The following is a 71,766-nucleotide window of genomic DNA, read 5'->3' as shown; positions in this document are numbered from 1 at the left end:
CGGACGTGATTTTTTGAGCCCACAGCTGTGCAAGCTCCAAGCTTTTTCTCTGTCCTGTAACGACCTGATCTGGAATAAACTCTGTTACTTTTTTAGTCCTGTGTTTATAGTCCTTTGTTCATGGTTTTACCCAGTTTGAGTTAAGAGTAGTAAGTAACTTGCTCCCAGGAAAAGAACCGGTGGGGAAGTCCCAAGGCGCAACTGCTTTTTAGGGGACATAACTTCCTCATTTAACATCTCCAAAAACTTCCTATCTTACTGGCTTACACAAACATTTACTGCACTACAGAAATGAATTAACAAAACCTTGTGATCCCCTAAAGACTTACTTCCTAACTTATCTTGGAATTTCACAGAGTATTATGTTCTTTTTCAGTGGTTACATTCAAGATATGGATCTTTTGCACTGCTCCTTTCGACATGTTTTGAAGTTTATCCCAGTTTTTGTGACCACATGGGTTGGCATATGGGGTTGCTGTGGCTGAGAGGTTAAGGCGATGGACTAGAAATCCATTGGGGTCTCCCTGCGTAGGTTCAAGCTTTTTCTCTGTCCTGTAACCACCTGATCTGGAATAAACTCTGTTACTTTTTTAGTCCTGTGTTTATAGTCCTTTGTTCATGGTTTTACCCAGTTTGTTTCCTTGCTTTTGTAAATGTTTCCTTGCTTCATGGCTAGCACAGAAATTATGTGTACTGTTGAAGTGTAATGACAAAGACAATGGGACACCCTGTAGACTTCCCTTTTGGCTTAATGCCACCAAATTCTACACAAATCCTAATGATATTTGAGGGAAAAAACGATGTCAATAAGTTCTCCAAATACTTCCTATCATACTGGCTTACACAAACATTTACTGCACTACAGAAATGAATTGACAAAACCTTGTGATTCCTCAAAGACTTCCTAGCTTATCTTGGAATTTCACAGAATAATTTGTTCTTTTTCAGTGGTTACATTGAAGATATGGATCTTTTGCGTTGCTCCTTTTGACGTGTTTTGAAGTTTATCCCAGTTTTTGTGACCACATGGGTTGATATATGGGGTTGTTGTGACCGACAGATTGAGGCGATGGAAAAGAAATCCATTGGGGTCTCTCCGCGTAGGTTCGAGTCCTACCAGCAATGATAGCTCTTTCCTCTAATGCCTGTGTTTGTTTATTCACTGACAACAACAGTCATTGCAAGCTGCTCATCACATTTAGGAGAAAGAAAGCATGTAAACACTCATGCTGTTATGCTAAACATGTGCTCCCTAAATGCAGCCGCTCCATGAGGAATTCAGACCTGGAGGAGTTGCCCCCCCTCCTATGAGCCTGCCGGAGAAAGGCAGCCTACTTTAAGGACCCCTTTGCTGGGTTCAAACGCTCAGTAAGCGGTTAAAATGCCAGAGTTGTTGGAATGCGGAAGTGACGTCACCAACACGTGACTCGCTAAATGTTTGTCAGATTATTATTTTTTTTTATTTTATGTTTAAAAGTTTGGTGTAATTGAATAAGTCAATGAATCTGTGTAAAGGAATTAAGTTGTAAAAATTATTTGTTTTTGTACATCAATTGTTTGTGGAGGTAATATATGGACAAAACTGATTTATGAGAAGAAATCAGAAATAAGAGAGCCTGAGGTGAGGGGCTTAAACTGTTTAATGAGGGCTGTGGGAAGAAGAGCGGCCATTTCTGTTTTCTGTTTCTTTGTTACATTGCTGATAACTGGAGGGAGGCTGAGGCCCAGAGTTTTGCACCCTGTTTTGAGTTTTTGAGCACAATAAATCATCAACACCGGTAACCCGACTGAGCCTGGATTCTTGGAGGCCGAAGAACCCCGTCACAGTGACCAAAATCATCACTGTTACTGTTATTATATAGTAAATTAAATCATTACTGTTAAATTGTATTTATTGTCCAATTGTTTATTTGAATTCTTATTCTGGATTAGTTGGAGACATACACTAGGATATATCAGCCCCACCAAAAATATTTTTCACCAGCTTCAATCTCTTTTCTTGGTTTTGTTTTTGAGGGTGGACAGGTGAAGACAGACCCAGCCAAGATCAAGGCAGTGATGGACTGGCCAACCCCTGAAACCAGAAAACAGCTCCAGCAGTTTCTAGGGTTTGCCAATTTCTACAGGAGGTTCATACGAAATTTCAGCGTCATATCCGCTCCTCTCTCTGCCCTAACCTCCACCAAAAAAACCATTCATCTGGACCCCTGAAGCTTAGAAAACCTTCTCTAACCTAAAGACCCTAATTCTCTAAGGCACCCATCCTTATCCATCCTGATCCCTCAGCTCAATTCATCATGGAGGTAGATGCATCAGATACTGGTGTTGGGGCTGTACTCTCCCAGCAGTCCCCAACATATAGTAAGCTCCATCCATGCGCCTTCTTTTCAAAAAGATTCACTTCTTCTGAGAGAAATTATAATATTGGAGACAGAGAGCTCCTAGCCAACAAACTCTCACTTGAAGAGTGAAGGGACTGGCTCGAAGGCTCAGAACTCCCAGTGGTGGTTTGGACTGACCACAGATTTGCAAAAAAATGAATATTAATTCATGAGGATTTGACTCAAAGTGGCATCTCTTCTAGAGAGAGTGAAATAATAATAATAATCCTTTTTGGCCAAATATAAAGCAAGTATGTTTAAAGAGAGTAAAACCTAAAACTTACTTAATGGATTTAAATGTAGGATTGTAAAAACAAAAGACATGCTAACTTTTAGAATTAGATCTGAATGTTGATAATGCTTTCTACTGGGACTGGGACATAAAAGGCGATTAAGAGTTTTCACCTGAGAACCCAAAAGTGACGGCAGCAGAATGTGCCATAAGATGTTCTGATTCTTAGGTCAGAGGTGACGAGGTCTTCAGAGAGAGAGGCTTTTATTTTGAAATTTGCTATTGGGTGCTTTTTGAAAAGCCCCCTAGAGTCTAATTTTTAAAAAGTGGTTAAGTTTGGGTCATTATGTTGAGCCCTATGCTGCAAAAAATAGTATAATAGTATTATGAACAGGCTTTTATTTTGTACGGTCCCCGGAGAATTATTTTGAAAGTCTATCAGGGTTAGGTGTCAAGGGAAGGGTCATAGCCAGTAGTCATATAGTATCCAATTCCAAATGTTAAATCAGCGTTTTATCCCTCCATTAGATTAATATGTGCTGTACAAAGTGGCAGAGGTAAAATCCCTTTGAAGCTCGGTTACCTTGACGACGGAGCACTATTGTTCCTTTGCTCTCAGGCTTTTTTGCATGGGAAAAACGGCTCGGAACAAACCAAGGCAAACCGTAAATGATATCCAAAACATTTTTTCAGTCTTAGCGCCAGCTATCCCTTGTCTCTGATTGGGGTAACTTTCATGTCTGTAGCTCTTTCACAACCCTAATGGAAAGAGAAACAAAATGGTTTGTCCCACCTGCTCCTCTCAGGCAGCTGAATGGTATTCAAAAAATTCTTTCACTGTGGGCGTCAGCCATCTCTCGGCTTCGATTGTGCCAACTTTCATGTTTCTGCTTAAAATTATTTGGCCACAGTGACAATGTAAAAATGTGTTTTTTCTGAGTCTGAGGATTTTTCTCAGAATCAACTTTTTCCTATGCCCGAACAAGTCAGCTAAACAGCTAAACCATGAATGATATTAAAAAAAAAATCCTTAAATGCGAGTGCTAAAAGTGTCTGCAGATGGTGTATACTGTTGGGATCTGGGGATGTACCACCTTCCTCCAGCAGAGTGCGCCGTGGGTCTCCTGGGGCTGGAGCCCTCCAGCACACCTGAGACGCATCTTCTCATCAGGAGACCTTCCCTTTATAAGCAGCTGCCAGACCTTCCTTCGACGCCGCAGTGTTGACCTTAGTTTGGTTAGCAACCTGAGCCTCTGATACCTGAAAGAATCTTAGTTGTCTCAAGTGAGAGAACTGATTCTAACTCTCCTCTGTTTTTGCTCACAGGAAACCTGTCTCAAGCCTGCAAGCTCTGGGTGAGCTTAACCTGCCTTCCAGCCCTGGTGAGCCAAACCTGAAGATTCCTATTTGGATTTCCCCTGCTGCTCTCTGTGAAGAGCTGGAAACTCTGATCAAGGTCTGCCATTCAAAGTCAGAAGCTAGACGCTGCAGCTGCTTGTGTACTCTGCTGAACCAACAGTCTCTGGACCCAACGGTTCCCTCTCTCAAAGAGAAGTCTGGACCCCGTCAAGGTAGAATCAGAATTATCTAAGGACTCATTAATCATCTGCCTGCCAGCTAATCAAACTATCATCTCTGCAGACTTCAGTGAACCCAACCCGGATCTGTTCCAGATCCAGTTCATGATTTTGTGTGTCAACATCTTTAATAAACTCTGTTAAACTTTTACCCAGCCTCCGTTGTGTTCTGCATGTGGGTTTGATATAAAACCAATCATGACAGTTCCTGTAATACATTTTCTTCATTTGTTCGTTTATGTTTGGTCTCCAGTTTCTTAATCTGTTCTAAGTCTTCTTGTTTTTTCTCACGTTCTTTTTTAAATTTTGAAGAAAAATGGATAATTTTACCCCTCAAGTATGCTTTGGCTGTATCCCACAGAGTAGATGGTGAAATGTTGTCCGTATCATTGATATCTAAAAAGAAATTTAATTCGTCTTTTATATATTGGATTGCCTCCGGGTTATTTAAAAGTGATACGTTCAATCTCCATAACTTGAAAGGTTTCTCCAGGTCGATATTTAAAGACATTATCATAGGTCCATGGTCTGAATTAGTTTGAGGTTCAATGTGACAATCCACCACTCTGTGGGATGCCTGTTTGGAAACACAAAAGAAGTCTATTCTTGAATGGCTTCTATGAACCTTTGAGAAGTGAGTATAGTCTCTGATCTTTGGGTGTTTTGCACGCCAAATATCAACCAGCCCTAATTCCTCTAATAGATTCTTCAATGCTTTTGTTTTTGATAGTTGATATTTTTGTTCTGCTGGAAATTTGTCCATGTAATGGTTCAAGACACAGTTGAAGTCTCCCCCTAGAATAATCGGTCCTTTTGAGTGACCCGCTAAGATTTGGGCTAGTTCTTTAAAAAAACCTGGATATCCTCATTTGGGGCGTAAATATTCATAATTGTAAGAGTGGTTCCTCCAATTGAACCAACCACCATTAGCCAGCGGCCTTCTTTATCTTTAAGTATGTTTTCTGCTACAAAGCTTAGAGAATTGTAAAACAGTATTGCTACTCCTCTTTTTTTTGTAGTTTCCATAAGATGCACTGAATATCTGTCCCACCCAGTCTCTCTTTAATTTAGCATGTTCTATCTCATTTAAATGAGTTTCTTGTAAAAGCCCAATTGTACAATTCAACCTTTTTAATTGTGTTAGAATTTTTTTCCTTTTTATAATGTGATTTACTCCATTAATATTGTAAGTAACAATTTTCAAAGTCGTCATATTTATATGGAAAAAATATGAAAGTTACGTCCCTCCAATATGTTGATCTCTATGCAAATATCTTTAACAGTCAAACTCAGCTCGCCGAAAAACAATGAACACAATGAACAAGAACTCAGATCTTCATCTTCACAGAACTTCCAAGTATTCCATGTGCAGCCCTTTTGGAGAACATAGGCTGCACATTCCTGATGTAAATTGGACAGGGATAATGGTCTCCCTGGGCGGATTACACTATATGTGTAAACAGTAGACGCCATAGTCTCTTATTCTACTGCACAAAATGCCCGAAAAAAAAAGAGAGAAAAGCAAAACACTTACTGCGAATACACCAACCAATAATCTATAAGTATTAATAAAATATTATACCTGCATGTCTTTTTTTAATATATATTTTTAACACGATCCACCTTTGAATAGAATGTCAGCTAGACCAGGGCAGAGTCAGGCAAAACATTACCGTCTCAACCCTGCTTGTGCTGATCCACCGAGTTAAGTTTGGCCCTGATGTCCATGTTATCCAGCCCTGGGTCAGCCCTTCCACGTCTCCCCTGTGTCTGCCAGCTGTTGTGTAGCAGCTCTCTCTCCAGGGCGTCCTGCTCATCCACCTCCACCGGGATCACAAGCTCCTTCAGGGTGGATTGGGCCTCCAACAGAGAGGGGAAGGTCTTGACACCCTTCTCCAAAAACAGTCTAAGTTGAGCCGGGTATGGTGACTGTGCCTTTATATTGCGTTCCTTCAGCTTTTTAATGACTTCACGCACTTGTTTTCTTTTTCTCTGCACTTTGGTGGAGTAATCTTGGTCGAAGAAGATTTTAATTTCCAAGAAACTCTACATTCCGCTGCTTCCACGCAAACTGTAGTACCAGCTGTTTAACAGTGAAGTCCAAAAAACGAACTATTGTGGATCTCGGCGGGGATGTCGGCTTCGGTTTCGGAACTGTAGCTCTATGGGCTCTCTCAATGCAAATATCCATAACTTCAGGTAGCTTCAGCGCAGATTTTAACAGTTCTTTAATAAACGGATTCATCTCCTTTCCTTCTAAGTCTTCCTTTATCCCATACATTCTTATATTGTTCCTGCGCATCCTATTTTCCATATCATCCAGTTTTGCGGTTATTTTGGCGTCTTTTTTGAGTAAGTAAGCTAGCACCCTTTCCTGCTTTAAGCCACGATCTTCTGCGTTACTCACTCTCTCTTCCGCTGTGTTCAGTCTCTCTTCTAGTGCATCAGTTCTCTTTTTTATTTCTGCAATCGATGCTTCCATCCAGGCTTGGGATTCTAAAATGTCTCGTTGCGCCGTTCTAGATTCTTCTCTGAATTTACGGAGCTCTGTTAGCATCAACAAGTCTGTCCCTGTTTCATTTTGAGCTAAGATAGCATCAAGTGTTAGCTGCTTCTGTATCGTCTTCGCATCATCATTTTTCCCCGTCTTCTGTTCTCTTCTTGTAGTCTTTTGTGATGAGGTCATTGTGGTAGTGTGTTCTGGATAAGTAGGTGGAATTAAATTTTAATAGCAGGCAAATTAAGAGTTATTTCGGTCAGAGCATCGTCTGTAAGCGTCTCTGGAGCGGAAGTCCTCCAGCGCCTTCTTTAAGCCTTCTTTAAGTGGTTCCTCCCTCGGCGGAGTATGTGCGGGAACTACATGCTTGCTGGTCAGACACCAAGGCGCTTTCACGTCTGACAACGGATGGCAGGGTCCTGGCAGCTATGCAGGAGGCACCCAAGGTTGGCTTGGGGCAGATGCCAGCGGTGGAACCGGGCATTGCCTCTCTTATTATCCCACCTTATGAGGCTTTGCGGCCCAATGCTCGTTGTCTGCGTCCTCAGTGTCATATTACCGATGACCTTCTCTGCAAGGCCTACGACTCTGGGGCCCGCATGGGCCGGATTGGGAACTCTCTCTCCCATCTTATGCTGGCCCTGTCTTCCTCCTTGGAATCTGTTCCACTGGATCATGCCACGCAAGGCCTGGTTGATGCATCTCTGCAGGCCTTTGCTCTTATGACGAGGGAACTTGGAAGCACACTCTCCACACTGTTTCATGCTCGCCGCCAGGTCTGGTTGGCGCAGTCACCACTTACTGAGCCTTGTAGGAGGACCATCCGGGCCCTGCCTGTGGTCCCGGGGGAGCTTTTTGGTTCTGCGGCGCTGGATGCCTTGGACCGTACAGCTCAGGCCTCTAGAACGAGGCAACAGCTGGCAGGGTTTCACAGACGTGATCGCCAGCCAGTCAGCACCTGGGCAGCTGCGGGTCCTTCACGGAGGTCCTCAGGGCCTTCTCCTTCTTCCACTGAGCCCCAGGGTCTGGTACCAGGTCAGAGATCGGTCCAGAGACCTGCTCCAGATCGGAGAAACAGAGCTTGAGACCAGGCTGGGACAAGGTCCTTTCATCCCTTTCGAGCTGCGCAGTCTGGCCGGCGTCCTCAAGGGCCTTCGAAGGGCCGGGGGGCCCACAGATAATGCCTTAGGGCCGGCGGTTGGTTATTTTTCCTGTCTTCAATTCAGCTGCCGGCCACCTATCCCTGGCCGGGTCAGGATGACTGTGATCCGCGACCCGGTGAAGGTACAGGCACTGAACCAAGAAATCTGCACCTTGCTGGCCAAGGGTGCTATAGTGCCTGTGGACCCCCTGCTGGATCCAGGGGGCTTTTATTACATGTATTTTCTGGTTCCGAAGAAGACCGGGGGCCTGCGTCCAGTCTTGGACCTCAGAGGCCTGAATGTGTACTTGAAGGCCATGCCCTTTCATATGCTGACCACCAAGGAAGTGTTGCAGGCGATTTCCCCGGGCGATTGGTTCACTTCCATAGATCTCAGGGATGCTTATTTTCACGTTCCAATCGCTCCGCCCCATTGGCGGTTTCTTCGTTTTGCTTTTCAGGGGAGACATTTCCAGTTCAGGGTCCTCCCGTTCGGACTTTCACTGTCTTCCAGGGTGTTGCAGCGGCCCTCTCTCCTCTGCAGGCACAGGGATTAAGGATCCTCCCATATCTGGACGACTGGCTCATTTGTGCTGCGACGTGGGACCAGGCGGTTTGAGACACTCGGTTAGTGCTCCATCATGTGGGATGCTTGGGCTTGCAGGTGAACATGGAGAAAAGCAGTCTGACTCCCTCACAGGAGACTGTCTTCCTGGGCATTGCCATGGATTCCATCTCAATGACTGCTTGCCCGTCACCCCAGCGGGTGGACAGTATATTGAGCGTGCTCCCGGAATTCAGGCACGGCATGGCACTACCTCTTGTGCGGTATCTTCGACTCTTGGGCATGCTTACAGCTGCATCTGCCGTAGTGCCCTTGGGGCTGCTGTCATTGCGGCCCCTCCAGATGTGGTTGAACAGCTTGAATCTGGATCCCACACGGAACACTCATCGTCTCTGAAGACTTTGGGTGGGGCCTCAGTGTCTTCAGTCTCTGTCCCAATGGAGGGTGAGGTTGTTTGTGACCACAGGGGTCCCGCTCCATTCCCTCCCGTGTCGTCGGGAAGTTGTGTTTACGGATGCATCCTCCACGGGCTGGGGTGCAACCTGGCGGGGTCAAATGGCACAGGGGACATGGTCCCACCGGCAGAGCAGGGAACACATCAATGTCCTGGAGTTACAGGCTGTACTTCTGGCTCTTCAGAGCTTTCTTCCAGGCTTGCAGGGGAAGCATGTGCTGGTGAGGTCAGACAACACCACAGTGGTTTTTCACATCAACCACCAGGGGGGAACCAGGTCAAGAAAACTGTTGTGTTTGACTCGACGGCTTCTGACCTGGGCAGCTCCATGCCTACATCCCAGGGCTGGAGAACGTGCCAGCAGATTTTCTATCTCGTCAGAAGCTGCTTCCAGGGGAATGGAAGCTTCACCGAGAGGTAGTGGAGTGCATCTGGAAGGTCTTTGGCAGGGCGGACGTGGACCTCTTTGCCTCAAGGGACGCATTTCACTGTCCCCTTTAGTTCTCATTGGACAACAGCAGCCCTCTGGTCTACGATGCTCTGGCACACGACTGGCCCCGGACCCTCCTTTATGCCTTTCCGCCATTCAGCCTACTTTTTCAGACTCTCCTCAGGGTGCGTCAGGAGAGGCACAGGGTTCTGCTGGTGGCCCCCTACTGGCCAGCGAGGACTTGGTTTCCTCTACTGTGCGAGCTCAGCTCCGGCTCGCCAAAGCGTCTCCCCTCCAGGAGAGATCTTCTTTCCCAGATGGGGGGTCAGATTTTGCACCCCGAACCGGACCGGCTCCAGCTCTGGATTTGGCCCTTGCAAGGCCGGGGTCCACTTTCTCAAGATACACTGGGTCCATAGGGCATACAATGGCTAATGCATGGGCGCCGTCCACGCGAGCTGTCTATGCTAACAAGTGGACGGTCTTTGCGACCTGGTGCCGTGATAGAAGGCAGGACCCGGTGCAGTGTTCAGTTTCTGACATTCTGACCTTCCTGCAGGCATTACTGGATCAAGGACGGTCTCCATCTACCTTAAAGGTGTATGTGGCTGCCATTTCCTGTTGGCATGTCGGCTGAATGGTTTTTCTGTGGGCCGAGACAAGGATGTTGTACTGTTTTTAAGGGGTGCTCGGCGTTTGCACCCACCCAACCGCCCTGTGGCACCGGTGTGGGACCTTTCTCTTGTGCTTGAGGCTCTTCGGTCCGTCCCATTTGAGACCCTGGAATCGGCAGACCTCAAATGGCTCTCACTAAAGACGGCATTCCTTTTAGCTATGGTTTCCGCAAAACGTGTGGGGGAATTACAGGCTCTCTCGATAGCCGTTACACTGTGGTTAGACGTAGCATTTATTCCTAAGGTATCACTGCCTGCAGGCAGTACCCAGCCGCTCCATCTTGCCCAGTTTGACACCGGAAGCCCCTCTGAACCACTGTGTCCTGTTCGTGCCCTTGAGACATATATCAATGCCACGGCATCCTTCCGAAAGACAAATAGCCTTTTTGTTTGCTACGCTGGCTCACAGAAAGGTCAGGCACTTTCTAAGCAGCGACTTGCACACTGGGTTGTGGATTTGATCTCCAAGGCTTATGCCTTGCAGGACCGGCCACTGCCGGCAAGAGTGAAGTGCCACACTACAAGGGGCATGTCGACGTCGTTTGCTGCCATGACTAGGGTGCCATTGGATGTTATATGCCGTGCGGCCTCCTGGAAATCACCTAGTACCTTTACTCGGTTCTACAGGGTGAATGTGGCTGTGCCCCATCCGCTTCAAGAAATCCTGGAGCAGCATGCCTCTACATCACATTAGGTGGGTGGTGTAGTCGTTGTTCCTTGAATGTTGCTGATTCCTCATGACCTTGTTGATATGAGTCATCCAGTGCTTGAAGCACCGCCTCTGGCGGTCAGTAGGGATGAAAGAGAACGAAAGTTACTACCGTAACTACAGTTCTATGAATCCCGGATGACCGCCAGAGTGCTTGGTCCCTCGGAATCTCTGCTTTCGCGAGAAGATTGAGGGATTGATTGCCGGGTGCCAAGTGACTATATAGAGTCACGTGGGTCCCCGGCAGGTCACAGGTGACTTTGTTGTCATTAGTACTCGACCTGCGCATGCGCAAGAATGATTATTCAGTGCTTGAAGCACTGCACTGCAGTCCACTGACACACACACAGTCCTCCCTCCCTCCTCTGCTGAGGAGAAGCTTGTTTGGACTTCTGCAGGTGCAGAAGTGATAAAGAATACCGAACATTAAGGAAGTGAAATTACTGGGTAAGTTTAAAATTATGGAATAATTCAGTGGTTTGTGACAAAGTTCAAATTTTAATCTAAAGTTCTTTAAGATACATTAATTTGTTTTGTCTACTATTGTTTGTGGGTAAGTTAACATATAATCTGTCCTTCTCTCAGCTCTTTTAATTCAGACTGTTGGTAACTTTGACTCCCAGTTTTCCTCCACATGAGCTCATGACGGGTCGACCCATTCCTGGACCACAGAACAGACCGGACCACTGACCTCTGGAGAGACTGGGACTGACAGGTAACACTTTAAAATGACCTACAAGACCTTTTTTCCCTTAGAGACGGCTTTACAGACGGACCAAGATGCCTGGAGACCCTGATGGAGGACCATCTCAGCCATCCTTCCATCCTTCAGCACGAGGAGGTGTGGCTCAAAGTCATCAAAAGAAAGTGATCAGAGCTCATCTGAGCTCATCTGGAAGGAACCAGGAAGAGCTTCAACAAAACAAATCAGAATAAAGGGGCAAAATAATCCCCTCTGATTGGTTAATTAACACATCAGTAGTCCACCTGATGTGTTGAAGACCAGCTGTTCTGCAGATAACGTTCAAAATGTCGCCTGTATAAGGCACCAACATCAACAGAAAGATGAAGACACCCACCTGAAGATGTCTGACATCAGCTTTGGCTTTTTGATTTTTTAATTATACAACATGAATGAGAAGGGAAATGCGTTGTAATGTGTTGTATTTTAATGAAAGGTGAACATTTTTAGTATCTAAGTGTTTGATATTAGTTTCTTAATAAAAAAGAAAGTCCAAGTGTTAGATGACCACCTGATGGCTGATGGTCAGTATTGGCAGAGATTTCTGGATTAGAGAATGAACTCTGATGATCGGGTCATCTCAGCTACCATTGGGAAAGAGGAGCGCTGAGATTAAATCCTCCAACATTTCAATGTGTGCTTTGACTGACCCTGAATCTGAAGAGCTGAACTCCTCATCTGCGTGAAACATCTTTGTCTTATGATTTTAAAGCTAAAGTGTGTAATTTTCAGCGACATCTAGCGGTCAGACTGCAGACCGCAGCAACATGAACATCTCCCCGCCACCGCTTCTCCCCCCCAACAGTATGGCGAGCGTTACGGGACAAAATGTCTTCCCCGACGTCCGCATCACCTACCTTCTCAAGTGATGAGGTTTGTTTACATAGATAATTTTACAGATAGTATTTCATTAGTCTGTGTAGGGTATATTGTTCAGTATCGTCTCAGTTCATCTCTCTCAACTTGCCGTAGTTACTTTCGAGCGTAATGGGCGATCTCGCAATCGCTAGTTTGTTGGCTCTGCGCTGCCGTAGCGCAAAGATATCTGCCTCCATGGCTGCGAGACCCGCTCCTATGTAATTATAAATAACGAATTCTAAGGCAACGCAAATATTAAGGTTAAGAGGCTGAGCTCGTAGATGATGATAAATAACATAGTTATGTATAATATATTACATTTCTGACCTGTAATTATTACACACTGTAGCTTTAACATTTTGCATTGAGATTTATCTTTTTTACTTTCTTACAATGAGGTTTGTTGCGTATAGAAGATCAGGTTAATAATTTGACTTAGACTTTGTAGACATAAAGGAGTCTATTTTTTTGACTGATTTGACATTTTCTCTTTCCAGGGAAACACAAAGGTCAACTGATAATGATAAGAACTAAAAATTTAAATTTTCAGCAAATAGATATTTTACTATGAAAAGTATCATAATGGGGAAAAAACAGTAAATATTTTAGCCAACTAAGGTGTGATTCCAGGGCTCTATTTATTGGCAACATACTTTAAGTATCATAATCTTTTCCATTATTTTTCCATCTATTATAATAATTTAACATTGTCCACTGACTTAATTTCAGGTGTGCATCTTTTATATTTATTTATTTAGTTAATTTATTATTTTGTTTTCTTAGATTTCCTCTTTCTTTACATATATTCGCAATTTAAGTTTCTTCGTTTTTTTTACATATATTCATTAATTTTCCTTTTTTATTATTGATTATACAAGGATAATACCTTGTATAATCGAAAAGGTGGTCTGTTGTCGGAACATTTAGATTTCTCTTATTCATATATTGATCTGCAAGGCCACACAATTCTCTGCGTGAGGGTATTTGTAGACCAGACATAGCTTCTTCCCATAACAAATAAAATTCTTTCTCAAGATTTATTCATAACATGTTACTGTTTAACCAAAGTGTCTGTAATTTGTTTTGACTCTGACTACTTTCCATTGTTGTAAGTAAGGGGGAACGAACGCTGCTCATGCAGAACAGGGCAGAATGCTGTGCCATATGATGAACTATTCTCTCTTTGCAAAGGTGTGAATAAATGTGCCGACATGGTGAAATCCATTGATCTCCATTTATTTAACTAGAGTGAATAGTTTAATACTTTTTTCCCCACTACAAGGTGCAGGTGGTCAACAAAAATGACTGATGCTGATTTTTGTAATGGCAAACAGGAATTCTGGCAGGTATTCAGCAGGTCAAAAAAGACTATATTTTGCCGTGCTTGCTGCTCTCTTATGAAGTAGAGACAATATCAACTAGTGCACTAAATTCAGTAGATGGGATGAAAATATCCAACATAAAATACAGAAAGCTATGAAAGATTTCCAGGGCATGAAAGAAACTGTCCACACAAACATTGTTATTGGAAATAGAAGAACCTGCTTCATATTTTCCTATCTCCACCTGTGATTGGCTGGAGGTGAGTGGTGTAGAGGGGGGGCTCAAAAAGACTGTGTTGTCCAGGGCCCTAGCAAAGCTGTCAGCTGGCCTGTCTTCCACCCTTGTGCCACAATATGTCTTAGTTTTAATACAGATATTTCCTCATACTAAAGCCATGCTTACATGTTTCTAACATTAGAATTCTGTCACTGCTCTTTGCTCTGCAGCCTCCTGTTGAGAGCCCCTGTTCTTTAATAAATCACTCAGCAGGTGAGTGCATGCCAACGTGCACCCATACACGCAATGGAAGTCATATCTTTGCTTGTGACCTGTGTAAGAACAGACAGAAACTGTGATGACTGAGGCAATGATGCCCCCTGCAGCCTGTTCTTCTTTGAACTGCAGAAGCTGTTTAAGAGCAGCGTGTATGTGTGCCGTTGTCTTGGTGTGTGTGTTTTGAGTCGCTATGGTGAGACTTTAACATCAAAGAGAAGATTTACACACAGCTTGAAAACATGGAAGGAGTGCAGTGGAGAACCTATTTATGATGATGAAATATTAAAGAATTTATAGTAATACAACGCAGCAGCATTCAGCTGGAAGAGCAGAATAGATTGCACATCAGACTAATGTGGGATAAGCTGAAGCTTCTCACTGAATGCACGTCTGAAACCTGATTTGACCTTAGCAGGACCCCAAAGAGAGTGAGTTGCAGTTAGCCCCAGGAAAGCTGCATGAAGGACAGAAACAAATACAAAACATTAGATTACTCTAAGTTAATAACACTTAGTGATGAATAGGAAAAAGACAACAATTCTTTTAAATAACAAAGCCCAAAGTAGATATTTTGTGACTGACTTCTTATCATCAGATCTGCTCTGATCTGTTTTTAGCCTATTCTGATTTATTTTAGAAAAATAGAATAACTCCATTTTTTAATCTGGTTTCATCGCAAATAAATATGAAACTGTCTTAAAAACAAATTAACAATTTGTTCAGCAAATTGTTGATAAAAGCCAGAATTTTGTCAAAACCAGTGTAGGAATGAAGTTATCTTTCTTTGCATCACGGAAATCGAAAACAATTATCATGATACGAGATTAGTTATCTACAGAAAGGTCCGTTTCACAAAGCAGGCTTTACAAATTCAGAATCACATCTGCAACTCTGATTGATTGATAGATTGATCTGGCCTAAAGTCGGGAATTTTTATTGTTCAGTTTCACAACTGCTGCTATCAGTTCATTAGCTCCACTCAGAGTTTACCGCCTGCGCAGCAGGTATGAAAAGCCATTATCACTGGAGCACCAATGCGGGAGGAGGCGGATAAGAGGAACTCTCGCCTTGGACACCAAAAAACATACAATGTATCTATGAAAATGACCCAACATAAAAGAATTACAGCATAGGTCCCTGGGGGGTAGTGTAATGGCTCAGGTAGGGCCATAGAAATGAGTGGGAAATAATAAAAGTGAATGGAAAGGCTCCAGAAGGATTCTCTGACACAACTGTGTGTATGTATTTGTTTATGTTATCTATTAAGGACTGTTTTTGGTATATTTACCAGCCTTCTGAGGACCAAGAGAGCTTATAGGGACCAAAATCTGGTCCACAGGAAAAAGGACCTCCAATTTTACAGCAGCCTCTAGAGCCAAAAGTGGCAAATTGTATATGTCCGTTTCAAACTGGTTAATGCCAGCTGGAAAAACATAAGGTTACCTTGTCAAAGCAAACGACAAACAAACGACAAGATTTGGTGGTATGAGTTTTTTTCAACACATAGACACATTACCTCAATGTATCCCTTTAGTCATGTACAAAAAACTATTTAATTATTTACTTTTTGGTGTTTTTTGAAGCATATGCTATCTCAACTTAAATTTTTTTTTTGTACATGACTAATGGGATAAGGTAGTTTAAAGTCTATTTCTCGTACAAACCTAAAGGGATAAAATTCTTGTTTTCAGTTTTGATCAGGACCTGTCATTTAAGTCCCATATCAAAGAGGTTTCTAGAATTTTCTTCTTTTCTCTGTGCAATATTGCAAAAATTAGAAATCTCCTGTCCAGGGGTGATGCTGAGAAACTAGTCCATGCATTTGTTACTTCAAGGCTGGACTATTGTAATTCTTTACTATCAGGAAGTCCACAAACTGTAGTTAAAAGCCTTCAGCTGATCCAAAATGCTGCAGCCAGAGTTCCTATGAAAATTAAAAAGAGAGATTATATCTCTCCTATCCTGGCTTCTCTTCATTGGCTTCCTGTTAAATCAAGAATAGAATTTAAAATCCTCCTTCTCACATATAAAGCCTTAAATGGCCAAGCTCCATCTGATATCAGAGATCTGATTGTTCCTTCTGTTTCTAACAGAGCACTTCGCTCTCAATCTGCAGGTTTACTAGTGGTTCCTAGAATTTCTAAAAGTAGAATGGGAGGCAGATCTTTTAGTTCTCAGGCTCCTCTCCTGTGGAACCAACTACCAGTTTTAGTCCATGAGGCAGACACCCTGTCTACTTTTAAAGCTAGGCTTAAAACTTTCCTTTCTGATAAAGCTTCTAGTTAGAGTGGCTCAGGTTATCCTGAGCTATCTCTATAGTTATGCTGCTATAGGCTTAGACTGCTGGAGGACATAGGGACCCCTAGTTATCATTCCATCTCTATTTTCCCACTCTGCAGAATCTGTTAGTTCAATCTCTAACGTTCTGCTCTCTCTGCTTTTTCTCATAGTAGCTTCATCTGGTCTGTTCCTGTTTGGCTGTGACTCCATCCTGGGGAGAAATATCAGCTGTGTTACTGTCATCAACACACAGTAAATGTTGCAGTATTAAAGTAACACTAAAGAGTACATTTGGTCCCACTTTTAATTAATATTGGACCAAATTTACTCTCAAAGTATTATTTTAACACTCAAAATGTTACTTCAAAACTGCAAAATTTACTGTTCACCTTTGTTTATAGATGTTGGAGCTCGGCCTGTTTTTCAGTGTAGTCCTGTTTCTCTGACTGTGACTAACTGGATGTGCTCTCTTCATCCTCTGACATGGGAGCTGGCTCGGAGCTCGTCTGCCTGGCTGTGTGTTTCCTGGACGGGGCCGCCTGTGGAGCTGGTTGACAGTTGCCTTTTGTATCTATGCTTCTTTTTCTATGTCTGCTTCTGTCTCCTTGAACCCCAGTCGGCCTCAGCAGATGGCCGCTCACACTGAGCCTGGTTCTGCTGGTGGATTATTCCTGTTAAAAGGGAGTTTTTCCTCTCCACTGTCGCTACAAGCATGCTTAGTGTGAGGGATTGCTGAAGAGTCAATGAGTCGATGCAATCAGCTGGTTTTCCTTAGATAGAAAACTTTGAATCAATCTGACTTTATGATCTGGTGAACTGGAAATTGACTTGACATAACATGTGTTGATAATTGGCACTATGTAAATAAACCAAATTGAAATTGAATAACTAATTGAATAAACCAAATTGAAATCTGACATCTTGCACATGCATATTATATGTTTAAGCCAAAGTAGTCCCTGTTATTGTGGACTAATACACTTGCAGCCAGTTTTGCCATACAATGCTTATGTAAGAGTTTTACATTTTTGCAGCTACAGACAGATTTCTTTTTCGTTTTTTGGTCCAATATGGCTCGTTAAACAGTTTGGGCTGCCGACCACTGGGATAGACCGACCAAAGCTGGGATTAATAAATTTTATTTTGGACTAAGATAAACTATGGAAGCCCTGAAAAGTTTGAAGATTGTTTGAAGAAAGTTTGAATCTGGAAAAGTTTTTTTTTCCTGCCCTGAAAGGCAAGTAATAAAAAAAAAAATCAAAGCGACTGACTTAATAAAACAGACAGTTACTGTTGACTGGTTTTTAAGAATCAATGTACCCAATATATAATATGATGTTTGCAAAGTAAAATAAGATACAAATAATGTACAAAAGATGTGTATTAATTTGCCATGGTATGTGTTTATCATATCAACCTTGCATTTCATGAGCAATAGAGAATTATTTGCATGAGATGATCCAGGATATTCGTAGGACAACATCATAACTGCTCTTTCTTCGGCTCAAGACTGTATTTCTCAGATAACCTTAGACTTGCTGTCAGTCAATGCTTAGCAGACGTGAACTTAAGTTAGACATTGGTGTAAGAAATAATGCGGCAAAAATTTAAATATGAATCCTTTAATGGTTATATTTAATGATGTTTTAGCTATAACAGCTACATTGAATATGAGAAATTGTTTCCGCCACATGAAAGTAAAAAAAAATACCAAATAGAAATCAGAATTATGAGATTCAAAATCATAATTCTGAGATATTCGACTTTTAAATTCTTTATCATAATTATGACTTTGAAAGTCAAAATTAGGACTTCGAATCTCATAATTTCTATTTGGTATTTTTTATTGTCAAGTGGCGGAAACGGGCTTCCATAATTTTAATTTCAATTTCAATTCAGTTTATTTATATATCGCCAAATTCACAACACATGTTATCTAAAGGCACTTTACAGTTCAACCAGATCATCCAGTCAAATTGATTCAAAGTTTTCTATCTAAGGAAAACCAGTTGATTGCATCGACTCATTGTCTCAAATACAATCCCTCACACTAAGCATGCTTGTAGCGACAGTGGAGAGGAAAAACTCCCTTCTAACAGGAAGAAACCTCCAGCAGAACCAGGCTCAGTGTGAGCGGCCATCTGCTGAGGCCCACTGGGGTTCAAGGAGACAGAAGCAGAGATATAAAAAGCAGCTGTAAAAGACGGCCCCATCCAGGAAACACACAGCCAGGCAGACGAGCTCCGAGCCAGCTCCCATGCCAGAGGACGAAGAGAGCACATCCAGTTAGTCACAGTCAGAGAAACAGGACTACACTGGAAAACAGGCCAAGCACAAACATCTAGAAACAAAGGTGTTGATGGCAGCAGCACAGCTGATATTTCTCTCCAGGATGGAGTCACAGACAAACAGGAATAGACCAGATGAAGCTACTATGAGAAAAAGCAGAGAGAGCAGAACGTTAGAGATTGAACTAACAGATTCTGCAGAGTGGGAGAATAGAGAGAGAATGAAGCAGAATGATGAAAAAGGGGTCCCTATGTCCTCCAGCAGTCTAAGTGTGTGAGTGTGTGTGTGAATGGGTGAATGAATGTAGTGTAAAGCGCTTTGGTCAGGTCTCCTAACTTGAATAAAGGCGCTATATAAGTACATGCCATTTACCATTTACCATAAGCCTATAGCAGCATAACTATAGAGATAGCTCAGGATAACCTGAGCCATTCTAACTATTAGCTTTTACTATATTTCTGTGAGAAAATTATATTTTAATTGCTGCGGTATATTGTTTTCTTCCTATATATATATATATATATATATATATATATATATATATATTTTTTTTTTTTTTTTTTTTTTTTTTTTTTTTTTGCCACCTGCAAGTTTTGTTCTGAATGAGTATATTTGGACCGTTTAGTTGATTCGAAAAACGTAATTTCGAGCCGCCACCAGCAGGGGGCGCTGGGTTCCCTTACATTTCAATAAGCGGAGGAGTGAGAGGTGCATGAAATGGAGAAAAATGGCGGATCATGTGCAGGTAAGCAGAGGTTTCATGTTTTTGTTACCGACAGTTTGTTCTACAGCGGGAAGATGAGGTTGAGCCTCGGTCCAAATGCGGTCCTGCAGGCAGGGGGTCGGTGAGCAGCGGAAAGGGATGCAGTTAGCGGCGGGACGCGGCGCTGTGGACACTTAAAGAAAGGATGAGGCAGCCTGTGTTGACTCGTGGCCTGCTGTCATTGCGCTAGCTTGTGTTAGCTACTGGACGGAGCCAGAACAGACACCGGGGAGCAGTGCGGTTCCAGTCTGTGAGGCTGCCGGGGTCCGTTCCGGTTGGGAGGCTTATACCGACCGGCTTCATGGTGTGCTTAGCTGGCTGATCATCAGGAAAATCAACAGTAAAACACAAATAGCTGCCTGTGTACCACTAGCTTTCAGGCTAACATGCAGGGGTTGAGTGTGAGTTGGCGCCAATTTGTTCCACATTAGGTGCGTTTATCCTGTCGGAATTAGCGATCCGGTGGAGAAGCGGACACTATGCCCCGGTGCCCTAGCTGTTAGGGACAGAGCTCCCCTCATTGCCTCCTGTGTTGGTCCATCTATCCGGGCGCTGATGCATGCTAAGCTAACGCTAGCTACAGCTAGACGTCAACTTCTCCCGCCCCAGTTCTTAGAGAGCATAACCGAGTCCCTCAGCGACGTGAAACACTCCGCGTTTCCACAGCGGTGGGTGTTTGGGGGAGGCAGTTTGCCAGGCACCGGCAGGTTAGCAGCCGTTTGTTGCTAACAGTGCAGCTAGCAGCGCCGTGCTTGGATCAACCGGGACACATGTCTGAGTCTGAGACGGGACAGTGCTCAACTTTCTGTTTCACCGGCTCATCCCACAATAGCCCCCAGAAAGCCATTTCTGGTTTATTTTATTTATTCGAAAACACCAAATGAGACACATAGGAGATGTTAAACCTTTATAGGGCACTTTTACTTTGAAAATCTAAATTTAAAGCCAATAGGGTGTAACTTTGTGATAAAGGCTGGTGGTTGCTGATGGAACCTACAGTCATTAGGGTTTATATTTTCCAAAAATGAGCTCAAACATGTAGTTATTGAATGCCTCCCTATTGTTAAGAACACAAGAGAACCATAATACACTATATTTATAGGTAGTTAGAGAGATGCCTTTCAGTGCATTACAGGAGCAAATGGCCCTGATCAGTTAAGGCCAGGAGAATGGCAGCAGAATCCCCTCCAACTTCCAGGCACTGAAGTGATCCCCTCCTGCATGTTTCTTTACTCCACCCATTCAATGAATTGCAGGGTCTGAACAGGAGATAATGTTCCTCTTTAGATCTTAATGTCCACAAATCATGACAGAATATCTTAGATGATTAAAAAGGAATTGTTGGGGACTAGCCAAGGGCCCATCGAGGAAAGTGGAGAAGTTTTGAAGGGTTACTACTGTACATATATAGAGCCCAAAAAAGTAAATGCATAAAAAAAAAGACTAACAGCCCATTGTGATGCCAAAATCTATAAATTATCTATTCTGTTGATTCTGTGTTGAATCGGGAAACACTTGTTAATTTTAAGCTGTAACTGGGAGTCATGGTTGTCATAGAAGTCCAGCTTTTATAGTAAAGAACAACACACATTAAAACTGTTTTCTCAAGCTTCCTGCATTATAATACTAACTCCTATAAACTTATCTGTTGCTGTTTTTGCTGAAAAAGCTGTGTGTCTAATGAACAGATTTTTTCGGTGGCATGATCTCTAATTATTTCAACCAACCAGTCTTCTTACTTTTACTTAAACATCAAAGTAGCTACCGGTTAATATTCACTGAGTGCTGCTGTTAGGGTTGTCAAAAGTATCGATACTGAAACATTGTATCTGGATACAATACTCGTTTTTTAAAGTATCGATACAGTGCCACCACCAGTGGCACCTAAGCAGTCCTTCATCTAAAGTGCAGAATAGAGGAAAATGCACTTTCTGAACACTGTGTGATTGAATAATTCTACGCACTTTTCAGTTTCAAACTTTTTTTTGTAACGGGTGCAGCTGCTGAGAATGATTTTTGTTTCTTAACCGGTTTGCTTAGTGTCATTGTTATGTGTGCAAACCATAGCCAAGGAAGGAACACTTAATTTTAATTTTAAAGTTTTTTATTAAGCTTGCTTAATATTGTGCACAGCATACAACCTCAAAATACTGTTCTTATTGTTTATTGTATTTATTTATTGTATTTTATTTATTAATGATAATATTTCTGTAGAATTTTGGAGTCTTTGTTTTTATCCTTGTGGTATCGAAAATGGTATCTGGTAAATGGAATATTTTCCTTAGTATCGGTATCTAGTTGAAAAGTTTAGTATCGTGACAACCCTAGCTGCTGTGTGTCTCTCCTCCGACCACTAGGGGTGTAAATCACACCTATCATGGCGATTCTATTCAGTATCGATTTCCTGACCCAACGATTCAATTATTTCCAATACTCAAGAATACACCACGATACGATTAATTGGTTACATTTTTTTTTTTACCTTACAGGATAGACAATGTTTCAAATTTGAAATAAATCAAAGAAAGCTGCAATAGCGTTATGCATTTTCTTTTAGAAACAACAGCAAATAACAGAAGTAGAAAAGTTGTACTCCACCTATTCCTATTAAAACCTCATTCACTGAAAAATAATAATCCCCTTGCATTATAGATTCTGAAAGGCCTTGCATCAAAAATACTGCACAAAATCAGTGCAATGCAATACCATGGCTCCAGACGTCCCTGCTTTATAACTTTTCGATTAGCTTTTTACCTTTTTTTTTCTTGACTTGTTTACTTTTTTTCCACCTTAATTTATAGTAGGTAATATATCATTCAAGGGCTCATCTAATTGGTCAAAAGCCAAAATAAAATGTACAACCATGTAGCAGTGTCCTTGTTTAATGGCTGGATATGAAGGGCTGTGTATCCTCCCGCTGCAGGGTGTCACAGTTAGCTTGTCGCAGGTATGACACAGATTTTTTTGATTTATACTATAATTTTGAAGCGCGGTCTGCTCTGTTATTCCACGCCACAATGCAAGAGGGACAATCAGGAACTAGCTAGGATTGTGGGTGCCTGTGTGTCAGTTTGACGAGCTTGTTCGCCGTTTACAACCCCCCATCCAATGCCGGGCGACACACAGTTCACCTGTGAGTGTTCCCCAAAGACTGGCCGTGGCGCTGCGTGTTTAGGCTTTGGATGCAAACCAACAGGCCGTCGCTCAGAGCTACAAACTAGCGTCCTGCACGGTGTCTGAGATAGTGCCCGAGGTGTGCCAGGCGTTATGGATGGCGCCACAGCCAAAGTTTCTGCCATTAGGTACCAAACAAGAAATACACATAGTATAGACGGATGTAGAATTGACCAATCAGAGGCCTCCTTTCTCTCCTCCCTCTGTATTTTACCAAAAACATAATTAATGTGCCCAAATAAGGAATAGTTGTATTAATGGGGCCCCCAAGCCCTAGGCTACTGCCTAGTATTGCCGAATGATAAATCCCTTCTTCTTAGAGTTCCTTAGGGGATGCTCTTGATGCATGCTGTGGCTCATGCGCACTTCCAGCGTTTGTGTCCAGTTAGAATGGGTTCCACCAATTTACTGTGGAAAACTGTCTTACAATTTTATGAGCAGAAGAAGAAAAAAGTCCAGTGTTTTTTTTTTTTTCTTGTTTTTTTTTTGGACGATCAGGTAGGGTGGTCTGCACATGGGTGGCGTGTGCAGTTACTCAAAACGTGACCTGGGTGTTCCTACCTACATTTCCACAAAAAAAAATAATAATTTGGTAAACCATAAAATTATGGTGAACTTTATTGACGTGGGAAAAACATGACTGTATTTTTGTGGAGCTTTTATCTTTCTATACTATCAATTAAGATGTGGAATCAGTTTGGACATTCCACCGGAAATACACCACTACCACCTCCTGCTTTAGAGGAGAACTGTTTGCTCTGAAGGTAGTGAAGAATGTCCACATGAGAACACATCAACTTTTCCAGTTGGCTTCAGGGGACTCTACTCCCCTTCAGGGAGGCAAATGAGATTTGAGAACTGTAAGAATAGCTGGTCCTTAACGGGTGTATTCTAATGGTATAGAGAGAACTGTAATATATCCTATAGAAGCTACAGGACTGATTCATTGTAGGATGACTGAATCAGACGTTGGCAACTATGCGGATCATGGGAGGAAATAGTGGAGAGGTTTTATATGGGATCTTTTAAGTTAATCCTGCCTCTTGAGCCTGTACCACTTGTCTTCCAAGAGCTGGATGTTGGTAATTAAAGTCATTAACACTAGAATGGTTCTGAGATTTTAAACGGTAAGGACTTTATTTAAAATGAATTTTATGTTGCTCATGTTAACTGACCTTTTCTGTTTTTATATTTCCTTCATTTTCACGTAGTTTTTTAAATAAAATTAAAACATAAAAAATAAATATGGTTAATTTTACCTCGATCTCCCACAGCCGTCATTTTGACGGCTCAATAAGTGGCATTGTAATTTCTTCCTGCGGTTGATTGATGTACCGTTGCCTAGCAACCAGCCTTCTACCTAGAACTCTTTCGGTTATATGGAAAAACTGCTTTCAGAAGAAATCTAAAAGTGAAACAGGCTTTAGAAATCCTTCAAAATATTGATGATGGCGATCCGGGCGGAGGGGGACAGACCCATGAGGAGGACTGTTGCTCAGATTATTACCCCACTTACACTACCCTTGAAACACCGAATCCATGCCGAGACCGGTCCGAGCTCCGATCAGTTAACCAGGCCGAGCTCGGTTCTGACGACCGTTTACACATCACACTATCTCAGTTCCTTGACTCCTCGCCTCCTAGAGACGATCTGCGGTACTGCCAGTATTGAAGGAGGAAATCAAGCAGTTGGTGGCGGTAATGTACCAATATAACATTAATATAACATTTCTGATGTCCATAACAACACACACGCATAAAAAAAAAATCCCCCACTACCTGCCCGGACTGAAAAAAAAATATCCGCCCAACCCCGCGTAGCCGTTTATTTTTATTTATGTATTTTTCACCCGCAAAGGAGCATTTTAGCGGGTGACCCGTCGGGGACCCGCGGGTACCCGACCCGTTGCAGGACTCTAAAGCGAGCCAGGGAAAAACCGAGCCGAGCCCACCTCTGGAACTGGTCTGCAGTTAGCTCGGTTCAGTTCAGTGTGCTTTCCATTTACACACGATAAGTTATCTCAGTTACTGAGCTTGAAACGGTCTCAGCACAGTTTTTCAAGGGTAGTGTAGATGGGGTATATGACAGCGAGTCATCCTGGAACACGCAGACGTATCAGCGACCCATCAGACAATAGTAAAAGTTTTGTTCAAGCACCGCTTACACCTCAGCTGGTACACTAAGTGGCCCAAAAGCCAAACCAGAACCCCTAGTCTACTATAACCACACACGGGTCGGGCTGGATGTGTCGGAATAGATGATTAGAAAGGATTCTGTAAAACCTCCGACGCGAAGGTGGCCTGTGGCTGTATTTTATGATCTCCTTGAAATATCGGCTATAAACGCATTGGTTTTGTTCAGTAGCTGTTTGAATGTCGCCTTTTCATGCAGCGATTTTATCCTTGAACTGGTAAAACAGTTGTTAGCAAACCGCAGGTTTCCAGCCCCTCCGCCGCTGAAGAGCAGCTTTGGCGAGGCACAGAAAGCAGTGCCAGGTGCTTCAGCACTGCGCAAAAAAAAAACAACTAATATTACGTTTGTCATAAGTGTGAAAAGATGGTCTGCGGGAAATGTTTGTGGGGAATCGATTTCTGTAAAGAAAATTGTAATTTCAAACTTTGAACCTATGCAGTAAAACAGTCTTACTCTACGGATTTATTTTTGACATAAATTTAGAACACAAATAATAAATAATAGCAAATGATACAATACAGCCTTTGAAAAAAATATATATATTAGACCTGTTTGAAGGTCCACATACCCACAATGGGTTTATATCGCACACTAGAACCATCTCAGTTGTTGACATCATCACTACTCGTGGGTTCCTATTGGGGGGAAATGTCACTCGTCAAATTGACGGCCAGTAGGAGTTCTACTAGGATCAGAATTCTGATCTACCTCGTAACTACCTAACCCTATAATCATTGAAGTCCTGCCACCCCGGACTTTGGACAATCAAGTTTAAACAAACAGTTGCATGAAAGCTGATGTGAATCCCTACAGTTACCTGGATTGGAGGCAGGTGTCATGAGTTGTAGGCCATTTCTCAATCTGTGTACGTTGTGCGTTCTCATGAAACGTCATCAGCCTCAGCCCTAGTACTGTTCAATTCATAAGAACAAGAAGACAGAGAACGGACAAAGTCCCCGTATGTTGTTCTGACCCCTCCCTCTTTACCCAGCATGCATCAGAGCAGACTTGTCCATTTTCCAGACTGACAGCTGTCCCAGCATGCACTGTGGCAGCATTAGCTTCCATGTTAGCGCTAACAGAGCTCAGAGTATTAAGTTCTGTTTTCTGTTGCCGTTGTTCAATAAAAGTACATTTTAAGATCATTTGATGTGAGAACGTTATATTTTTAAGCGTCACTATATGGCCCATTTACTGATTTATTGCATAATAAAAATTTTTTTAAAAAGCTGAGATGTTGAGAGGATCGTGGAAACTAGCGGACCTCCGAGGCTAACCATAACCACGTTAGCCCGTCTGCAGCATCGCTCTCTCTGTAGCCGTGTGTGAAGAACTGCTGGCTCTGATGGAGGTTTTTTGTTTTATTTGGCAAAATGTTCATTTGATTTGTGTTTATCTGACTGTGTTCATTATGATTCACTCACTCAATGAAAAAGTCATAATTTATTATAATGCGTGGTGATGTCATCAGTACGCTTCTCATCCAATTGATCCATATTTATGCTGCGTGCTCCCGTTCTCCCAGAGTCCAGACTTTCCTGTGTTCTTCTCTAGAACACACTTGGCAAAGATACGAGTCCGTACTCATTGTAGTGAATTGAGAAACAGCCTGTATTTTGCAAGAGACTGGCTAATTTTTTGGCAATGATGCTAAGCTAATGAGCGGCTCGGTGTTGAGCAAGTACGCACTACACTGCCATTTGAATTTAAAAAACTTCCTGGATGGGAAGCGAAACATCTTCAAACTGCACTTCGCAAAGTCTAGTGGGTTGCTTTTAATTTCCTTTTTTATTTTTTAAATGACTCAGCAGAATTAGCTGAGGGATTTTCTTTCCTTAGGACCCAGACAGCGCTTCATTTAATGACAGAAATAAAAGGAAACCTAATTAAGTTACTTGCCTTTGAGAACAGGAATGTAATCATTGCGATCCAAGAATCAGTCCTGCAGAAATTAGGAGTAGCTATGTTTGTGTTGGTCGATGTTAGATGCACATCAGCTGCCTTTTTTTTTTACCCATTTTAATCGGAAAAAGGACATTTTCTTTGAAAAGCTTGAATTAAAAACAGAGGGGGGTTAAATCTGGCTTGATTAATAACAAAGTCTGCCCAGTTTGCCTTATACTGTTCCAGTTTTTTTTTTTTTTTTTTTTTTTTTTTTTTTTTTTTTTTTTTTTTTTTTTTTTTTTATAGGCTGAACTTTAAGCCCTGTTAATGAGTGGATAGTGGAGTCATTGCTGCTGTCAGGGACCCTGAAGCTGTCTGTCTGTTGCAACCCTGAGAAACTAACATTTGTCCCATTTCCACCCTGAAACCGATCCGAGCTTGGATCAGTTAACCGTGCCAAGCTTGGTTCTTACGACCGTTTACACAAAAGGCTAGTATGGTTCCTTGCGGCCCTTATAGGGAACTTGGTGCCAAAATTCAAGCCAACAGTGTTATTGGAATCCGGGTCAAGACCTTATTACCTTTGTAACATTAAAAAAATATGGATATTTTGATGGCAAAATTTAATGTCGATATAACAACAAGAAACGCCAACTTGCCCGAATATATTAACCAGGTGTTGACGTTAAGGATTTTTGCCACTTGCCCAAAGGGCAAGTGACTTTCACATTTCATTTGCCCAGAAACAATTTTTACTTGCCCAGTATAATGTTTGATAAATATAGTTCCTAATATTCATTTTTGTATATATATCAATGAAACATGTTTGTTTTTAAAAATGTTTTTTGTAATTCAGTATTTTCTAAGTTTCCAGGTTCCTGGTGTGTATCTGCATGCGTCAGATAATGAACTCAAGCCTTCATTACTGTGTTAACATGCTTTTCAATCCTTCCTGCACATTCTTTTCAAAATAAACTTTGCTTTAAACTGTTGTGTGCTTGGAAAAATATAAATTGTAATGTTAAAAATCTAAAAAAAAAACTTGACAGGTTAAAAACTTAAATCACAAGACAGAAGTCAATGTCACAAATGAATAACTTTTATTTTAGAGTCACGGTATGTTTATACAAGATAATACTATTAATATAATGTGACTTTTCTAGAGAATCATTATACATAGTTATTTTATTCAGGGTTTCCACAGTCTTAAATAATTTCAGAATTCCCTGACTTTTAACTGACTCAGGATTAGTTTCCCTGACAAAATAAAAGCAGCAACAAGACAATAATAATAACCTAACAGGTCACCAATTTAACATGTTTAGCTCTATAACATCTAAATGCACCTCTCCAATGTCTTAGAGAAAAAAAATTAATGAACATTTTTTAATGTATGACCTGCATCACTGAACAGAAGACTGCCATAGCGCTTTCTAGCTTGTTTGTCTTTTTGGTAACTACATCAAAATGACCTCCCAGCGGGCAAATGCAATGAAATTTGTACTCTCCCGACAATAATCGGGCGATGGTTAACATCGAGCCCTGTTAACAAAAATAAAAAAAGTTCTTCTATAAGAATTTCATGAAAAACACTTGGAGTGAAAGAAACACATTTTTTTGGTCCAACATAACCTTAGAGGCATCAATGCTGATACTGGCACTTACATCTTTTAGTTTATAAACCTAAATATAATTGTTAACTAGGCTTATTAACTTTTTAATTTTACTTTTTAACTTTTCAATTAGCTTGTGCAAGTGATCCAAAACAGTAACTTGTCATATAAAGGGTTAAGACTACAGCTCTCAAGGCTGGAATTACGCAAACAAAAATGGCGGCGTCCATAGCAATCAGGAGCCTATGTGCTTTGATAGCATCCTCCGGCCAAATTTCAGTTAGAGCCTCGGCATCATCCCAACTCACACTGCACTCTTTTGACACCATTTATTGTTAATAGGCGGAGAAGAAGTTGGTGTTGTGAACAAGTGAAGGATCTGTCGACTACAAAGGTGTACACCTGAGAAATGAGTCGGTGACTTTAAATAGGAGATGAAGCAGTCTGCTCATGCACTCTTTGTTATCAGAGAACCGAGCCACAGATGAACTGCGCCAAGCCCTACTGTTGAACTAGTACCAGACTGTCCAGTTCGGCTGCGTTCTTTAAATCGGGGATTACACTCAATGATTTTTTTTGCCCTTTTCGGGCCGATTCTTCAGTCATGCGAGAATTTTTTTTCAATCAAGCCGACTTTCAGCCTGATCGTGCGTTGTGTAGTATACAGGGGTTAAGAAGGGGCAATCAGCCTCTCGTTACCACCTCCAGTTCGGGAATCGTAAGGTCGGGTGAAATCAAACGTGTTGAAATTCAGTCGGCCGTCATTAGGTGTTCTGCTTCAACAGCAGATCTACGTCTGCTGTTGAAGCAAAGCTACGAGCCGATTTACCAGAACCTGGAGCTTTAGGTCTTTAGACGTACAGCGTGAGCAGTTAGATCGCATCGGAGCGTCGGTTCGCGCAGCGAGAGAACAAACATTGTGAGGTGGGAACTTTTAAACTCTGGATTTCTTTGTACAGTTTGAGCTGTAGCTGCGTGCAATGACTGAAAATATCGCACAATATATGCCCGGCTTTACACCCAACAGTTGCCTTGGTTACCGTGCTCGGACCGTCCTCAGCACGGCTTTAAAGGGCTAGTGTAAATGAAAAGTGTTAAAAAGAAAGAAGCTGAGAGAGAGGCAGATCAGAACATCTGTTATGAAAATGCTGATTCATAGCAGGTGGTGTGCTGATGCTAAACATGGCCGCCGGTACACGGGGCTCAGTGATCGTCTGTTTTAAATCCTTTGACTAGGATCTCATTTGGTTTTTAGGATCCGAAGAATTATTGTGCAGGTCAGTCAAACATAGCTGCTTCATTGACGGGGAGTTTTATCTTTGGTGATTAAACATGTCCGCCTCATCTGGTGCAGCAGATGGCACGTGTGCATGCAGGGTTTGGTGCCGAGTTCTTATCTCAGGTCTGCAGAGGGACTGCACATGATGCAACTCTTTTCAAACACCTGTTTACTGAGGCCTGCTGCTCTCTATGAGCAGTGGATCCATAACCGGGTCCTCCTCCGCCTACACTGCCGCCATTTTGAATCCATCAATGACAGCCATCTCCTTGTGACGGAGTGTGACTCAGCATTTTGTCTCCTGCCTGCCATGCTATAGGAATCTGATGTCATTGCTGTACAGCAGCAGGTTTCTCCCTCAGCTCTCTAATTGAAATGCTTTTCAGAGATCTTTGCGTTGTCCTGAAGTAAAGCCCGATGCAGTCTGTGTGTGACTCCTGTCTCCTGTGTTCTGCTCTGTAGGGCCTTGCCCAGCTGGAGATCCTGTGTAAGCAGCTGTATGAGACCACCGACACCGCCGTGCGACACCAGGCAGAGAAAGCTCTGGTGGAGTTCACCAACAGCCCCGACTGTCTCAGTAAATGTCAGCTGCTGCTGGAGAGAGGCAGCGTGAGTGTTCCTGAGATCTACGTCTGCACGGGAACTTCTAATAACCTAGTTCTATGCTTGCCAGTAGGAAGCTTGTAGAAAAAAATAAATGTTTAATGACTGCTAACTTGGAGTTAACGCACACACGTTGGGATTAATTAATCCCAACATGTGTAATAACCTTTTCTGGAAAGATAGGGAGTATCTTAGGTCAGCCACAAAGATCAGCTACTTTCACACATTTCTGCCCTAAATGTCTAAAATCACTTCCAGTTTTTAATCAACAGGTTTTTGCTCAGTTTTATCTAATGAAGTTCTTCTACGGAAGAAAAACGCTCTCATTTGAATCTTCATTATACTTCAGTTTTGTTTTAATTCTTATATTTTTCTACCCTCTCCTTTAGAAGTAGGATCATTCTGACCTTCAGGGAGACAGAACCTCCATAATTCTTTCCTGAATGGCTCCAATCACAAATCCACCAATGATATTTGTGTCTCTGCTCTCTTCCCAGTCCTCGTACTCCCAGCTGCTCGCCGCCACTTGTTTATCTAAACTGGTTTCTCGGACCAGCAACCCTCTACCCCTAGAGCAACGCATTGATATTCGTAAGTATCATTGTCCTGCGGTTACCTGGATGGGCAGCGGGGAATGCTGCTCAACTGAGTTTTTGATCCTTAAAAACTTTTAAAAAGTTTAATATAGTAAGAAAACACAGATTTTCCTTTTGCAAAGCTCTGCTTCTAATTTAACTTTCTACATTTGGTCATGGTAGAGGGTCAAGTGGTCAGAGCAGGTTGTAAGGTTGCTGGTTTGAATTCCTGGATGGGACCCAACTCATTGAGGGTGATGGGTTGAATCCAGAAAAAAAATTATTGAAATTTAATCATAATTTAGACTTAAAAGCTATACTTAAAAATAATTTTAAGGTCAAAATTCTGAAGGACTAGGACTGGGCAATTAATTGCATTTGCAATTAATTGCATTTGCAAATCACAGAGGTACTCAGGTTTAGTCACGGTACATTTTAGATTTTAGATTCAACTTTGTCATTACACAGGTACAGGTAAAAAGCAATGCTGTTTAGGTCTAAATAGCAGCAAGTGCAGGATATTCGATGCTATTACTATAAAATGAATATATAAAAGTTGGACAGAAGTTTTCAGAATTAAAGTGCAGTGAAGGTTATTGCATATTACAGTTAAAGTACTGTATTGCGAATGTATATGTAAACAATTGGTACTGGAAATAAACAGACAGCAGTGCAAATCAATATTCCAGTCGAGGTAAGTTGTGTAAGATGAATTTAAACAGTTGTTACTATAGTAACAGTCAGCAGTGCAAGTGAACAGTATAGTATTGCAAATAACAAAATGGAAGCAGGTTTAAGGAGGGAGAGGAGAGTCTATCAATGTATTAGCAGAGTGGGAGCAGTGAGATTAGAGCTCAATAAAGAGACGCTCTGGGGGGAAAAACTTCTTTTAACAAGGGTAAGACAATAAATGTCTCCTTTAGGTGGCGGTAATGTGATTAAAGTTAGTATGCTGTCGCACAGAAGACAACAGAGTTGCAACTAGATAGATCTATGCAATAGTAGAAGAACTTTTTTATGCAAATGTCGCAGTAAAGTCCTGCAGCACTGGATTGTGATCGAGCAGGCTTTCAATGTGATGAAAAAACAGAAAACCCTGGAGTAAAACTTCCACATGCTTCGCTTTCTGCAAAAAAAAATGTGCAAAAAAATCGCAAAGTTGGTTGAAAAATTTTTGGCAAAATGGTTCAGCTGCTCCGGCAGGTTTCTTGTGTTTAGCTCCATTATTTGCTGAACAGCTAGCTTCCCTCAGCATGCTTCCTCCATCCTGTTGCCATGGGAATTAAGTTTCCCACAGTGTTACTTCCTGATGAGGCTCCTTCTTCCACATATCTGCCCTACATGATGTGTTAGACTTAAAGGAAAAGTCCGGTCAGCAATGAATAATCAATGGATCATTATTTATACCTAAAACTATTGTTTTCGCGGAGATTTGATTAATTTAGCGTTAATCAGTGAAAAGTTTTTGGCAAAATGGTTCAGCTGCTCCAGCAGGTTTCTTGTGTTTAGCTCCATTATTTGCTGAAGAGCCAGCTTCCCTCAGCATGCTTCCTCCATCCTGTTGCCATAGGGATTAATTTTCCCACAGTGTTATTTCCTGATGAGGCTCCTTCTTCCACATATCTGCCCTACATGATCTGTTAAACTTAAAGGAAAAGTCCGGTCAGCAATGAATAATCAATGGATCATTATTTATACCTAAAACTATTGTTTTCGCGGAGATTTGATTAATTTAGCGTTAATCAGTGAAAAGTTTTTGGCAAAATGGTTCAGCTGCTCCAGCAGGTTTCTTGTGTTTAGCTCCATTATTTGCTGAAGAGCCAGCTTCCCTCAGCATGCTTCCTCCATCCTGTTGCCATAGGGATTAATTTTCCCACAGTGTTATTTCCTGATGAGGCTCCTTCTTCCACATATCTGCCCTACATGATGTGTTAAACTTAAAGGAAAAGTCCGGTCAGCAATGAATAATCAATGGATCATTATTTATACCTAAAACTATTGTTTTCGCGGAGATTTGATTAATTTAGCGTTAATTAGTGAAAAAATTTAACTAATTTGTCGTCATCACTGAGTCTGGGAGCGGCCATTTTGGCCCAAATATAGTAACCCCTCCCTCCTGCCATCTTCCAGCAGTGACGTCACGGTAGGGGTGTGCAAAATAATCGTCATGATGATGCATCGTGATTCTAATTTTCGTGATCTACTGCATCGATTCTTGACGCCAAGTATCGATTATTATTTTTAAAAAATTATTAAATAAAATTGCATGAATGGTTGGCGAACATCAGCCAAAAAGAAGTGTAATACAACTTCCAGTCCAGTAAATGTCGCTGCAAATGTGTTGACGCACGCTGCCTTGTGTCACAAGCATTTCCGGCCGTGGGATACTGCGCCGAGTCATTCAAAAACAAAACATGGAGGAGAAAATATTGCAATGCATTACAATAATTCAAGTATCGTGATGCATCGTGATAGAATCGCATCGTGGCCTGTGAATCGTGATTCGAATCGAATCCTGACTTCTTTGGCAATACCCACCCCTATGTCACGGTGCGGTAAGCCTAGCGCCATTCTCCCCGCTTTACAAGCTAAATCAATGGGAACTACTAGACACATCTGCAATCAACAACAATTATTGAAGATTTCCCAGAGGACTTCACCATTGAAATTCACCAGAGCTATAGTGAAACTGACAATGCCCACGTGCATGGCAGCTGGATGCTGGAATACATCGGGTAAAAGTGAAAAAAAATGGTTATTTCACCTTTCTGATTCCTGATCCTCCACGGACGGGTTGGTCGTTGGATCGCCAACTTGAAGAGGGAGGATTTGCCATCGAACTTCTGGCCAGAGAAAAAACCCGTAATATGTAGCCAACATTTGGAAGAAGAATGTTTTCAAGATGACTTGGATAATAGCGCGTTGTGACAAACACCAGATACAGCACTGGGACTTGATCAACAGCCGATACCGCACCGTGACGTCACTAACCAGTAGGTGGCAGTAGTGTTCTTTGACAAGCATGGATGCCTCCAGTAAAGCACATTCAAATGAAAATTACTCTGAATTAAAAACACTGATAATTTATTGAACAGGATGGAATCATTTCATATTTAAAGTACTTTCAGAAGTTTTAATCATGAATATGACCAGACTTTTCTTTAAAAGTGGACCTCAGGTGTCCATGGCTGAGTTCTCCAAAGTTCAGACCTGTAGCCACAGTGGTTCTCTAATGTTCAAAGTCCAGTTTAAAGAGAAAATGGTGAGGAGAACTGGACCCTTCTGTCTGTAAGGTGTTACTGCTGCATGATCATTTAAGCTACTGGTATGAGATCACACTGAAGCAGTAGAGCCATATCTGCAGCTGTACCAGTGAACATCCAGCCAAACTAGTAACAACAGCTTTGTTTTGTTTGTGATCTACAGGGAACTATGTGCTGAACTACCTGGCTACGCGGCCGAAGCTGGCAGCGTTTGTGACCCAGGCTCTGATCCAGCTGTACGCCCGCATCACCAAACTGGGTTGGTTCGACTGTCAGAAAGACGACTATGTCTTTAGGAACGTCATCGCCGACGTGACGCGGTTTCTCCAGGTGAGCGGCTTGGAACATGTGATGTTAACGGTGCGTTCAGACGGCCACCGCACTTTACCTCTGAACGCAGCATTAGACATCCTGGCTCCTCTTCAGAATTCCTGGTTCTTAGAACTTTAGATACTCTGGGTTCCTATTCCGCTGGAAATAGGTGGTGAAGTTCTGGTTTCCCAGACTTTAGCAGGAATTTTGATGGAAATTTTGAACTCTGCTATTCAGTAAAATAAACTGTTGAACTTTGAATAATTACATTTTAAAAGAAGTTTTGTGACTTTTCTTCAAGGGGATTGAAGTTTTATGGTTTTGACTTTACTTTGGGGGGGTGTGTGCTTTTTTTAATGAAAAAGAGTTAATCCATCCATCAGATCAAACGTCTCACCGTCTGTCCTTCCATTTATTTACTTTCCAGTTTTTCTTTACTGTTTTTGTCCTTATTGGGGATTTTTTTCTGAGGGGCTTAACTGACAAATTAATATGAAATGAAGGGTTAATTTTCTTGTGGAAGAAACTGAAATAAATTCCTGGTAGAAGATCATATTTTGGAGAACTGGGATTGTTCCATTTAAAAGTCGACTCACTAAATCCACCAGGCTACATAAGGTGGAATCTTTATGAGAATACACACAGTGACACAAATTAAGAATTTATATAATTTATTAATTTAATTCAGATTATTTCTATAGCACCAATTCACAACACTTAATTTCAGGGCACTTTATCGTTCATCAGATCATACAGCCAAATTGAAAACCAGTCGATTGGATCGACTCATTGACTCTTCAGCAATCCCTCACACTAAGCCTGATTCTAGCGACAGTGGAGAGGAAAAACTCCCTTTAAACAGGAAAAAACCTCCAGCAGAACCAGGCTCAGTGTGAGCGGCCATCTGCTGAGGCCCACTGGGGTTCAAGGAGACAGAAGCAGACATAGAAAAAGAAGCATAGATACAAAAGGCAACTGTCAACCAGCTCCACAGGCGGCCCCGTCCAGGAAACACACAGCCAGGCAGACGAGCTCCGAGCCAGCTCCCATGTCAGAGGATGAAGAGAGCACATCCAGTTAGTCACAGTCAGAGAAACAGGACTACACTGGAAAACAGGCCAAGCTCAAACATCTAGAAACAAAGGTGTTGATGGCAGCAGCACAGCTGATATTTCTCTCCAGGATGGAGTCACAGCCAAACAGGAACAGACCAGATGAAGCTACTATGAGAAAAAGCAGAGAGAGCAGAACGTTAGAGATTGAACTAACAGATTCTGCAGAGTGGGAGAATAGAGAGAGAATGAAGCAGAATGATGTTAAGGGGTCCCTATGTCCTCCAGCAGTCTAAGCCTATAGCAGCAGAACTATAGAGATAGATCAGGATAACCTGAGCCACTCTAACTAGAAGCTTTAAGCCTAGCCTTAAAAGTAGACAGGGTGTCTGCCTCACGGACTAAAACTGGCAATTGGATGTTGTACCAAAAAGTCGATCTAATAAAAATCTAAATGAAAGAATACCTTGGTCACCAACTGTAAGAACAATGTTGTAACGCTGCATTTCTACATACAGAACAGCAGCGATGTAGCAGCACAATACAGTATATTAGTCCGGCTCATTCTGGCCACGTAGCGTTCGGAAACAGAAAACACGTTTTCGGGCCTTTGACGCTCCAAGACGATTCCTCAACTTTGTGTGAATCAGACCGAAGCTTGAGAAAATCAGTTGGGGCCGACGAAGCACAAGATTATAACTGGGTTTGGGCCTGCTTAAGGCTAAATATTCACCAAAAGAAACAAATCTTTCCAGTAAAATGTTCCTGTCAAGTTTCCTTCCTGAAGAAACTGGAAGAAACCGTTTCTTCTGGACAGAATAAGCTTGGAAGAAAAAACTGGGGGGGAAAAAACTGCATCTGGAAGAAACTTCCATCCCTGATGAAATGTATGATGAACCTTTGTGTGTAATGACAGGATCAATTAGAAGCTAATATAAGGAGCTGTGTGTGTTTCCAGGACAGCGTGGAGCATTGCATTATAGGCGTCACCATTCTGTCCCAGCTGACAAACGAGATAAATCAGGTGAGTTTTTATTTCAAGCTGCTTCTTCCTGGACCAGTGATTGTAGAGCTTGTTTGAGCCAGCAGTCGCTGCAGTGGCTGCAGGTTCCCCAAATCTTGTTCTTTCCTTCCTCAGGCCGACACGACGCATCCACTGACCAAACATAGGAAGATCGCTTCATCCTTTAGAGATTCGTCGCTCTTCGACATCTTCACGCTTTCCTGCAACCTCCTCAAACAGGTCAGTCCTGAAGGCCCGCCGTTACCAGGAAAGTGACCCTGATCTTCCCAGCTGAACAATAGGGACAAATAGATCGAGCAGGAACTTGAAAATCTGACAATTTTCCAGTCGGTGAACTCAACATAGTTAGGTGTGAGCCACAATACATAATTCTTACGTGTTTGGATCCAGGTCACTTTTACCATCACAGTTTAATGGGCTCACTTTTCATATTGACAAATTAATGATTAACAATCTGCTCATCTGTCTGGATCTGAAGGCCAGTTCTGCATGAACAGAGTAAGAAAGTGTTGGTTCTCTTGGTGCTTCACTAAAAAGTAAGCCGAAAACGCCTCCAGATACATATAAACATAGAAGAACGTCTCACCCACTGTCCTCTATAGCAGTCAGAGGCCCAGAGACCCCCACCCCCCAACAAACACCCCCTCTCCAACATCTGTTATTGTACACTGGATCCATCTAATTCTGGTTCTGACCCGTGTCTGTATGGAAAGAAGCTCCAGCTTCAGGTTTGATTCTCGTCTGTGCAGAAAACCCTTGATTTTATTCAAGCACACAGGAGTCATGGAAAGGCTTAAAGGCCTCTTATTATCTGGTGAAGATTCTCAGTCACTCAGGTACAGACATTCCAAAAAAGTTAAAACAATCCCCTGGACTTTGTTTCCAAGTTTGAAGACGTTTCACTTCCCATCCAGGAAGCTTTTTCCACTTCAAAATGTCAGAGTTATAGTTGAGTTCGATGTTTGACACAGCAGCCCAACAAAGCCTTGTTTTTGTTTAGAAAACATGCTAATTGAAACGGACGAAACGGCTTCTTTGTTAGCCTGCAATGCCCCATACCTGTCTATGTCTCTGAAAGGGGGTTGTTGAAGGGAATTGTTGGCCTGGCTGAATAGCTGAGGTCTTCTGTTCTCCTGTAAAAGGGTTGGGGCTGCGATGATAGTGGGAAGGAATCAACTCAATCGCTGAATTGTAGGTTCCTTTACGCTCCTCTCAATCCACCTGTCTTCTTTGTTCAAAATGTGAACATTCTGGTCCTCCAAAGAATGTCCTTTGTCAATAAAGTGTAGATGTACTGCAGAGTCTTGTCCAGAGGAGGGCGCTCTTCTGTGTTGGGCCATGCTTCTGTGGAGAGTTTGTTTTTGTTTCTCCAATATAAAGATCAGAGCATTCCTCACTGCATTGAACTGCAGACACTCTGCTCAGATTAGGTCTGGAGGTTTGGTTTTTAGGATGCACTAGTTTCTGTTTAAGGTAGGGATGGGGATCGAAACCCGGTTCCATCAAGGACCCGGTTCCACTTTTTTCAAAACCCGAAAATCAATAACGTTTGGGCTTATCGATACCACTATCGAGTCTGGTCGTTTTTTTTTTTTTCCCCCGGAGGTCCTGTAACATAATTGTGTGTCCCTCGAGTCACGTCACAGCATTTAAATCTAATCAATCCAATCACTGCAGCATGTCCACCAATGTTTTGGAATGAAATTGTAAGCAAACAGATATTAAAAGTAAAAAAAGTGAAGTCTGGCAGTTAATTTTGCTCGCGACTCGAGAATGGCTGAACGGAAAAGACTCCTCCTCCTGCCGCCGCAGTCGGGCCCGTCTTAATCATCCACTCAGAGTACCACTGGCAAGCGCACACAGACTTTGTAGCTTGTCCGGTCAGTTAAAAATATTAATTGTGAAATCCGTCTTGTAATCGGCAGCATACAAGCTAGTTAGCTTGAAAAGTAAATAAAGTTTCAGACGTGCTGCGTGTTGATGTGTTCAGATTGGCTCAGTAAAACGACAATTAGGTTATCATGATGCATTCAAGTGTAACGTAAAGAAAACGGGAAATTTAGTTTTTGGCGAGAAACATGAGTAATACAGTTGTACATTGCTCTATATATAATTAAACTACTGATGCCAACATTTATTAAAAATTACATTTAATTTAAAATACAATTATTTATTTGTTAAATATTTTCCTAATCACTAAAAACATGATGAAAAGTGACAGTAGACAATACATTAACCAACAATTGTGAAAATATATTCTAGTTAGTTTTATGTCATTTCGAAGTGGCCTATTACATTAGCCATGTTTATTGAAGGCTAGAAATGTTTTTGTTATGCTCACTTGTTAAGCAATAGAAGCAATACCAGTTCTTTTAAAAAAATATTGTTGCATCGTCTTTCCACCAAATAACAGAAAACTATCGATAGTGGTATCGATAAAGACTCGGATCGATAAGTTGGTCGTTGGATCGCCAACTTGAAGAGGGAGGATTTACTCTAAATTAAAAAAACATATCATTTATTGAATAGTATGTAATAATTTCATATATAAAGTACTTTCAGAAGGTTGAATTCTGAATCGAGCGGACTTTTCCTTTAAAATAATTCTCCAACATTGTGAGATTGGGATACTTGGCGGAACAAGCAGTTCCCCACTAAACCAGTAGGTGACATCAGTGTATATTGACAGCCTAAGTATCAGACTCCAAAAATCTGCAGGTATTTTACTGAAGACAAAAACACAAGAAAAAGGAACGTTGTTGGTTTGTTAGCAGGAATTCAAAAGTTTTTAACTGATTTTAAGGAATATTTTTATCAGAGGTGTGCCTCATGCTGAGGAACAGTTTGGTAACATTTGTTAATGATCCAGATCATCTATGAATTCTAGCTATAGCTGTAAATCACATTTTTGGGTAAAATTTTGCAGCTCTGCGGAGGTTTCATTAGTTCTGCCTTCTAATGAATCTGGACTTTCTGTTCTGGTTCCAGGCTTCAGGAAAGAACCTGAACCTGAATGATGAGTCGCAGCACGGCCTGCTGATGCAGCTCCTCAAGCTCAGCTACAATTGCCTCAACTTTGACTTCATAGGAACTTCCACAGACGAGTCATCAGATGACCTTTGCACTGTACAGATTCCAACGTCCTGGAGATCAGGTGAGTGAGCCTGCAGCTCCACTCCTTTAACGCTTTATAGGTCACTCAGTGAAAAGACCTTATTTCATTTGTAATATTAAAAAATATTGATAATTTGATGGCAAAAATTTATGTCAATGTAATAACAAGAAACACCAACTTGCCCGAATACATTAACAAAATTAACAAAAGCGCTTCTATAAAAAAAATTCATGAAAAACGCTGAGAGTAAAAGAAATACATTTTGTTTTTTTGGTACAGCATATAACATGGTTTCTGCGGCTCTTTAAAAATCAGTGAATTAAGGCCTTAATTGGCATTAAAATTCATTAAATATAATTATCGTGGTATTTAAAATGCTTTATTAAAAAATAATAAAAAAGTTTATAAGAACAATTTTGTCAGATATATCAGATAAAACTGGTTCCTGAAAGCTTTGGAAAATAAGTTAAGGCGGAGAAAAAGCTAGGGAATGGGGAAAATGCTAATTTCAACAAAAGTGGCTGGAAAACGAGGAATTTTGGTAAAGATGATGAAGGATTTTGCCGTGTTTTTTATATATTCAATTCAATTAAGTTTATTTAAATAGCACCAATTAACAACACGTCATCTCAAGGCACTTTACAGTTCATAACCTTAGAGGCATTAATGCTGATACTGTCACTCAGGTTACGTTCACACCGCAGCCTGAAGTCACCCAAATCAGATTTTTTTGCGACCTGGATCTGATCTTTTCATGGCAGTCTAATTTTTTTTCCAGTCCTACCCAGGCCACTTGGCTCTGTGGTCCTGAATCCGTTACGAATCTGATCTTTTCAAATGCGACCGGTGTCTGAACGGAGCGTCATTAATACCCGACAAAGGTCAGTATTCTGCGTCTTGCTACGCAGAAGCAGCAAGTAAAACAACAACCATGGCAGATGATGAAGCGGAGAGCATTATTTATGTTTAACCATATAGAAAAGATTGAGTTTTTATGGTTGGAAAAGATCGCTAGATGCGCGCCGGCACTACCATCCATGTTTACTTCCGGGAAAAAAGAGCACGCTGGTCTGTGACGTCATTGCGTCCTCTACTGCGCATGCGGGACACTTGCATTGTATGACTGCAGTTCACACAGGAGATCTCATAGAAGTCGCATACATTTGGAAATATTAACAGCAACGCAAAAAAATTGGTTTTCTCAAAAAAAAAAATGGAATTGAGCATCAAAGCCTGCAGTGTGAATGTAGCCTTACATTATTAGTTTATAAATCTTAATATAATTGTTAACTAGGCTTATTAACTTAACTTTTTTTTACCTTTATTTCTTGACTTGTTAACTTTTTTTTCCAACTTAATTTCCAGTAGGTAATATATCATTCAAGGACTCATCTATTTGGTCAAATGCCAAAATAAGACGTACAGCCATGTATCAGGATCTTTATCGAACAGCTGGATATAGATATTTTGCTTATAGACCTCACTGAGGGACGGGGCAGCCAGGCAGAAGAGTTCTAAGCCAGCTCCCATGTCAGAGGATGAAGAGAGCACATCCAGTTAGTCACAGTCAGAGAAACAGGACTACACTGGAAAACAGGCCAAGCTCAAACATCTAGAAACAAAGGTGTTGATGGCAGCAGCACAGCTGATATTTCTCTCCAGGAGTAAAGGGTATCCAATTGATCAACAACGCTAACTTGCCATATAAGGAGTTAAAGTCTGTCAGTTTTAAATCTTATGATCTTATTTAACATCCTATGATCTTATTTAACATCCTATGATCTTATTTAACCGACCAGAACAGCATCTAAACACAACTTTTTGCATCTTTTGTTTCTCCTGCAGCGTTCCTTGATTCCTCCACCCTGCAGCTGTTTTTCAACTTGTATCATTCCCTCCCTCCATCTCTGTCCCCGCTGGTAAGTGGGAGCAATGGTGTGATCCGACATGTAGACTGATCAGGAAGGTTGCTGGTTCTATTCCTGGCTGCTCGTTGTCTCTGTCCAGGTGCTGTCCTGTTTGGTTCAGATTGCCTCCGTCCGGAGGTCTCTCTTCAACAACGCAGAGCGGGCCAAGTTCCTCTCGCACCTAGTGGACGGCGTGAAGAGGATACTGGCCAACCCTCAGGTACGGAGGTCACATGATGTGGTCGGCCGCCGCCGCCCGGACCGCTCCAGTGCTGTGATGTATTTGTGTGTGACAGTGTTTGCCAGATCCCAACAACTACCACGAGTTCTGCCGCCTGCTGGCGAGGCTGAAGAGCAACTACCAGCTGGGCGAGCTGGTCAAAGTGGAGAATTACCCGGAGGTGATCCGTCTCATCGCCAACTTCACCGTCACCAGCCTGCAGGTGAGCCTTTGAGCGTCCGCTCTGCCCCGTTTCAGACAGGAAGTCCTGGTTTCTATGGCTCTCTGTGGTTCTGTCTTCCAGCACTGGGAGTTTGCCCCCAACAGCGTCCACTACCTGCTGAGTCTGTGGCAGCGCCTGGCAGCGTCTGTCCCCTACGTCAAAGCCACCGAGCCGCACCTACTGGAGACCTACACCCCAGAGGTGACCAAGGCCTACATCACGTCCCGGCTCGAGTCGGTCCACGTCATCCTCAGGTAGGTCCTGCAGAAGCCGCCCTGCTGGTGACCGGGCCCAGTAGCCAAATGAAAGGGTCTTCTCTCCACAGAGACGGCTTAGAGGACCCGCTGGACGATGCCGGACTGGTCCAGCAGCAGTTGGACCAGTTATCCACCATCGGCAGGTGTGAGTATGAGAAGACGTGCGCTCTGCTGGTGCAGCTCTTTGACCAGGCGGCGCAGACGTACCAGGAGCTCCTTCAGTCCACCAACTCCAGCGCAGCCGACGTCACGGTCCAGGAGGGTACGGCTGGCCGACACATCTAAAGCCACGCCTCCCTGTGGCTTAAGCAGAGTCTGAGTCCCTCTCCTCTGGGTGCAGGTCGCCTGACGTGGCTGGTTTACATCATCGGGGCGGTGATCGGAGGACGGGTGTCGTTTGCAAGTACAGACGAGCAGGACGCCATGGATGGGGAGCTGGTCTGCAGGTGGGATGCGTCGGATTTAGGGCTGAAACAATTCATCGGAATAATTGATTATTCAAATAATAATTGCCGATTTATTGTTTGTATAGAGACTAAAAAACATGAATTTGGCGGACCGAGCGACCCACTAAGAGAAATAATTATACCAGAATTGTAAAGGAAAAACTATAAACATTTAGTATTTAAGATAAAACAAAATATATATATATATATTTTCAGTCTGCTCTGTCCAGAACTCCTCGGGTCGAAAAGTTTCACTTGTTGTAAAATCTTAAGCCGTGAGCTTCTTAAGAGTAAATTCCGCCTGAAATTCCATATTTTAAGCAAGTACAGCTCTCAAACTATAAATTGGAAATACAATTGGTTATTTGTATGACAGAAAGGCATTGAGGAGCATTTTTCAGTGGAATCAATATTTTAAATTTCACAGTTTCTGATTTATAGGTGATTAAACAAAGAAGAAATGAAAAATATTGAGCCTCGCCAACATTTTTCCAAAATAAACTCTGACAAACACCATTAAAGCCCATTAGAAACTCTGGATGAACCCTCAACTTTATAGATCCACATCTTGACTATAAAGTCAAGTTAATTTGGTCTGACTAAGTTGAAGCATGTTTGTTGCACAAAGCCTTAGTGAGCACTGTGTTTGGTGAAAATGTGAATTTGGCACAGTGCCTAAATTGTCCAATGCATTTTTCTTTTCTCATCAAAGAGAATCTGGTCAGACAAATATGCTGATTTCCATTATTGGAGACTTTCTGCATAAGACAAAGCCTTTGCTCCTAAGATTTAGCCATTTTTAAATGAAATATACCAATAATATCTCCAAACTGGATAAAAAATAAAAATAACAGCTCATGTAACCCCGGCTGGTGTTCTGTCAGATGAGCATCAGACCAGCATCCCCAGAGTCAATAACCGTTTATCCCTTTAATATTGTATGAAAAATAAACTTTAAACTATCTCAACGGGCGTGTATCCCTTTAGTCATGTACGAAAAAACTATTTAATTACTTACTTTTTGGTGTTTTTTGAAGCTTTAATTGTTTGTCTTTTTTTGTACCTTGCTAAATTGATTCATACCCGCTGAGTTTAATTTTTCCTAAAGGGATAAATGCAAATCTGGCGTTTTGCGCTTGCGTATTGACTATAGGTATGCTGGGATATGCTCATCTGACAGAACACTGGTTAAATCACCTGAAATGGTCCCTAAATGACCTCCGACCCCTCCTTGGAAAGGTCTGAGCCTCTAGTTTCCATTAAGGGGCGGGGCTAAAATGAAAACCTGCTGTTGCATTACTCCCCCAGAGTTACACATTTTAGGCAGAATTTTAAATCTACTTTTGTTTTCACAGCTATAAAACACAAATATTTGTGAAAAAATAATTTTGAAAGATGTTTTAGAAATTTTAAAGCCCCATTTGAAAGGCGTGTGGATGAAACACCATGTGACTGTTTTTGCTATTTTTATAAATTGATAAACATCAGCTGGTGATTGTTGGGCGCTGTACCGGGCCCGCCAGGCTCAAGGGGTTAAAGAATCTTTGACTTTACAATTATTCATCGATTAATTGAAAAAAAGATCATCAGATTAATCGATTGGCCAAATAATGGTTAGTTGCAGCCTAGTCTGACTGTTTTAAAGAAGGATCGGATCTGGCTTCCTGTCATTGCTCATGTTTCGTATGGTCTGTCATCTCTTCAACACGCTCTCTCAGGGTTCTGCAGTTGATGAACCTGACAGACTCGCGGCTCGCTCAGGCGGGCAACGAGAGACTGGAGCTGGCCATGCTCAGCTTCTTCGAGCAGTTCCGCAAGATCTACATCGGCGACCAGGTGCAGAAATCCTCAAAGGTGAGCGATCCCAGAAAGCCCGTCCATCCGCCCGCTGTGTGGCGTCCACTGACACCTGCTCTCCCTCTCTAAGGCACAAACTGCTCATTCTGACCTCTGCAGATAAGTGGTGAACGTAGTGGTGGTTGGTAGTCGTGCCTGTTAAAAAAACAAGCCAGTTTGTTTGAATCTAGAGATCCTCACTGCAAAAAACATCTAGAAATGAGTAAAAGTGTATTCACCCTTAATTTGAGTAGGTAAATAAGATGATCTACCAATGGAAGGAGAATTTTTTTAATCCTAAAATAAGATAATTAGATGATATGCACTTGAAATAAGACAAAAGTTTTTTATGTTAAATGTAAATTGTCTTGTTCCATTGATAAACTCTTACTTACCTGCTCAATTCAAGAAAATAATGCAGTTATTTGAAGAAAAAATTAGATTTATTGTTTTTTGCAGTGCAGAAGGTTTTCTCAGTAAAACTGAATGAAAGTCACAAGACTTCAGGCTGAAACGGAGATTAATGCTGCATTGGCATCGCAAGCAGCAGAAGCAGCAGAAGTTGGGTTGTTTACGTCCAAAGTCAATGGTTGACGCGCATCACGGTGCAGCAAAGGGTCCCACAGGGCGTCGGAGCAGCTGAAGCAGCGCCTCACCAGCTTCTGAGCATCTGACGCGCTTCATAAGCAGCAGCTGCTGGAGTTGGAAAAATTTAAATTTTGGTGCTGGACGCGCCGCATCAACCAATCAGAGAAGCTGATCTGGGAGCTGGCAGGGAGATAGACACAGCACTGCTGATGCAGAGCGCTATGATCACTCCTCTGAAACTGTATTTAACGCCTAAATTAAATCAAAATGTTGAAACCTGCCAGCAAAATATGTTGGCTTTTATTATGCCAGTGCCTGCAGTTTGTATTAAACGCCTTCCAGCTGCCGTGAACAGTAGTGGAAAACCGCAAAGAGGCGAGCGGGCCTGAGGTAGTCACTGCCGGTTATTTGAAGGCAGGATTTTAATCTGGATGAACTGACTGCACAGATGAAATTTTCAGGTGGACTTTCTCACAAAAAAAAACATATTAAAACTACTTTTTGCTCACTGATCACAGCAATAACAGCCGCCATTGTCACAGGCAAAGAAAGGATAGGTTAGCTCCGCCCAAAACGCATCAGCCCGACTTTTCGACCACGCAGTCACATCAGCAGATGCTTCATCCGTGCATCAGAACTAAACTTTTACAGCATCAAAAATGAAGCACTATGCACATTTTAGCTGCTTCTGCTGCTCACAGTCTGAAAGTAGCATAAGTCAGAATTTCAAAGACATCCTGAAGAATCTCTGCTTTGAGCCTCATACAGTCTGACCATTCTCTCCTGCTTCAGCCCACAATGACAAAATAGAATAGTTTAATGACCAGAAATGTCTCCACTGGATCCCACCAGGCTGCTGTGGCAGGTTAGGTCTGTCCTGGTGTTTACTGGAACCAGTGGAGTTCTTTACAATCTCTCCCTTCTTACTGTAAACTGAGAGGAACAGAATGTTTTACTGGGAAAGCATCTTAAGCGCGGTTTATGCTGGACACAGAAATTAGACACTTGGGACGTCTACAGCGAGGTAGCAGTACTACGCTAAATAAGGACTTAGAAAACAGTGGTGATATTTATGGGCTAAATCACCTGATTTCTCTAGAAGAAATCATTTGCCTGTGGGAGTGGTCTATCATTTTGTTCATGGCCGCTCACACTGAGCCTGGTTCTGCTGGAGGTTTCTTCCTGTTAAAGGGGATTTTTTCCTCTCCACTGTCGCTACAAGCATACTTAGTGTGAGGAATTGCTGGAAGAGTGAATGAGTCGATGCAATCACTGGTTTTTCTATAGAAAACATTTAATCAATTTGAATGTAATATCTGGTTGAACTGTAAAGTGCCTTGAGATGACATGTTTTTAATTGGTGCTTTAGAAATAGATGCAGATGCGTTCAGCCTAAGCCAAGCTTTAAACTGACCCTTGTTCCTGAGGGAGGCCAGCAGACGTCCAGAACCTTCTCCTTAGGAAGGAAGATCTGAGCCAAACTGATCCGAGTTTCTCTGGTTTCTTTTCCAGCTTTATCGAAGATTATCAGAAGTTCTGGGGTTAAACGACGAGACGATGGTCCTCAGTGTCTTTATAGGCAAGATGTAAGCACCCTCCTCGCTGCTTCCACGTTTCTGAGGATCAGTTTAGATCACTTTGACCCTAAAATGTTTCTTTCTTTCTTCCAGAATCACCAACTTGAAGTACTGGGGTCAGTGTGAACCAATCACCTCCAAAACACTCCAGCTGCTCAATGACCTCTCCTTAGGATATCCTTTCTGACTGGAAATGTGTGTTTGCTAACAAGTTAGCCTTTTTATGCTAACTCTTATGATTGCTCCAGTGTGGTTCATGGTGGGAAGTGTGTGTTTGCTAATGAGTTAGCCTTTTTATGCTAACTTTTATGATTGCTCCAGTGTGGTTCATGGTGGGAAGTGTGTGTTTGCTAAAGAGTTAGCCTTTTTATGCTAACTTTTAAGTTTGCTCCAGTGTGGTTCATGGTGGGAAGTGTGTGTTTGCTAATGAGTTAGCCTTTTTATGCTAACTTTTATGATTGCTCCAGTGTGGTTCATGGTGGGAAGTGTGTGTTTGCTAATGAGTTAGCCTTTTTATGCTAACTTTTATGATTGCTCCAGTGTGGTTCATGGTGGGAAGTGTGTGTTTGCTAATGAGTTAGCCTTTTTATGCTAACTTTTATGATTGCTCCAGTGTGGTTCATGGTGGGAAGTGTGTGTTTGCTAAAGAGTTAGCCTTTTTATGCTAACTTTTAAGTTTGCTCCAGTGTGGTTCATGGTGGGAAGTGTGTGTTTGCTAATGAGTTAGCCTTTTTATGCTAACTTTTATGATTGCTCCAGTGTGGTTCATGGTGGGAAGTGTGTGTTTGCTAATGAGTTAGCCTTTTTATGCTAACTTTTATGATTGCTCCAGTGTGGTTCATGGTGGGAAGTGTGTGTTTGCTAAAGAGTTAGCCTTTTTATGCTAACTTTTATGATTGCTCCAGTGTGGTTCATGGTGGGAAGTGTGTGTTTGCTAAAGAGTTAGCCTTTTTATGCTAACTTTTATGATTGCTCCAGTGTGGTTCATGGTGAGAAGTGTGTGTTTGCTAAAGAGTTAGCCTTTTTATGCTAACTTTTATGATTGCTCCAGTGTGGTTCATGGTGGGAAGTGTGTGTTTGCTAAAGAGTTAGCCTTTTTATGCTAACTTTTATGATTGCTCCAGTGTGGTTCATGGTGGGAAGTGTGTGTTTGCTAAAGAGTTAGCCTTTTTATGCTAACTTTTATGATTGCTCCAGTGTGGTTCATGGTGAGAAGTGTGTGTTTGCTAAAGAGTTAGCCTTTTTATGCTAACTTTTATGATTGCTCCAGTGTGGTTCATGGTGGGAAGTGTGTGTTTGCTAAAGAGTTAGCCTTTTTATGCTAACTTTTATGATTGCTCCAGTGTGGTTCATGGTGGGAAGTGTGTGTTTGCTAAAGAGTTAGCCTTTTTATGCTAACTTTTATGATTGCTCCAGTGTGGTTCATGGTGGGAAGTGTGTGTTTGCTAAAGAGTTAGCCTTTTTATGCTAACTTTTATGATTGCTCCAGTGTGGTTCATGGTGGGAAGTGTGTGTTTGCTAATGAGTTAGCCTTTTTATGCTAACTTTTAAGTTTGCTCCAGTGTGGTTCATGGTGGGAAGTGTGTGTTTGCTAATGAGTTAGCCTTTTTATGTTAACTTTTATGATTGCTCAAGTGTGGTTCATGGTGGGAAGTGTGTGTTTGCTAATGAGTTAGCCTTTTTATGCTAACTTTTATGATTGCTCCAGTGTGGTTCATGGTGGGAAGTGTGTGTTTGCTAAAGAGTTAGCCTTTTTATGCTAACTTTTAAGTTTGCTCCAGTGTGGTTCATGGTGGGAAGTGTGTGTTTGCTAATGAGTTAGCCTTTTTATGCTAACTTTTATGATTGCTCCAGTGTGGTTCATGGTGGGAAGTGTGTGTTTGCTAATGAGTTAGCCTTTTTATGCTAACTTTTATGATTGCTCCAGTGTGGTTCATGGTGGGAAGTGTGTGTTTGCTAAAGAGTTAGCCTTTTTATGCTAACTTTTAAGTTTGCTCCAGTGTGGTTCATGGTGGGAAGTGTGTGTTTGCTAATGAGTTAGCCTTTTTATGCTAACTTTTATGATTGCTCCAGTGTGGTTCATGGTGGGAAGTGTGTGTTTGCTAAAGAGTTAGCCTTTTTATGCTAACTTTTATGATTGCTCCAGTGTGGTTCATGGTGGGAAGTGTGTGTTTGCTAAAGAGTTAGCCTTTTTATGCTAACTTTTATGATTGCTCCAGTGTGGTTCATGGTGAGAAGTGTGTGTTTGCTAAAGAGTTAGCCTTTTTATGCTAACTTTTATGATTGCTCCAGTGTGGTTCATGGTGGGAAGTGTGTGTTTGCTAATGAGTTAGCCTTTTTATGCTAACTTTTATGATTGCTCCAGTGTGGTTCATGGTGGGAAGTGTGTGTTTGCTAAAGAGTTAGCCTTTTTATGCTAACTTTTATGATTGCTCCAGTGTGGTCCATGGTGGGAAGTGTGTTAGCTCCTTGACCTGGTCTTTGTGCACATACAGCAGTGTGAGGAAGCTGGTGAAGCTGAGCGCGGTTCAGTTCATGCTGAACAACCACACGGTGAGTCCTGCAGGATGAAGCCTCACAGTCCAACCCAGTTATTCAAGGCTGTGCCACATGATAAGGATGATGATGATGGTTTGTTTCGACAGAGCGAGCATTTCTCTTTCCTGGGGGTGAACAACCAGTCCAACCTGAGCGATATGAGGTGTCGGACCACCTTCTACACAGCGCTGGGCCGCCTGCTCATGGTTGACCTTGGTAAGTGAGCAGATATTCCTGTGTGTCAGCGGTGTGCCTGCTGGGAGGTTAATAATGGTGATTTTGGGTGTGTGTCTGTGTGAGCAGGAGAAGATGAGGACCAATTTGAACAGTTCATGCTGCCTCTGACAGCGGCGTTTGAAGCTGTGGCTCAGATGCTGAGTACCAACACATTCAACGAGCAGGAAGCCAAGGTGACTGAGACTCTGCAGCTCGTCTGTCAGCTTCGGTCCTCCAGAGCGCTGATTGGCTCGTCTCTGCTCTTTAACTGATCTCAGTCTGTTTCCTGTAGAGGACTTTGGTTGGCTTGGTCCGAGACCTCAGAGGCATCGCGTTCGCCTTCAATGCAAAGACAAGTTTCATGATGCTGTTCGACTGGATGTATCCTTAAAGCCAAGTGGCACCGACCCAATAACCTGTCTGATAAATTGGACTTGTATCCCTGTTTGGTTGGAAGACGTGTCCTTAACCAGATCACCAGATATCCGGCATACATGCCCATCCTGCAGCGGGCCATCGAGCTGTGGTACCATGACCCGGCCTGTACCACACCGGTCCTCAAACTCATGGCAGAGCTGGTTCACAACAGGTAAACACTGAGATGCTGGGACATTAGAACCTCCGGTTCTGGATTCCAATCCTTCAATGTTTGAATCAAACTAGCAACCCTAAGGGCAGCATGAATTTATGCCACGCATACATTTGTGATGACAGACGGCTTAGATGGCATGAAGAGACTTTGAAAATTTTTTCTCCTGCTACATGTTGTGTGGTGATGCGCTGTGCGCGCCCATCTAGAGTTGGCCAGGATATTGGGGACATGGGGAAAAGCCTGGGACTATAAAAGCTGCAGACGGCCTCGCTTCAGGCCTGTAGGGTCCGCCATCCTGTCAGCGGAGACAATAAACCAAAGATTGTTGTTTTTTGAAAGAACTTGGCAAATGTTTATTAACATAAATAGAAATTCAAGTATGCAGCAAAAAATGTTTAAACATCTCTCACTTATATATATATATATATATATAAGTATAAAAAATCATAATTTACATTTTTAAGTTTTGAAATTTAATAATTTAATAAAAAGCTTTGAAGTAAAAGTCAAGTCAGCAGGGAATAATCAGTGGGTCACTATTTATAGCCAAAACTAATATGTTCACTGCCTCCAGTAAAGCACATTCAGATTAAAATGACTCTTAATTAAAAACACTGATCATTTATTGAACAGGATGGAATCATTTCAGATTTAAAGAACTTTCAGAAGTTTAAATTCTGAATATGAGCAACTTTTCCTTGACCAATGATTTCCGTTCTGATGACTTCCAGCATGGATCGGCCACAGCAGCTGTTCTTGTCCATGAAGTCCAGCAGATGGTGCTGTTGTACCGTCTGAACAATAATTCTGCAGGCCAGCGTTTCCAAACCTTTTTTGACTCATGTTCTCCTTTGGGCATGGAGTCCCCCTCTCAGTCAAAAGTATTAATGTCCAAAAATGGAACTTGCAATAACTGATTATAAATAAAAAACATTTTATTTAACCCTTTTAACTTGAGAATAATTTTGGCATGTTATTCTTTGCAACTCATAAAAAATATCATAAATGGGTTGCATGGAAGTTATTGAGGAATTAAAATACAAAATAAAGTCATATTATAAAGCTGTATTTTATAAAACTGGAGCTCCTCTGAGTAACTCCCTTATAATCACATTTAAACTGGATTAATTGGGGGGGTGTAATGATAGACTGACTTAACTAGTTTTAGTTTGTTGTCATCCTGAGCTGCTTTGATGAGCTCTGATAGCTCAGTGTGGGAAACAGCTGATCCCAGGCTGTTCCTCTGCTTGGTGAGGCATTGTTTGAATTTCAACCATTCTGGTTCCGACACCAATTATTTTAGGAATTCAGTTCATAAATACTTTATTAAACTGATCATCTATTGAACAGGATGGAATAAATTCATATTTAAAGGACTTTAAGAAGTTTGAATTCTGAATATGAGCAAACTTTTCCTTTAATACCGCGATCAAAGACATCTTTTTATGCAGACCGGGTGCCTCCGGCCGCATCGCTGCCCCCCTCAGGACACTGTGCATCATATCATAGGCATTACGCTGCCGTGCGTTATGCAGAAGTTAGGCTGTCCTTGAGCAGAAGTTCTGGACTCGTTATGAATACTCTATGTATACGCCCAAAATTGAAAAAATACATAGAAAGTTCAGCGTATGACAGCGTTTTAGAAGATTCTGGGACGTCAGGCAAGGTGTGACTAAATCTGCGAGGTGTGACACGGCCCTTTGTGATTTTGCTGCTTAAAAGAATAAAAGCAAAATAAATTAAATGATTAGAAACTATTTTATTGATCTGATTTGCAAATGGAGGCATCACTGGTGTGAAACTGGTGTGAAACCATGGCCCAGCAGCACCAGCTGGTCTCTGTAGGCATCAAACTTGGTTATCCTCTTAAAGCGTGGTCCTAGAGACTCAAACATCCGAGGTTTGGGTTTAACCTAAAGGTTTCCGATTCCTCTCCATCTGTCTCTGCAGATCTCAGAGGCTCCAGTTTGATGTGTCGTCTCCCAATGGAATCCTGTTGTTCAGAGAAACCAGCAAGATGATCACCACATACGGTACTGGGACTAAACCCTCACAGGTCCAGCGTTCGCTCTGAACCCGAGTGACCTCGGCTCGTCTGTTTTAATTCCCAGGGAACCGGATCCTGACTCTGGGAGAGGTCCCCAAGGACCAGGTGTACGGCGTGAAGCTGAAGGGCGTCAGCGTGTGCTTCGCCATGCTGAAGGCGGTGCTCAGCGGAAACTATGTCAACTTCGGGGTCTTTCGTCTCTATGGCGACGACGCTCTGGACAACGCCTTGCAGACATTCATCAAACTGCTGCTCTCAATCCCTCACAGTGACTTACTGGTAGGTCCACGCTCTCCCAGCCTCACGTGGTTCATTAAAGCTCTGGAAAAATCCAATTCAGAAGGTTTGCGTTCTGGAAAAAGGTTTTTTAAAATCTGTTTCCAGTCTCCTCCCGTCCGTGTGTCCTTTCATCCTCCTTTCCTTCATAAGATCTTCCTCCTTCCTTTCCTTTTTTGTCTTTCCCTCATCTCGTGTCCCAGCCTCCATCATTTCCTCCCTCATCCCTTGAAGTTCCCAGGTTCTGTGCTTAAAGCATGGAAGTAAATCTGTGTCGCTGGGATTTGAATTAAAAATGCCACTGAAATTTAAATGTTGTATGTTTGTTCTTACTGTTTCAGTGTTCAAATATATTCACAACACATTTTTGGCCTAAAAAAATTCATTGTCATTATTTCTACACAGTTGAAATTTTATTTATTTTCTCTTCAAGCTAAAAATTCACATTACTATTTCAAAGTGATTACATTTTCAATATTTATTTTTCTGTTTAATTTTTCAGTGTTAAAAAAATTCAACCTTTCAAAATTCAAACTCAATATTTTCAGCCTCCTGAGATTCAACTGGCTCTATTTCACTGTCTTAAATTCGGCGTCTAAATTCAGTGTAAAAAGGGAAGGGTTACTTCAGGTCACAGACATTAGCAATGGATTGTGGCGTCCAACACCCAGCCAATCCCGTTACGGTTTCTTAGTCACGTGGCGTTGAATTTTTTAATATGCAGATTTTTTTAACACTGAAAAATAAGTACCGTATTTTCACGACCATAAGGCGCACCGTACTAAAAGGCGCAGTCTGTTATGTGTCCCATTCCTGTATTTAACACACAGGTGCACCGGACTATAGGGCGCGTTTTTTATATACAGGTACAAGTCCTCTACTACCTTTAAATACCTCTACTGCGTATTTAAAAATACAGCGGGGGCAAAACTGAGTATGTTTGTGCTTTATTCATGTATTTATTACAAAGTATTAATCAAACCCATCAAAGTCATCATCCTCTGTTTCTGAATTAAACAGCTGCGCTAAATCAGACATGCCAGTTTCCCCTTCTTCTCTTTCTGCTCCTCAGAAATAATGCCGGCTTTTGCGAAAGCTCGAACAACAGTGCCAGCAGACACGTTAGTCCAAGCATCAACAATCCATCCGCAAACGATGGCGTAACTTGCCCGGCGCTGCCTTCCACTTTTCGTCAAACCACCTGGTCTCCTCACATAGCCTACACCTCCCTCAGCCACTCTTTCATCATCTCCTCATCCATCCAGTCTTTTTCATTTGCCTTAATATCATATGTCATCAGAGCGATGTGTCTGTCTCGCTGTCAGCTCCCAGATCAGCTTCTCTGATTGGTTGATGCGGCGCGTCCAGCAGCAAAACTTCAATTTTTCCATCTCGAGCTGCAGCGCGTTGGCGGCGCGCTCCCGACGCGCTGCGCCTGCTGCTCAAAACGCGCTGCGGGACCTTTTGCTGCGCCTATATGCGCGTCAACCATTGACTTTGCATGTAAACTCGCTGCTTCTGCTGCACCTGCTGGGTCCGGTTCACACCGATGTCGAGCAGCGTTAATTTGTTTCCCCATGTTTTTCACATCAGCTGTGAGATGGGCACGCATGGAGTTACATATTAACAGCGATGGTGAGGAGTGGGAAAAAAACACCTGGTCTCCTTACATTCAGCCACTCTTTCATCATCTCCTCAATGAGGTGGTCTCAAAAGTCGCAGTTACAACACACATAGGGCGCACCGCACCAAAGGGCGCACCGCACATTTTTAGGGGAAAAAAGACGTTTAAGTGCGCCTTATAGTCGTGAAAATACGGTATTGAAAATGTAATCACTTTGATATAGTAATGTGAATTTTTAGCTTTAGGAGAAAATAAATAAAATTTCAACTGTAGAAATAATGACAATGAATTTTTTTTTATGTCAAAAATGTGTTCTGAATATATTTTAACACAAACAGTAAGTACAAACATGCAACATTTAAATTTCAGTGGCATTTTTAATTCAAATCCCAGCGACACAGATTTACTTCCATATTAAAGTAGAAGCGTCAATGCTGAACGTTTTATGGAACGAAGTTTCTGTTGAGAGGCAGGAAATAAAAGCTGCTGCTCCCTCCTCCTGCAGGACTACCCAAAGCTCAGCCAGTCCTTTTACTCTCTGCTGGAGGTGCTGACTCAGGATCACATGAACTTCATCTCCAGTTTAGAGCCTCACGTGGTCATGTACATTCTGTCATCGATATCGGAAGGCCTGACGGCGCTCGGTAAGCTGCGTGCCGGTGGGTTTGGGGCTTGGTGTGTTTTGGCTGTTTTAATTGATGCGTGTTTGTGTGCGTCAGATACGATGGTGTGCACTGGCTGCTGCTCCAGTTTGGACCACATAGTCACCTACCTGTTCAAGCAGCTGTCCCGCTCCACCAAGAAGAGGCCCACTCCCATGGCAACAGATGACCGCTTCCTGCACATCATGCAGCAGCACCCGGAGATGATTCAGCAGGTGTGACCAGCGGCTGCCGTCAGTTCTTCCTCAAACGCGCTGCCTCGGCTAAAAAGCTGCTGTCTCTGTGTTCGTTCTGCAGATGCTCTCCACTGTACTCAACATTATCATCTTTGAGGACTGCAGGAATCAGTGGTCCATGTCCCGGCCGCTGCTCGGCCTCATTCTGCTAAACGAGAAGGTACCCCCCCACCGCCCCCAGGTCCTACCTGACTGGGGCATGTGTCTAACGTTTAATGGCTTTCCTGCAGTATTTTGCTGACCTGAGAAACAGCATCGTGAGCAGCCAGCCTCCTGAGAAGCAGCAGGCCATGCACTTATGTTTCGAGAACCTGATGGAGGGGATAGAGAGAAACCTTCTAACCAAGAATCGAGACAGGTGGGTGCTGCTGCCTGTGTGAGTTTAAGCCCCAGTAATGTGAAGCTTTTTCACTTCAAAATGTCAGAAATAGCGTTTAGTTCATGGTTTTATCCAGCAGTCCAACAAAGCCTGGTTTTAGTTTAGAAAACATGCAATTAAAACGGATGAACGGGTCCCCCCCTCTGGAATGGGGGTCGTTTAGCTTCTTTGTTAGCCTGCAATGCCCCATACCGGTCTATGTCTCTGAAAGGGGGGTCGTTAGAGGGAATAGTTGGTCTGGCTGAATAGGTGAGGTCTTCTGTTCTCCTGTAAAGGGGTTGGGGCTGCGATGATAGCGGGAAGGAATCAACTCAATCGCTGCATTGAAGCTTTTTATAAGCTGAGATCTGAGTCCCCCCCCCCCCCCCCCCCCCCCCCTATTGAAGGTTGGTTTTTCATTCTTCTTGAAGATTCTCAGTCATTGAGGTCATTGTCATTCCAAAAAAAAAAAAAATTTAAAACGACCCACTGGACTTTAACATTTATGGCATCCTTCACGACCCTGATGCGTGGTGGGCGGAGCTACTCTATCCTTTCTCTGCCTGTAACAATGGCAGCTATATATACTGTGATCTGTGGGTAAAAAGTAGTTTTAATATGTTTTTAAGTGAGAAAGTCAACCTGAAAACTTCATCTGTGCAGTCAGTTCATCCAGAATAAGTTGGAGCAGCTCAGACCGGTTGTACGGTGATGCGCTGTCACTGGGAATCTCCTTCAGCAGCAGTCTGATGCCTGGTTACCTCTTCTCAGTTTTTCCACCACAGCGCCTCAAAGGCATTTTTTCATGTATGTAATCCAACCTGCAGACACCAGGATAATAAAATCAAACATATTTTTCTGGCAGGTTTCGACATTTCAAGTCAATGTAGGCGTTAATAAACTGTTTCAGGGGAGTGATCACAGCGCCCTGTATCAGCAGTGCTGTGTCTGACTCCCTGCCAGCTCCCAGATCAGCTTCTCTCATTGGTTGATGCGGCACGTCGAACAGCAAAAGTTACATTTTTCCATCTCGAGCAGCAGCGTGTTTGCGGCGTGGTGCGCGTGTCAGATGCTTAAACGCGTCCGACGCGCTGCGCCTGCTGCTCAAAACGAGCTGCAGGACCTTTTGCTGCGCCTTGACGCGCGTCAACCATTGACTTTGCATGTAAACTCACTGCGCCTGCTGCGTCCGGTGAACGCAGCATTATAGACGCCAGAGCCTAATATGACTAACCCCCATTTTTAATGTATGCTTTAAAGGTATAATGTAAATGACGTGTGTGTGTGTGTGTGTGTGTGTGTGTGTGTGTGTGTGTGTGTCCAGGTTCACGCAGAATCTCTCTGTGTTCCGGAGGGAAGTCAACGACAGCATGAAGAACTCAACGTACGGCGTAAACAGCAACGACATGATGAGCTGACATTCCACACGGCAGTCTCCCCCAGCCGCAGAGCGGGCTTCCCCCCCTCCCCCTCACCCACCCTGCATCCCCCCGCCCCCTCCTTCCCCGGGCCGGGACGCCCACGGGATCATCTCCTCACCAAGACACCACATTGGCTAAACTTTCCCGCCTTCTTTTTGATATAAGCATATATAAATATATACAGATCTATTTTAAAGCCAGTCCACGTCGGTCTGACTCATCTGGCTGTCGGAAGGGGGGGGTGCATGTCTGGGCACTCTGAACCACAGAGAGGAAGGCCAGAGTGCTGCGGCTGGAACGGAGGAACGGGACACAGGGAAGGAGTACCGGTAACCGTAGTAATCCGCTTCTGCCTGCCTTGTATAGAAACACCCAGAACCAAGTGTACATTTTCTTTTGGTAACATTTTGAACAATGTTTATAATGAATGAATTTCAACCAGAGGATGGATTGAGACAAAAAAAACCCACGTGTGATTGAGCTTTTTACAGTGTAGTGAGTTAGTGCAAACTGTCCGTCTGCGTGGGAGAAGGGAAGGGAAGGGGGGGTGAGGTGGAAGGGTGAGGGAGCAGAGGTCCACACACTAACATAAGGGAGTCAGAGCGCCATGCTGTACATTTTTCTTAGTCTCTGCTTGAAGTGATGTAAATAGTCTTGCAGCAGCAGGAGGCGCCCCCTAAAGGTCCATTCTGCTGTTTCCAGTCCAGCTTCTCCATCCGGGCCGTTCAGCAGCAGACGGCTCCACCGGCTCTTTTATTTATTTAGTTTTTTTGGAACGTGACACTAAGTGAACCTAGAATCAAGCACCTGATGAACATTCCCACCGCCGTTTCCACTAGACCTACTAATTGTGAGAAAACACCAGTCAAAGGTAGTGGTTATAATGTTCTGCTTGCTGTACGGTCACCTTTAGGCTGCCCTGAAGCCCACGCAGCCTTAGCTAAACATCTGGATGTCACTGATCTGCTGCAACATTTAGGGCTCCTCCTTTCACTCTGCTTCTGCTTCTCATCAACCCTGAAGAGGCTGAGGTCCGGTCATCTGGAAGTAGGATTAGGAACTGATACCAACAACTTTGTTCTAAAACAAATTATGTAGGACATCGAATTAATCTAGATCTAATTAATTATGTAGTAGATCCCTGAGAGAGCTTTATAATAAACTGCAAAGCAGACAAATCTGTCTTTTTAGTGGATTTCATCAGAACATTGTGGGACATCAGCTTAAGGAGCTGCAGAAGCATTTCTCATCTTCTCTGCATCATTCCTCATGTCTGCCTCACCGTGCAGCTTGAGTCTTTCTTTCTTTCACTCTCTGAATCATGCATCTGGTTTGGAACATTTCTGTAGCAGACGAAGCCTGAATGTTTGCGGCTAATCAGAAACATCCCTGAGCTAAAAAAGAAACAGCAGAATTTTCCTTTAAAGTCTGGCGCCTCCAGTAGGCGGCACTTCTTACTGACATGTTAGCGGCCCGGTTGCAGCTCTGTTTCCCCTCTGGCAGGCTCAGTGCACTACCCACCATTTGTTTACACTCTGGATTCCTCGGACCCCCATCTAGGTCCTGCAGTGAAGTCCTTTTGGTGTGTTCATGTTGTGTGTGAGTGGATTGGAGTGGCTCTTTTTTGCCTGGTGTGTGTGTGTGGGTGTGTTGTTACTTGGTGAACCTGCGGTAGAGCTCAAATGGCCACGGTGTGTGTGTGTGAGTGTGTATATATGTGTGTGGCGGTGTTGCAGAAAGACTCGGAAGGGGAAGCCAGCATGGAGACGTCGCTCACCCGGAAGGAGAACCAGTTCAGCCTGAAGAACCCGACTAGAAGACCAAACAGTGGGAAGGAGTCTCTAGCAACACGTTACTCTGTAAGATGTTGCTGCTAACTGTGACAACTAGCTCATCTCTAATCATGTCAGCACTCACGGGTGTTCCTAAGTTTGGTTTGTTTCCCTGATGCGAATGTGTTGGGTCCATAGAGTGAATAGCTGTTTGAGTCGTTTGGATGTCTGCTACATATAGTGTAAGCATTGTGACTGCAAATAAACCTCATTGATTTTTACATCACTGCTCTGCATGTGTGTCTGTTCCTCTTCTCTCCGGCGCTCTGAATCTGCATAGAAACTGAAACTTCAGAAGCACTGATATATAAATATGTCATATAATATAAGGTAACGGTAATCTAGCTCCATAGGTCTAGGAGAAGGAACAGTTAAGCAGAGAAACTGCGATAAAACAAGCAGAATAGTGTAACAGTCAACGAGTCCAGATGAAACTACAATAAACCCAAAATGAAGTTTGATAAAAAAAAGTGGTCCAAATGTCCTCAAGCAGCCTACGCCTATAGCAGCATAAGCTGATGAAGATTCTCAGTCATCCAGGTTATAGTCATTCTGTAAAAGTTTAGAAAAAACGATCTACTGGACTTGGGTTTCAAGGTTTGAAGACGTTTCGCAGGAAGCTTTCTCAATTCAATTGAGAAAGCTTCCTGCGAAACGTCTTCAAACCTTAAAAACCAAGTCCAGTAGATCGTTTTTTCTAAACTTTTACGGTAAAGAATAATAACTAAAGAGCTTTTATTCAGGGGCGGAGCTAGATCGGTGGCCTGAGGTGACCATGGGATATCATTGGCCACCCCTACCATTTTTTTCCCTCTAATACAGACTGTAGCAGCAGAAACCCTCTCGAGGGGAATGTTGAAACTTATTAAACATTTTTACTATTACTATTAATTACTTGACAACTAAAGCGCTGAGGTTAATTACGCACATCAATATAAACACAAAAAGATACAGAATTCCTGCTCTTTTTAGAACTAGATTGGTTATATGAGGTAAGGAGAAAATGAGGCATCTCTGCAAGTCATCTAAAAGTCTTCAGTGAAATCATAGATAAATAATTTAATAACATAAACATCCATTAATGTAGATATTAGTACAGGTAAATATTACTTTTATGCAGAACAACGTTTGGTTAAAGTAGGTAAGTAATGACGGTGGAAAAGATGTTCGCCCCAGAAATCTGGTCCACTCTAGCTTTAATTTAGACAGCATAGATGTTTAAATAGATGCGTCTATTTGTTAGCAAAGGCTGCAGGGAAGTAAAGTTTGTCTTTATTTAGAAAATATGGATGTTGTGTTCGTTCCTGTTGGAACTGTGTGGATTGACCCTGAGGTTCTTACACCTCTCTGCTTTCAGCCCCCCCTCAGTGTACATTGGTTTTTGACTGGCCACCCCCAATTAAATGTTCTGGCTGCGCCTCTGATCTTATTAAAGAATGATCGGCACTTTTGCACAGAGAATTAAATATTTATAGGGAGATTTATGTGTCTATGGTTTGTTTAATATGAGCGACGTGGATTGTTTTATTTAGTTATATTAACAGTAAATGTAGAACTACTAAAATGTTTTTCAGATTACACAAATAGATTATTTAATTCTGCCGGAGTAAAAGGAAGAAGATTTCACCTAAATAGATTCATTGATCTACTACCATTCAAGAAATAAACCCTAATGACATCATGGTCACAACAGGCTATGGCAAGCCATTTTGATATGTATTAGTTTTACTGAATATGTATTCCTGATAGTTTAAATGACCATGTCAAACAAAATGACATTCTCCACATCAAGAATAAACATTCTAGATGTTTATAAATTAATTTCAGATTTCCATATTCCTTATTTATAGGTCCTCATTTTTGACTATGAGGAAATTTATTCCAGGTATAAATACATTTCAGTCAAGCTGATAAATGTCTAAATAGCCACTTGGAATACATAAACATTTCTACATATATAAAACTTAATTATTACTAGTATAATTTAGTTTTATGTATTTTTTTCTGCTCTAAAATTCAGTTTCTCCGACAAAAATGTCATTTAAAAAATATATTATTACAGTTCAGTCTAGGAGTGTGATTTTTATCAGGAAGAATGTTATTTGTAGTTATCTATAAATGGAACAACAGAGAGGAGAGTGCTGTTGAATTTTATTGTCCAAAAGGGGTTTGTTGTGTGAGATAATCAGTAAACAGAGTAGCGTTAAAAAATAAACGGTTTATAGTTTAACTTGAATGAGATTAACATCCAGTGTTTGAAGAATATCTGAACTTGAAGACTGGCTGCCAGCATTTCAGGGTTATAGTTACCTTACCTTAAATCAAGACTAAAAACACATTTGTTTAGGATTGCCTTCGACTGTTCAAGTTAAACAGTTCAACTGAAACATCATTAGCTCAACTTTTTTTATTTTCTTTAGTCAAAATGTTTTTAATGTTCTATTTTGTTTCTGCATTTTTTATTTTTTTATTTTTTTTTTCCTACTTGCTTTGATTCTGTTTTATTTTCCTGTATTTTAATCATGTAAAGCACTTTGCATTGACTTTCTACTGAATTGTGCTATACAAATAAATTTGCCTTGCCTTGCCTTGCCTTCCCAGGGTCCCCATTGGCTTGGAGGAATATTCTGGTACCTGTGAGGTCTACTGAAGTGGTTGTGAAATTAAATTAACAGTAAATATGGCTGGGGAAAAGGATTAGTCGTCAATTTTATAATCAAACAAAACATTTTGAAAGACCATCACTCAAAAGGTAAAACTTTATCCTCTCCTCAATCATCCACTTCAGGACAAGTTGGAGCTTCTACAATATGGACGGAGAATCACAGAGTCTAGGGACAAACCCTGAACCAATACTTTGATCCCTAATGACATAGTTCTAATCCGTTTAAAGGTGCAGTAGGTGATCTTTTCATGATGGATTTTTTACCATGTGGTTTAAAGATCTCCCCACAGCCGCTTAGCGAGCAGTGAAATAGAAAGTCTGGAAGTGAAACTAAAATAAATATTCAATACAGTGAGAAATTAATGAATAACCCCAACCAATCACAAAAGACGTCCGTTGTACACGATTGGTTCCTGACACGTCAATCATGGTTGTCTGGTGGTCCCTCCCCCGTGTGAGTACCCTGCTACATGAACTAATCGACCCCCCAATGCTCGTGCAGGACGCCATGGCTGGAAGCTAGCCACACGCGTGCTGCTTCATTTATGGTGCTTGTGTCACACAGTGGAAATTGGTTTTACTTTAAAAGTGTTAATCTTTAAATATTTTGGATTGTGCATGATTTCTTTTTTGTTTTATTCCATGATTTTGCAGTTTTACAAGCCAGCCTCCTGTCTGCGGTCAGTTACATTTTGGGAGAGGAGCAGCGGAGGGGGCGGGGACGGTTTTTTGGTCACTGCGACACCTAAGCAGAGGAGCTGGTTTCGAAGTATAAATCAGCCTTAACGTTTTCCACTGACAGCTGCAGGGTTTTGCCTTGTTGGGAGGACAAAACCAATATCTCCTGACTCCACAGTCAATGCTTCTGCCCAGCGTGTGTTTGTATATGCAGGAGCAAGAGGAGCGGATCACAGCAGGGACACGGTGCGACGGAGCCAATCATGAGACTGGTCCCTGAACTAAATAGGTCCGTTGAACTAAGGTACCATCGTGGTGCCGACATCATTTGGCCTTGCTGACGGGACAATACTTTCCTACAACTTTATAGACAGAATATATTTGTAATGTCTTCAACCTCGACAACAAAATGCAAAACTGAAGGTTATCTGGTACCTACTCCTACGAAGTCACCATCTACCTAGAAAATTCAAATGGAGCAAGCCACAGCAGAGAATGTGATAACGGTGCTAAAGCTAGCTATTGAGGAGCAAGGGGCATCTATTGGGAAATCCATCGATGACTTGAAGTCCACTATTAATTTTTTTTTCCACTGACATACAAGATATCAAAAATCTCAGCATGGTCAGCTGAGTCAGCAAAGCTGAGGAAAAGATTCAAGCAGAGGAAGCGGTAGAATCTACGGCTCTGCAGCATGCCTGAAGAAGGAGCGGAGGATGTTAGGCTCAAGGTGATGGAAGTATGTGAGAATATAATTCCAAACTACAAGAAGAAGCTTCTGGAGGTGATTGATTAAGTATATCGGCTAGGTAGAATACATCCAAACAAACCACACCCTTGAGATATCATCATCCAATTCTCTATGAAGCATTTACGCAACATGATCTGGAAAACGGCAAAGAACTCTGGCTACTTGAAGCAAAGAAACCTCCTGTTCAAAGAAGATCTTTCTTTGGAAGACCGGCTGTGGCCAACAATCCAACAAGCCCTAAAGCATAAGAAGATCGCTTACTTTGTAGGAGGACGAGGTTTTATTGACAGAAAGGAAATTGAATGACTGTTTCGTCAGATCCCATTCAACTTGTTATGGAGGAAAACTTCTATGTTCCCAGTTAAGTTTGATTAAAACTCAAACACTTGTCTGGTTTGGTTTTTCGTTACAATGTTAAAATTATTCTCAGTTAAAGCTGGAGGACTGAGGGGTATCACTAAAAGAAAAGCTTTCTTTCTGTTTTCAAAAAATGATGGTGCTGATTTTTGTTTGCTTCAGGAGACTCATTCCATGGACAGTGACTATAAACTTTGGAAAGCTCAGGGGGGAGAGGATTTGTGGAACTCATTAACTTTGAAACAGAAATTTAATGGCAGCATAATCTCCACCGAAGCCGACCCATATGGACACTATATTCTCACTGTTATCAAATGTGATAAATTTCTCTTTCTCATTAGCAACATTGATGGATATAATGACACCAAGGAAAATGTCAGGCTATTTGAAACATTGACGCCAGTATTGATGCTTATCTTAAAAAATTTAACGATATTAAAATAATTTTAGGAGGAGATTTCAACATCACTGTTAATGATGATGTTGACAGATGGCCTAGCAAGCATAGAATAAATTCTCAGATTGTTGACTTTATGAATGAGTTAGGTTTAATAGATATTTGGAGGGTGAATAATCCAAACTTAAAAAACTTTACATGGATAAATAAAGCTGGCTCACAACACTCAAGTATGGACTTTTGGCTAATATCTGCCTCCTGACAACATTCCAACTGCAAAGCTGAGATTATTCAAGCACCCCTTACTGATCATAAAGGCATTTTGTTGTATTTCCCCTGATAGAACTACTAAAAGGAACCCTGCCTATTGGAAGACGAATAACTCCCTTCTTAACAAAAAAATTGTTTGTTTAGCAATCAAAAATTAAAAATTGCAGAACTCTTAAAACAAACACAATTTGAAAAAAAACTATGGACGTTACTGGGAGCTTTTAAAATATGAATTATGAAAGATCTTAAGTAAAGCTGGGCCAAGTAGAATAAAAAATAGCATAAAGGAGAAAATAAAGTTGGTCTCTGAGCTGATTTCATTGTCTTCTACTCTTCCTCACAATTTATCAATTATCATTTAACAACAGAGAGCGAAGTTACAAAGCCTTCAAATTAAACTTGATCAAATTTACATTAATAAAGCAAAATGAGCATGTGTACGTTCACAAGCTAAATGGTTAGAAGAGGGAGAACAAAACTCTAGCTATTTCTTCAAACTTGAAAAGCAAAGACAAATAAAACTTAATTTGAATGGCAAAGTTACTGATGACCCCAAAACCGTTAAAAATAGAAAGCTAGCTCCTTAGTTTAATGCAGAGCTGTGCCACTTTGAAGCAAAATGCTAGGAAACTGGAAAGAAAATATCGCTCCACAGGCCTACGGGAGTCCTTCTTAGTCTGGAAATTTTTTTTACTGCTGTATAAGAGGACCCTTTGTAAAGCAAGAGCAGCATATTTCTCCTCATTAATAGAGGAGAATAAGAATAATCCTAGATTTCTTTTTAATAAAGTTGCCAAACTCACCCAGAGCCATAGCTCTGTTGAACCGTCCATTCCACCTGCTCTTAGCAGCAATGATTTTATGGGATTCTTTATAAATAAATTCGATCATATTATAACTAAGATCATTAGCACTCTAACTACAATTGGTTTATCTCTGGAAGGTGAGGCAGCATCTGAGGTAGTCATGGAATATGAACCGGGTTTAGACTGCTTTGACCCAGTTGAACTTTCAGAGTAAGATCCAGTTCCAACCAGGTTATTTAAGGAGGTATTCCCTTTGATCTCCTCCTCCATTTTAGATGTGATTAATCTATCTCTGTTACAGGGATATGTACCTAAAGCTTTTAAGGTTGCTGGAATTAAACCTCTGCTTAAGAAACCGTCTCTTGACCCAGATGACTTGGTCAATTATAGACCTATATCCAATCTTCCTTTCTTACAGTATCTAAAATTCTTGAGAAAGTAGTTGCCAAACAAGTGTGTGATCATTTACACCATAATGAACTTTTTGAAGAGTTTCAGTCTGGCTTTAGAGCTCATCATAGCACTGAAACAGCTCTGGTGAAAGTCACTAATGATATTCTCATGGCCTCAGATAATGGACTTGTATCTGTGCTCGTCCTGTTGGATCTTAGTGCTGCATTTGATACAGTTGATCATAATATTCTTTTAGAAAGACTTGAATATTTTGTTGGAATTAAAGGAACAGCACTAGACTGGTTTAAATCTTATATATCTGATCGATTTCAGTTTGTTCATGTTAATGACAGATCTTCATCATGCTCAAAGGTTACCTGTGGAGTACCACAGGGATCAGTGCTAGGACCAATTCTCTTTACTTTATACATGCTCCCAATTGGTAGAGTTATTAGACAGCATGGAATTAATTTCCACTGTTATGCTGATGATACCCAGCTATATCTGTCCATAAATCCAGATGAAGCTAACTCATTACATAGATTACAGGCATGTCTGAAGACATAAAAACCTGGATGACTCTTAACTTTCTGCTTCTGAATGCAGACAAAACAGAAGTTATAGTCTTTGGACCAGAGTCTCTGAAAAAGAAGCTGATTAGCCAGTCACTTCATTTGGATGGGATTAAACTGATTTCAGATAATAAAGTAAAAAATCTTGGTGTTATTTTTGATCAGGACCTGTCATTTAAATCCCAGATCAAAGAGGTTTCTAGAATTTCCTTCTTTCATCTTTCATCTGAGAAATATTGCAAAAATTAGAAATCTCCTGTCCAGGGGTGATGCTGAGAAACTAGTCCATGCATTTGTTACTTCAAGGCTGGACTATTGTAATTCTTTACTATCAGGAAGTCCACAAACTGTAGTTAAAAGCCTTCAGCTGATCCAAAATGCTGCAGCCAGAGTTCTGATTAAAATTTAAAAGAGAGATCATATCTCTCCTATCCTGGCTTCTCTTCATTGGCTTCCTGTTAAATCCAGAATAGAATTTAAAATCCTCCTTCTCACATATAAAGCCTTAAATGGCCAAGCTCCATCTGATATCAGAGATCTGATTGTTCCTTCTGTTCCTAACAGAGCACTTCGCTCTCAATCTGCAGGTTTACTAGTGGTTCCTAGAATTTCTAAAAATAGAATGGGAGGCAGATCTTTTAGTTATCAGGCTCCTCTCCTGTGGAACCAACTACCAGTTTTAGTCCGTGAGGCAGACACCCTGTCTACTTTTAAGGCTAGGCTTAAAACTTTCCTTTTTGATAAAGCTTATAGAGTGGCTCAGGTTATCCTGAGCTATCTCTATAGTTATGCTGCTATAGGTTTTCCAGTGTAGTCCTGTTTCTCTGACTGTGACTGGCTGGATGTGTTCTCTTCATCCTCTGTCATGGTAGTTGGCTCTGAGCTCTTCTGCCTGGCTGTTTGTTTCCTGGGAGGTTTCTTCCAGTTCATAGGGAGTTTTTCCTCTCCACTGTTGCTACCAGCATGCTTAGTGTGAGGGATTGCTGTCGAGTCAATGAGTTGATGCAATCAGCTGGTTTTCCTTAGATAGAAAACTTTGAATCAATCTAACTGGATGATCTGGTGAACTGGAAAGTGCCTTGAGATTACTTGTGTTGTGAATTGGCGCTATATAAAACTGAATTGAAAGTATAACGCACTTCCACTGTTATCTGGATGTTTACCTGATTTTGTAATTGTTCTAAAGACTCACAGAAGAAGGAATCTGCAACAGTCAGAGATTTTACTATAGTAGGAGCAGCGATACTTTACAAGAATATTACTCAAGTAAAAGTAGGAAGTACAGCAAAAGATTGTGTACAAATTTTTACTCATGTAAATGTAACTAATCACAAACCACCGCTGGTAAGCATCCAAATTATTGATGCTGCTTCCATCAACACCTTTGTTTAAAGATGTTGGAGGTCGGCCTGTTTTTCAGTGTAGTCCTGTTTCTCTGACTGTGGCTCTGTTCGAAAACCTAGGACGCATCCTTAGAAGGCCAGATTCGAAGTACGATTACGTCATAGCGCGGCGCCGAGGTCTGGTCGGATTCCAAGAGTCCTCGTTATGCGGCCTTAAAATGCGTCCTTCTTTTTGCCCGATTTGAAGGACGGGTCTGATGTATCCTCGGTATTCTTGGATATCCCAGGATTCATTACGAGACCAAGCAAGCTGTGATCAGAGGAAAGGTTACTTGGCGCCGAACAGTGGTGAAAATAGGAAGTTCAGTTTAATATAATACAAGTCATTTAATAGTTCCGTCTGAGATTAATGAAAAATAGTTGTTTTAATGGTTACTGAGTCAGATATGTGGCAGTAATGTTTGGTTTATCTAAAGGTTTTTATCTGTTACTGTGTAAATGGGTTTGGCTGGAATTTAAGGACAGATTCTAATATATCTGCAGGGTGGGGACTATAAATCTGATAGGATTTTTATCTTTTTATTGCTATTTTGCACAATATGCTTAACTTCGTATTTTTTGTTGTTGAATATTAGAGATTTTGCAGATATATTTTTTAATAAATATATTTAGATTTACTTATATCTTTCTACCCCTTTTATAGAATAGAAAATCCCTTTATTTTCCCACAATGGGAAAATTTACAGCAGCAGAAAGATTATTGAAAATGGTCACACAAATGAGGACCTTAGAAAAATGTATAAGAATAACATAATAAGGAAGAGTTAAAATATAAACAATACAATCCTGTAAAGTGCTTTAACAATATAAAACTGGGGAATAAATAACCAATATGCAGCTATGGACATTTTTACAGTAATGGATATTTGAAAATAGCAGCAACATCAGAGATGTGCAGAATGACAGCAGCAGGTTATTTAACTGACTAAGGTTCCTATACATTTGATTTTATTTGTTCCTGCTCCCGGCTGTTGGAACATTTATTCCACTCTGGATTCTCGTGAGTGTAGTCTTTGTTCACTTCACAATAAAAAAGAAATAAATAAACAGTTTTGAAAACTTCTGTATTCATTTTTTTCCTGCTTTGTGTGTCAACGTTCACGGTTGCTAAGCAACAGAGCATACGGCGGTAAAACCCGCCAAAGGGTAGACCTGGTCGAATTCACAGCCAGAACTCTTCCGGTCTCCTTATTTTCAAGGACTTCGAAGGATCCAGTCTAGGTAGACCGCGTCCTTGGAGGACCCGTCCTAGGTTTTCGAACAGAGCCTGTGACTAACTGGATGTGCTCTCTTCATCCTCTGACATGGGAGCTGGCTCAGAGCTCTTCTGCCTGGACGGCGCCACCTGTGGAGCTGGTTGACAGTTGCCTTTTGTATCTATGCTTCTTTTTCTATGTTTGCTTCTGTCTCCTTGAACCCCAGTCGGTCACAGCAGATGGCAGCTAACACTAAAAGGGAGTTGTTCCTCTCCACTGTCGCTACAAGCATGCTTAGTGTGAAGGATTGCCTTTGAGTCAATGAGTCAGTGCAGCCTCTGGTTTTCCTTATATAGAAAACTTTGAATCAGTTTGACTGGATGATCTGGTGAACTGGAAAGGGCCTTGAGATGGCGTGTTGTGAATCGGTGCTATGGAAATAAAATGAACTGAAACCAGATCAGACTCCATCTTACCATCAACCAAGGGAGATGAGGACATTTCTGTTAAATTATTTCTTCTGGGAGGTCAGAGAACAGGCCCAGACACTAAGGTAAACTGCAGATTGTGTATTAAAATGTTTTATTTTTGCACATAGTTCCAATAGAAGCAGAAAATAAATGAATCTATAAAGGAATTATAAACAAAAAAGTTGGAAGATAAATGGCACCAAGGACATGCAAGCAGCTGGATGAAATGGGTTCACGCCGGTACATCTGGAGGTTAGCTTTTAGACTGTTTGGATCTGAACACGGTGTCGTTGCAGCCTTCTCTGTTCCGGGCAATCTCCACAGCAAAGAACTGGACTCTGGTGGCTGAAACCACCAAAAGAAAAACTTTAGTTTCTGCCTTTCAAAGACAACCTCTTGTCCCCTGAGATGCTCACCAAATATGGTATTTTCTTCGCTGTAGTCCTTCTCACAGTCCAGACGCAGCAGGGTGCCGTAGTTGAAATCTTCCACAATGCCCTCAAACTGGTTGCAGAAAGCGCGCCACCTCTGCGCAAGCACAAGGACAGAACACAAATCAGGGTTCAGACATCTTAAAGCTCACTTTCAAGGTCACATTTCATTTTTTTTAACCATTTGTAAATAGCTTAATGTGATACAAATTAATTGACATGCAAAATGGCAATGTCTGTTTTTATTAACATCGGTGTCTCTACGCTCCTTGAGGAGAAGTGAATGCTGCTTTTCAAAGCTCGATGAAATCTGCTGGGTTTCCTCAGGGAGGAAAATTTTTGACCGCTTTGTCTGGTGGAACATCGTAAAGTGCCTTGAGACGAAATGAAGTGAATTGACGTCATATAAATAAAAGCACATTGATGTGAGGATATTTCCATTCTGAATGATTTTGCTCCAAAGACAGAGATAATGCTAATAGCTGGTCAGAATTTATAAAAATGTGCTGCAGTGCTTGAAATCAATAAAACACTTCATCTTTGTTGGCTCCTTCTTTCTCATACCTCATCCAGAATATATTTCCTGAGCATTCGTGCTGCTATAGGCTTAGACTGCTGGAGGACATAGGCACCCCTTTCATCATCCTATTTCTATTTTCCCATTCTGTTTCCCATTTGTTAGTTCATCTGGTGTGTTCCTTTGTGGCTGTGACTTCATCCTGGAAAATCGGTTAGAAACGTGAACGGGTTGGTGGTGACCAGTGGGCAGAGATCCACTTCTACGCTTTCTGCGTACAGTTACCCAATCGCCTGGCTGCTCAGGCACTTTTGTAAGGACAACTACAGGTGCTGGTCATAAAATTAGAATATCATGAAAAAGTAGATTGATTTCAGTAATTCCATTTAAAAAGTGAAACTTGTATATTATATTCATACATTACATACAAACTCATATATTTCAGATGTTTATTTTGTTTAATTTTGATGATTACAAATGACAACAAATGAAAATCTCAAATTCATCATATCAGAAAATTAGAATATTGTGAAAAGGTTCAAAATTGATGGCCCCTGGTGCCACACTCTAATCAGCTAATTAACTCAAACCACCTGCAAAAGCCTTTAAATGGTCTTTCAGTCTAGTTCTATAGGCTACACAATCATGGGGAAGACTGCTGACTTGACAGTTGTCCAAAAGACGACCATCGACACCTTGCACAAGGAGGGCAAGACACGAAAGGTCATCGCTAAAGAGGCTGGCTGTTCACAGAGCTCAGTGTCCAAGCACATTAATAGAGAGGCGAAGGGAAGGAAAAGATGTGGTCGAAAAAAGTGTACAAGCAAGAGAGATAACCGCACCCTGGAGAGGATTGTGAAACAAAACCCATTCAAAAATGTGGGGGAGATTCACAAAGAGTGGACTGCAGCTGGAGTGAGTGCTTCAAGAACCACCACACACAGACGTATGAAAGACATGGGTTTCTGCTGTCGCATTCCTTGTGTCAAGCCACTCTTGAACCACAGACAGCGTCAGAAGCGGCTAAAGAGAAACAGGACTGGACTGCTGGTGAGTGGTCCAAAGTCATGTTCTCTGATGAAAGTAAATTTTGCATTTCCTTTGGAAATCTAAGTCCCAGAGTCTGGAGGAAAAGAAGAGAGGCACTTCATCCACGTTGCTTGAAGTCCAGTGTAAAGTTTCCACAGTCAGTGATGGTTTGGGGTGCCATGTCATCTGCTGGTGTTGGTCCATTGTGTTTTCTGAGGTCCAGGGTCAACGCAGCCACATACCAGGAAGTTTTAGAGCACTTCATGCTTCCTGCAGCTGACCAACTTTTTGGAGATGCAGATTTCATTTTCCAACAGGACTTGGCACCTGCACACAGTGCCAAAGCTACCAGTACCTGGTTGAAGGACCATGGTATCCCTGTTCTTAATTGGCCAGCAAACTCTCCTGACCTTAACCCCATAGAAAATCTATGGGGTATTGTGAAGAAGAAGATGCAATACACCAGACCCAACAATTCAGAAGAGCTAAAAGCCACTATTAGAGCAACCTGGGCTATCATAACACCTGAGCAGTGCCACAGACTGATCGACTCCATGCCACGCCGCATTGCTGCAGTAATACAGGCCAAAGGAGGCCCAACTAAATACTGAGTGCTGTACATGCTCATACTTTTCATGTTCATACTTTTCAGTTGGCCAACATTTCTATAAATCCTTTGTTTTTATTGGTCTTCAGTAATATTCTAATTTTCTGATATGATGAATTTGAGATTTTCATTTGTTGTCATTTGTAATCATCAAAATTAAACAAAATAAACATCTGAAATATATGAGTTTGTATGTAATGTATGAATATAATATACAAGTTTCACTTTTTAAATGGAATTACTGAAATCAATCTACTTTTTCATGATATTCTAATTTTATGACCAGCACCTGTATGTGGGGCTTTCCCTGGTCTTGGTGGCTTAACAGGGGGGCCTACTTTAACTCCTGGATGTTCAACAGCCTGAAGCCTGGATTCTAACTCTGACACCCTCGCCTCCAAAGCTACTAAAATACTACACTTATTACACATCCCATTATCACTAAAGGAGGCAGAGGAATAACTGAACATCTGATACAGAGAGCAGGAGAGGAAGAAGGAAGAGTTGGAAAAGAGTCAAGGGAGGGAGAGAGAGACGCCTTAGCAATGCTAAGCTAGTGCTAGCCTAGGCTAGCTACTCCTACTACCAGAAATAAAACCCTTTGAAAGCAATAAGTGCTGAGTAGAGAAGTGCAGCAGGAGGCGCTACGTTTTAAAATGCTTCTGGACAGTTAGTTACTTAAATACGGAGACAGCCTGAACATTACGCAGCACTCAAAACAGGAAGTGAACACGATACATCTCACCAACATCAGCAGCAGCGCCCTCCAGTGGCCCGAAATTAGACTCAACTGTGGAAAAAAATCTCTTTTCTTCAAACTTTGCAGTTCGCTAAACATTATTTTGCTCCATGTTTGAGCCACGGTCTATA

At 41.8% G+C, this 71,766-nt stretch overlaps 2 protein-coding genes across 4 annotated transcripts in view; one reads left to right on the top strand and one right to left on the bottom strand.

The window, feature by feature from the left end:
- The first annotated feature begins 19,309 nt into the window (after positions 1-19,309).
- Positions 19,310-58,580, top strand: xpo7 (exportin 7). Of its 3 annotated transcripts, none has more exons than XM_038277368.1 (28): positions 19,310-19,392; positions 30,017-30,163; positions 30,655-30,748; positions 34,159-34,325; positions 36,318-36,383; positions 36,498-36,602; positions 39,372-39,537; positions 41,344-41,417; positions 41,506-41,625; positions 41,702-41,848; positions 41,930-42,102; positions 42,174-42,367; positions 42,446-42,551; positions 44,270-44,405; positions 46,488-46,561; positions 46,646-46,726; positions 49,042-49,105; positions 49,198-49,306; positions 49,394-49,500; positions 49,599-49,687; positions 49,788-49,895; positions 51,849-51,931; positions 52,010-52,224; positions 54,351-54,489; positions 54,565-54,722; positions 54,805-54,903; positions 54,974-55,101; positions 56,426-58,580. In XM_038277368.1, exons 1-28 carry the CDS (start codon positions 19,360-19,362, stop codon positions 56,517-56,519), a joined length of 3,276 nt encoding a protein of 1,091 aa, XP_038133296.1. In that variant the 5' UTR covers positions 19,310-19,359; the 3' UTR covers positions 56,520-58,580. The 3 variants fall into 3 exon arrangements, with proteins under 3 accessions (XP_038133296.1, XP_038133295.1, XP_038133299.1); XM_038277367.1 differs by having other exon boundaries at positions 46,646-46,730; positions 49,046-49,105; XM_038277371.1 differs by lacking the exon at positions 56,426-58,580 and having other exon boundaries at positions 46,646-46,730; positions 49,046-49,105; positions 54,974-55,125.
- A 9,816-nt stretch (positions 58,581-68,396) lies between these two features.
- Positions 68,397-71,766, bottom strand: part of pbdc1 (polysaccharide biosynthesis domain containing 1) — a 7,981-nt gene continuing 4,611 nt past the window's right edge. The window contains exons 5-6 of the mRNA XM_038277372.1: positions 68,729-68,840; positions 68,397-68,657 (exon numbers count right to left, since the gene is read on the bottom strand). Coding sequence (XP_038133300.1) covers positions 68,566-68,657; positions 68,729-68,840 — 204 coding nt within the window. The 3' untranslated portion in view covers positions 68,397-68,565. The remainder of the gene's footprint in view (positions 68,658-68,728; positions 68,841-71,766) is intronic.

This window comes from Cyprinodon tularosa, unplaced genomic scaffold (assembly GCF_016077235.1).
Source record: "Cyprinodon tularosa strain WSP-4 unplaced genomic scaffold, ASM1607723v1 ctg1302, whole genome shotgun sequence".
Lineage (NCBI taxonomy): Eukaryota > Metazoa > Chordata > Actinopteri > Cyprinodontiformes > Cyprinodontidae > Cyprinodon > Cyprinodon tularosa.
The sequence above is the reverse complement of the archived record's forward strand: the minus strand, read 5'-3'. Positions and strand labels throughout refer to the sequence as shown.

Bases quoted from the DNA above. Each gene is read 5' to 3' on its own strand.
- xpo7 (XM_038277368.1), top strand. From the start codon at position 19,360: ATGAAATGGAGAAAAATGGCGGATCATGTGCAG. The intron at 42,368-42,445 runs GTACGGCTGGCC...CTCTGGGTGCAG, and splicing joins CGACGTCACGGTCCAGGAGG to GTCGCCTGACGTGGCTGGTT. The intron at 49,307-49,393 runs GTAAGTGAGCAG...CTGTGTGAGCAG, and splicing joins CCTGCTCATGGTTGACCTTG to GAGAAGATGAGGACCAATTT.